General features: G+C 40.9%; 7 protein-coding genes and 1 non-coding gene across 11 annotated transcripts in view; 3 read left to right on the top strand and 5 right to left on the bottom strand.

The window, feature by feature from the left end:
• LOC121741615 (phototropin-2-like) overlaps positions 1-2409 on the top strand; it is an 8799-nt gene extending 6390 nt beyond the window's left edge. The window contains exons 17-24 of the mRNA XM_042134466.1: positions 220-269; positions 608-714; positions 1059-1178; positions 1305-1356; positions 1468-1580; positions 1651-1791; positions 1890-1999; positions 2088-2409. Coding sequence (XP_041990400.1) covers positions 220-269; positions 608-714; positions 1059-1178; positions 1305-1356; positions 1468-1580; positions 1651-1791; positions 1890-1997 — 691 coding nt within the window. The 3' untranslated portion in view covers positions 1998-1999; positions 2088-2409. The remainder of the gene's footprint in view (positions 1-219; positions 270-607; positions 715-1058; positions 1179-1304; positions 1357-1467; positions 1581-1650; positions 1792-1889; positions 2000-2087) is intronic.
• Positions 2410-4378: 1969 nt separating this feature from the next.
• Positions 4379-9400, bottom strand: LOC121811622 (ER membrane protein complex subunit 2-like). Its single transcript, XM_042212498.1, has 9 exons — positions 9069-9400; positions 7769-7833; positions 7449-7497; positions 6058-6152; positions 5826-5911; positions 5688-5747; positions 5451-5532; positions 4951-5064; positions 4379-4824 (listed from the first exon to the last, which is right to left on the bottom strand). Exons 1-9 carry the CDS (start codon positions 9253-9255, stop codon positions 4654-4656), a joined length of 909 nt encoding a protein of 302 aa, XP_042068432.1. The 5' UTR covers positions 9256-9400; the 3' UTR covers positions 4379-4653.
• A 21263-nt stretch (positions 9401-30663) lies between these two features.
• On the bottom strand, positions 30664-33835 carry LOC121811260 (50S ribosomal protein L21, chloroplastic-like). The gene is made up of 5 exons (XM_042212087.1): positions 33487-33835; positions 31766-31846; positions 31189-31290; positions 31031-31105; positions 30664-30942 (listed from the first exon to the last, which is right to left on the bottom strand). Exons 1-5 carry the CDS (start codon positions 33763-33765, stop codon positions 30874-30876), a joined length of 606 nt encoding a protein of 201 aa, XP_042068021.1. The 5' UTR covers positions 33766-33835; the 3' UTR covers positions 30664-30873.
• A 1378-nt stretch (positions 33836-35213) lies between these two features.
• Positions 35214-39669, bottom strand: LOC121742143 (probable receptor-like protein kinase At2g42960). Of its 2 annotated transcripts, none has more exons than XM_042135192.1 (8): positions 39138-39669; positions 38021-38716; positions 37819-37923; positions 37261-37383; positions 37014-37184; positions 36776-36905; positions 36273-36489; positions 35214-35698 (listed from the first exon to the last, which is right to left on the bottom strand). In XM_042135192.1, exons 2-8 carry the CDS (start codon positions 38689-38691, stop codon positions 35685-35687), a joined length of 1431 nt encoding a protein of 476 aa, XP_041991126.1. In that variant the 5' UTR covers positions 38692-38716; positions 39138-39669; the 3' UTR covers positions 35214-35684. The 2 variants fall into 2 exon arrangements, with proteins under 2 accessions (XP_041991126.1, XP_041991125.1); XM_042135191.1 differs by having other exon boundaries at positions 36277-36489; positions 39138-39668.
• A 4785-nt stretch (positions 39670-44454) lies between these two features.
• Positions 44455-48845, bottom strand: LOC121742144. The gene is made up of 2 exons (XM_042135193.1): positions 48500-48845; positions 44455-48032 (listed from the first exon to the last, which is right to left on the bottom strand). The coding sequence occupies exon 2, from the start codon at positions 48020-48022 to the stop codon at positions 46694-46696; it is 1329 nt and encodes a 442-aa protein (XP_041991127.1). The 5' UTR covers positions 48023-48032; positions 48500-48845; the 3' UTR covers positions 44455-46693.
• Positions 48846-49040: 195 nt separating this feature from the next.
• On the bottom strand, positions 49041-56224 carry LOC121742139. 3 transcript variants are annotated; one of them, XM_042135185.1, is made up of 3 exons: positions 55664-56224; positions 52077-54731; positions 49041-51335 (listed from the first exon to the last, which is right to left on the bottom strand). In XM_042135185.1, the coding sequence occupies exons 2-3, from the start codon at positions 54723-54725 to the stop codon at positions 49245-49247; spliced, it is 4740 nt and encodes a 1579-aa protein (XP_041991119.1). In that variant the 5' UTR covers positions 54726-54731; positions 55664-56224; the 3' UTR covers positions 49041-49244. The 3 variants fall into 3 exon arrangements, with proteins under 3 accessions (XP_041991119.1, XP_041991120.1, XP_041991118.1); XM_042135186.1 differs by having other exon boundaries at positions 49041-51044; XM_042135184.1 differs by having other exon boundaries at positions 49041-54731.
• On the top strand, positions 54007-54113 carry LOC121742807. The gene has a single exon (XR_006038143.1). It is a non-coding gene; the product is annotated as a small nucleolar RNA R71 (small nucleolar RNA).
• Positions 56225-61947: 5723 nt separating the features above from the next.
• LOC121742147 (mucin-5AC-like) lies at positions 61948-66127 on the top strand. The gene is made up of 4 exons (XM_042135196.1): positions 61948-62126; positions 64609-65142; positions 65510-65606; positions 65704-66127. Exons 1-4 carry the CDS (start codon positions 62066-62068, stop codon positions 65885-65887), a joined length of 876 nt encoding a protein of 291 aa, XP_041991130.1. The 5' UTR covers positions 61948-62065; the 3' UTR covers positions 65888-66127.
• Positions 66128-70006: the final 3879 nt, after the last annotated feature.

Raw genomic sequence — 70006 nt, 5'->3', positions numbered from 1 at the left:
CATGGATAACAATTGTGATACTTATTAGCTAACCGTGTAGACATATAGCCCACAATGAAGTTTAGGAAATGCTTTGATGTAATATTTGAGGAGCTGCAACAGCGTGTAATTTACCCAAAACTGACATTTTGGTTTGGCTTCATATTTAACAGCATTGATGCATTATGTTCTGTTCTCTTAACAGACTTCAAATAAATGTCTTATGTCATTATTTTGTAGGTTTTATGCAGCTGAAGTCCTCATTGGTTTGGAATATCTTCATTGTCTAGGTACTTCACATTGTCTAAGTTACTAGGAAAACCCCACCTACTCTTGATGTATGCACCTTCATGCAGCTGCCGTCGTATATATGTTGCACTTCCAAGTTCTGTGGTCATGTTAATAATCATAAAAGCTGTAAATTTTCATGGGTCTACATTGCCGTATTATGCTATATTTCCTAGTGGATTTTGTTGAATCGTATCTCATAGTATAATATATCTAAATTTATTCCAAATTTCAGTTTATGTCACTTGATCAGAAGCTGTCTATCCAGATGCATATTCTCTCCTTAATGAATATTTTAGCAATGTGTTTTGTTGATCTGTTCTTTGTTGTCTTGTTACAGGAATTATCTACCGGGACTTGAAACCAGAAAATATTCTTCTTCAAAAGGATGGGCATATTGTGTTAGCTGACTTTGATCTGTCACTAAAAACACCTTCTAGACCTCAAGTATGTGAAACCTGCTTTCCTGATTATGGTTTTATTGCAGTCAGATTTTTTTTTTTTACTTGAACTGATGCTTGAGCTTCTTCTTCTTTGACATGCTTGATTTTGTATTAACAAGAACACTCTCAAGAACTTTTATCGCATCGATTAATATAGCCTTCTTGATGTACCTTTTTTGGAGATGAATCATAAACATCGATTTACTACACTCTCATTAAACAAAATCTGTAACCATTTCTTAGAAGGTCAAAACACAAGTAGATATAGTGGTTTTCAAGTGACAAATAAATTCTTGGCTAAGAGTCCTAATCTATAAATCCCATATAATAGTGATATTACTCTTTCAGGTTATTAAGCCTCCTCTACTAAAGAAACGGAGAAAATGGAGTCAGCCACCTCCTATTTTTTTCGCAGAACCAAACACACAGTCAAATTCTTTTGTCGGAACTGAAGAATACATTGCACCGGTATGACAGTGATCATTGATACTTGTATTGTGTTTGTTTCTATTAATTTGGGGATCTTTATTGCCTATTTTAAAAATGATGCTCCTGATATATACATAATCGTTTCTATTCGTGACTTGCTTACAGGAAATCATTACTGGTGAAGGTCATAGTAGTGCCATCGATTGGTGGGCTCTTGGTAAGTTTCATGAATGATTATCACATTCTCTTAGTCTCTTTTTCTCCTGGCTCTTTTATCTTGGTTAGCTCTAAAGATTTAGTTTCATGACCTTTGAATCTCAAAACTCAGGTATATTGGTGTATGAAATGCTTTATGGGCGTACGCCGTTTAGGGGGAAGAACAGGCAGAAAACCTTCGCCAATGTCCTGCACAAGGATCTCACCTTCCCAAGTAGCATTCAGGTAAATCATGATCACCACAAAGGCTGAATCATTGGGAAGACTAAGAATAGCCGCTTTTGATCAATTTCAGGTTACTCTTCCAGCAAGGCAATTGGTTCATGCATTATTGAATCGAGATCCATCAAGTCGTCTAGGATCAAATGGCGGTGCAAATGAGATCAAGGAACACCCTTTCTTCAAAGGAATAAATTGGCCTCTCATCCGTTGCACGGTAACCACTTGCAGACCATCCCTTTCTCTAATGTCAGTGCACGAGGTTTACTCAAAACGTTATAGCTGAATCCAACTTGTGTTGGCTTCTTTCCGCAGATCCCCCCGCCGCTTGATGCACCTCTTGAGCTAATCGTGAAAGAAGATGCAAAAGATGTAAACTGGACAGACGAGGGAGTTCTCGTGCATCCTATGGAAATGTTCTAGAGGTGAGCTCACAGTTTGAAGCATTGAAGTCTTTGTTAAGATATAGTAGCATTCTTTGTTCACTCCCCTTTGTTTGTTACTATCCTTTAGGCAGTATAGTACCATGATGAGATCTATTTCGTCTAGAGAGGGAGACGGACAGATGTAGCATGTTGTACAGGAAAAACACAAGAGAATAAGACTGCAGTGGATTCAACCCCTTTCAAATCAAGCAAATAGATGGTTTCAGTTAATATAGTCATTCCATCAGTTGTCACTGTGTTTTGATTGTTTGTATCTAGTGAGTGCACTCTTACCATCCACTTCTACCTCTGAACAAAGGTTTGTTTTGTATAATGATTATGCAACTCTTGTAACTATCTGTATATATTTTACAGTACCTCAAGAATAACTCCGTTTTGTGTGATGATTATGCCCTCTTTCTATTTCAATTTTCAGACATCAAATAATCCTCTGTTCTATCATCAAAAACAAATATGAATGGGTCTAAGGCCATCCGCAATGGGGCGGACGATGGCACGCCCGATGGCGCGCATCGTTCGTGCCCGCCATCGTCCGCCTCATTGCGGGTGCGTGACATAGGCCGCGGACGATCGTCGCGCCCTATACTAAGGGCGCGGAGTATAGCGTGGACGATGCCCATTGTCCGCGCCATCGTCCGCCCCATTGCGGCCTACGCGGACGATAAGCCATCGTCCGGCCCACTGTGGGCTACGCGGACGATGGCACGCGGTTTCGTTTTTTTATAAATAGAGTTCATTTGTAATTTCATTTCACGATTTCACTTTCGAAACTTATTACATTTACATAATTACTACGAAATGGATTCAAGTCCCAATAGTCCTATGTTTAGCGGATAGGCGCGTTGGCCGGGTACAAAACCCGGCGAATATCGTTCGTTCGACGCCGACTCCCAGTACGATCCCGATTTCAGTACGGAATCGTACGGGTTGTCTGACATGGAGCCGTCTCCAAACCGACCAAGCGCTCCCTCCCGCCGTGACGCCGCAGCGGCCGATCCCGAACCCGCCGCGACCGCTTCCGCCCCAGCCAAAAAGAAGCGGAACCGGCAGCGGGCGCAGAAGTTGCCGCCTCCCGGAAATTGCGATGAGTACGCCCTCGGCCGTACGAACTACACCGACGACGAAACCCTCATTTTGGCTCGGTGTTTGGTAGATATATCGGAAGACCCGATTTTCACAAACAACCAGAGGCAGGTCGCGTACTGGGAGCGCATCGTCGGCCTCTACAATGAGGCCAAGCCGCCGACCGCGTACAAGCGCAAACGTGAGCAACTCCGCAAGCACTGGGATCAAGTGAAGAAGCAAGTGAACTTGTACGCGGCGGAGCTCGAGAAGTTCACGCGGGCACAGGGGAGCGGCGAGAGCTTGAGCGACGTGCGCGCTAAAGCGTTGTTGTCGTACCGGTCGATGTACGGCGACTTCAAGCACGAGGCCATCTGGGCGCTCTTGAGGGACAAGCAGAAGTTTCAAGGTGGAATTCTGCACACTGGTGCGCCGAAGAGGACGAAGACCACCAAAGCTGGTGATTACACGAGCAGCGGCAGCGGCAATCACCCGGTTGACCTCAACCGGACGTACGTGGATGAAGGGAGTTCCGGCACACCGGTGTCCTCCCGGCGTCAAGGCTGCGAAGGCCAAAGGGAAGGCGGCCGCGACCTCATCCTCGACCGCTGCAAACCCATTTCCGTTCCCGGAAACGCTCCCGACCCAGACGGCCACCGCGTTTGAGTCGTTGGCAACAACGTCGATGGCGAGGATGTTATTGCAGACGCACAAGGCCCTCAAGAAGTGTACCGACCCCGACGAAGCCGAATATCTCCGGGCGTTAATCGATGAGCTGCGTCGGAAGTTGAGAATTGCACCGACTTAGTTGTTTTTTTTTTGTAAGTTGAATGGTGTAACTTTTTTTTATTAATGCGTCGCCATTTGTTATTTAGACGTTTTTTATTTACTTGTTACTTGTTATTTGAAAACATTTAAATTAATTAAACAAAACAATAAAATGATGATGTGGCGCGCCTTAGGGCGCCCCACTGCAGGTGGGGAGGAAGGAAGATAAAACTGATGACGTGGCGCGCCTTAGGGCGCCCCACTGCTGATGCCCTAATAGAAGTTGGGTTCTGATAGGAAGAAAGGCTAGTAGTATCACAACTATTGTGATGAGATTTTCACTAACCGATCATAATAAATTGTAACGTACTCGTCAAATTTTATTATGGTACACATCTCTCACAAAATCTGCGATTTAAGGTTTAGTAGATTTTCTTTTTCTTGTATAGATATACATAAAGAAACTGAATTACTGTCCAAAACTCAATGCCTCAACTTTTTATTAAAAAAAAAAGCCAATGCTTCATCTATTCCAAAAGTAGAAATCGATTACCAGAAATTTCAATACAATGACAATTGCAGGAAAACAAAAATACATGTTAACTAACAGGACTGAATCTTAAATGGAATCGGTTATAATCCTCTAGTATAGTCAACAATTATATTCAATCAAATTTGCTCAAATTTAAAAATTGCGTCGCTCAAGTGTAAGCAGCAGGCTAAACAATAACGTTTTCAATATATCGATCCTGAGGCACAGTATGGCCTTTCATTGAGGCATCGAGCTATCACTGAGTTATGGATCATGACGAGACTTTCAAACTTCTCAGGGCAGAACTCAGGACTGAAACTTTGGTAGGGGATTGCTGCTTATAGGCTTTCTCCAATGCTTCTGCTGAGAGAGACTGCAGTTCCGAGTTCTCTTTATCATCCTTGTTACGACCTCTAGTCAACTGTGCAAGAGCTGAAGCGCACTGGTATAGGAACATTACATTCAGTCAAACAACAAGCTTAAGGATTAAAAACGATTATTAGCATTCTTAAAAACCACACCACACACTTCAAAACCATAAACCAGATGAATTGTGATAGAGACACACCAGGCATATGCCGAAAAGAGCCCGGTTATTCTTGCCACCAGTCAGATCTATAGTTGCTGCATAATATTTCTTTGCCGCATGAAGATTTTCAACTCCTCCAAGTGTGTAGAGCACCTAGAATCAGAAACAGATAACAAGAAAATTTTACCTGATTCTGTAACAGGGCTTTAGTTGCATAAAAATGAAACATGAATCATGATTTCCTTTGTAATAATTCTGGATAAAGCTACAGGTCCTCAAATAGAAAAAGAAGAAAATGGCATTCACGAGGGCATCAAAGCCTGGAATAAAAGCATTATGATACAAATAATTTTTATGAAATGTAAACAACAATAAAGGTAGAATTTTGGGGTAGAAAATCACTATGAAGTAACAAGTTCTATATGTATGCCTCAAAGAAAAAGATAACTAGTAGCAGATGAAACCATTTCTGTGAAACACGGGGATTTAGCCTTCCACTTATATCAGCTGAAAAACAGAGTTCATTTTAAGCTACTTACATCAGCATAGGAAAGGTGGTATAGTGGAATAGTTGGGTGAGATAAGAGCAGCTCCTCGTAACAGAAGGCAGCTTGCTTATACCTAATCATTGACAGAGAAATGAGTGAGTAGAAAAAAAAAAGATCAATTGTATCATTGATATAATATTATCTAGCAACTTATCTACAAGATCAACCATGCTCAACTGCACCAACTCTCAATTTGGTAAATAAACTGACAGAGAAAGAGATACCCACATTTGAAGAGAAACATATATTTCTGCTAGTTCTCTCCATGCATCGTGATCTGCCATGAATCTGAATAACCAGCAAAAGTCAATTAAATTACCAGAAAATTCTTCATACTCAAGAAACATTTCAATTTGATTCTCTTACATTTCAAGATACTTGTTCAACCACTCAATTGCTCCTGAAAGATTTCCTTGTGCCTTAGCCATTGCTACCCTTCTTCTGTGTATCACCTGAGTATTTAATTTCAAGATCATGTTTGGACATGTTTGGATATGCATGTAACTCTTACATTTTTTCAATACATACAAATGCAATTATAGTTTCAGTACAGATCATGGAACTTAGCAATAAGTGGAAAATCAATTTCTCCATGCACCTGATCAAATTGATTCTCTTCTAAAAGGCTGGAGTAGGCCTTTTCAGCTTCTGCCCATAGACCTTTGGCTTCAAGCAATATTGCTTCCAGCCTTCCTGCGATGCAAACGGTATTAAATATACAGGATGCAAAGAACTTGAGGAATATAAGCATCACCAACTGGAAAGGTGGGAAGAATATAGAGATGACCACCACCCAAATTGCCCATAATAAATCTCAAGACAGTGGTCAATTAACATCTTCAAAAGTCTTTGTAGTTTTCCTAATAGTCATAAGACCAAGATGTTTTTTAGAAAACCACGCACATCCTAATATTTGTGAGTGGGCTACAAATAAGGGTACTCTGTTTAAATTTCAGAGATAGACTGGAGGAAACCAGGACATAATTACCAATAAACATTCAACATGTTGACAAAAAAAACACAAAGTTATTTCAAAGAGCTTCTGAAAGAGAAGGTTTATAGTTCAACAATAGAAAAATCAAACTCATACTCGACATTGAAAAACATGTGTGATAGACACCCATAAGTTCAAAAGTTTCTAATAAAAAATGAAGAGCATGTAATCATCTGGCTTACTAGTGAAAATAATACCAAAAGTGTTTGAGCTTGGATGTCTTCTATAAAACAGATTCACTATAAAAATAGACAAAGGGGAAAGTGAAACATTGGCAAAATTTTACAGATTCAAACTAGAAATATTTGATCTCTATTTTCTAGCACCTACAGACCTACTTATTCACATTTTCAGGGTTGAATATTTTGTTTCCCCTATTTTTACTGAGCTCTCACATATCTTGTACCAGACTACCAGATCACAGAAGCTCCCTTCATTGTTCCTCATATTTTCTCCTTGTGTTACTTAAATATCATATGATAGACGTATGTCCCTGGTTATGGCTTTTTTTTCACTTCTCGCAGCACCACCATTCACTAAGATACGGAATCACAACAATATCACCAACTAAATACTCTTAACCAGTAAACGGCAAGGGTGGATTGCTTTAGATATGACTATGCTTCTGCTCCAAGTTGAGGTTTTTCACAGTGCAACTGTGCAAGACCTAGTTCGTATACTGAATACTGTTGCAAGTATACTTACCCTCATCAAACGGCTAAAACAAAAACCACTCACCCGTTTGTTTCTAAACTGGTGTGTGTTCACAAAACTAATGTCGGAGTCATAAGTGGACAAAATAAGTACATACGATGATAAATATACAGATTCCACAATTTAATTTGGAAGTCAATAGAGCAATAAATCAACATAAAAGTAAAACTTTAGCTGCAGACCTTAAGTTTAGAAAAGATGGTGGAGTTTTCAGAATTACAGAATATATTATCTTTTAAATCACCAAAAAGAATATACTCCTATCTATTAGATAAACTCACCAACTCGTTTACTCTCACGAAACTTCCCCTGCAAGATCTTGATATATTCCTACAAAAAAGATCCATGCAAATAGTATGAAGGATGCATCAAGAACTGTAAGATCATCAATCAGAAATACTTAAAGAAACAAACTTCACAGTCCCGGACATGGAAGGACAGGTTATGTTTGAAGCCCAAACTAAGGTATAGCATGCTCCGCTAGCTACCATTATAAGCCACAGGCCAATAAAGTATCGAGCTCAAATTTTTAGAATCATTAAGAGAAACAGAAGACATTAGTTTAGAAATAATTTTTTACTACTTCAGATTAAACATATACCTTTGCCACATCAAGACGCTGGCAGTCCATCGCAGCAATAGCAACTTGCTCATATAAAGTCCACTCTATATTAATAAGAAGAGAGGAAACTGTCAATCTAACAATGAAAAGTAAATAAAGCAAAGGGTTACACTGTATCTTAAACCAAGCAAATTCATAGGCATTATTGAACACATAAGATATGTTATTTAAGATCATAATGAAACACATAATATCCAAAAATGAAGCCAAGATTTGCACAATAATTAAGTGGCTGCACATGTCACAAGCCTGTTCCAAGGTTTGCATTGATTAAATCTCTACACCACTCAAGAAGCATGAAAAGACCACCAAGGACTATCCAGGTACAAAAAGATTACAGAATTGTACTTACAAACATAGCGAACAGTGACACAGTGGCCACGAATCTATTAAGCAATACATTGATGAAAATAAAAATTTGTGACATAGTCAGCTCTTAACATTCAACTAAGTGCTCATCTTCCCCACCACAAATGAAAACTAAGCATTTCACATCGAACTGAAATCCCTTGGCACCCAATGTTATCAATCTCGTATGGCGGCTTATGGCGGTTTGCCTAAAAACCTCCACAGGGATATGGCGTATTGGCGTATTAGTATGGCGGATATGGCGGTAAAAAATTAAATAAATAAAATAATACTTATATATTTATATATAATTCAAAAATTAAAAAATATTAAAAATATAACATCTAAAACACTTTAAACAATTAATGAAGCATAATATACCACTATAACCACCATGTTTCTTGCATAATGCCCTATTCCTAAATGCAGTACACACGCAATGTTGTCAAATGTCGGATATGGCGGTGCTATGGCAGCGACATGGTGCTATGGCGTTTCCACCACCGAACGCCATGCCATAGTGCCATGGCTCCGCCATATCCGCTATTTGATAACATTGTTGGCACCCATGTTTTTCTGGGTGCAAAACAATGCCAGAAAGAAAAGATACACTGATGAATTAACAGATAGCGCAAGAAATATCACTTCACTCCCACAAAACAAGTGCAAGCAGGAGGTAAACTCTCAATATCCAACTTAATTAAGCACAAAACCCCCAAATAGAATCTCTTCAAAAATCGTAGTTTCAGAAACAAATCTAATTTTTCAATTGTTTAATAACTATAAACCAATTTTGGCACACATAGAGCTAAAAAGGACAAAAACAAGTACACACACGATCACCAATTCAAAATCAAAATTAAAGATCCAATACACGCACGTTCAATCTAAACCCAAAAAACTCGATCTTTAATGAGTGAGAGAAGATCACCTTCTAGGCCAAGTGCAGATCGCTTCTTAGGGTCGCTGAGAATGGCGGAGCCGTACTTGAAGACTCTGTCGGAGCGGCGGAGCTTGAGCTTCCTGACGAGGCAGAGGTACTCCCACGCGCCGCCACCGCCGTTCTCCACTTGATTCTCCAATCTAATCAGTTGTTCTTCCTCTGTTTTGCTCACCATCTTCACACTCTTAGAGCTTTGACGTGTGTGTGCGGTGACGAGCAAAGTAGGAGAGCGGCCGGAGAAACCCAAAATCAAAATTTAATCTTTGCTTTGGTATTATTATATCTTGGTTGATTGAATCTAACTAGAATTCATTCACCGCTTTTTAATCATAAAGCTTAACCTAATGTTAACAAACTAAAGCGTAATTACATTTAATTTAAATTAATAAATCATTACTTTATACAGTTGTTTTTATGTTATCAAGTGGGTTTGGAGGTATAAGATATATTGGCTAATTATGAATATTTCTATATAATTTGTGGGGAGTGTTATATTGCTAACTCAATACTTAATTGTTAAAAGCCTAGAATATGGATAAGATAAAAAAAAAATACTATCTCATAACTTTTGAAAAATTAGTTGTAACTAACTTTTGAAAAATATCTCATAACTTTAAAACGCATATAACTTTTTTGATTTAAATTATTTTTTTACATAACATATATCAAATTAAAGATAATTTCATAAGGATTCCAACGAGATCTCACTTGCATATGTTCCGATGTCAAAATTTGAAAAAAATTCAAAAATTTTCATAAATTTCGTTAACCGCTTTATATCAATAGACGACACATAATATGTCAATACAATGCTTGTATAATATCATTATGTAATTGTATTGACATTGTCATGTCTTTGGGTTGATGTATTTTGGGTTGATGTATTTCATACACTGTATTGACATTGTGTTTCTAAATCTCAAATTAAATAGTTGCTATTATATTTTTAATATTAAAAAATGAAAAACGTAAATTACACATGACAAATTATAGACCACAATATTTCTAAAATCATATAATCTTAAATTAATTGTAGTTAGCAATTAAATGATGAGTTAGCAATTGATCACTTCTCATTCCCATTCGCGTAATAATTAAATTAGATTATATACCTTTCACTAAGAGGATGTTAATTAAAGTAGACGCTATCCATCATTCAATGGTTAAATTTATAATTGTGTGTAAGTAGTGGTTTTGGTGATATAAGATATATTGGCTAATTATGAATATTTCTATATAATTCGCTTAATAATTAAAATTATTTTAAATATTTAAATACTTTTCAATAAGAGCTAGTTAATTAAACTAGGCGTAAAATGTAAGATAGTTGTAATACATGTTTTGTACCAACTCAGGTGTACTTGTTATGATATAGTAGTATATATAGTCTTTCCATTTCAAATAAAACAAGACATGAATCTTCACTTCACCTTCTTTGGTAGTTAAACTTCCTAATGCAATAAGCAAAGAGAAGAGCAAAGAGAATAGGATAACAAGTCTAAGACTAGAATAACCAAGGTCCAAGGGTAACATGTTATGCTGAAATCCAAAATATTGAGTGAGAAATCCGGCCACCGTCTTCCTCTCTCCGAATACTGCAATCTCCTTCTCCACGTCTCCGTATTGAGACGTAACAACTCCCTTCAACGACCATGAAGTCGGAACCACATAGTATAACCATATCCACCACTTGGGAATTTGCTGCCAAATCAACAACACAATTCCATCAGCATATTTCAAGTTCGAAAAAATATAAAGAATCGTGAGATACTTACCGGGCGAGGAATAAAGAAGCCAGCAAACAAGTTGAACGTGGTGTAGAAGGCCGACTGTAGAGTGGCTGCCACCGGAAAGCTCGGAGTGATTGCAATCAACAGCATCCCAAGATATGTGTACGAGAGTAGCGTACAAAACATGCAGTAGACCTTGTATGCTGAAAACTGGTATCCAATCAAAGGATATGTGATCATTGTGAATACAAGTACTTGAACGAAGACGTATGGGATCTCTACGATGACCTACAATATCAAGCCAGCCACTTCTCTCAACTCACACATAAAATAGTTAGTTCTATTAAGTTGCGTCTGAATTCCTTTACCTGAGCAGCTGAATATGCCCACGAAGCATACATTCCCGCGAACCTCTCTCTGTAGAACACAGTTCGTTCTCTGTTAATGTAACCGACTGACAATTTGGTATCCCGCAAAAGATTACAGAGCAATATGTTGAACCAAGTAGAGTCATAGAGTCAGTAGACTCTGCTGGTCATGTCTGCTAATTAAAATATCAACATATGAGAACTAAAAGAGGCACTAGTTGAAAATATGCGCATACTTGATGGTTGATATGAGTTAAACATGGGCGTAATTCATCTACTTACAATTTCATGCCTTGACCCCAATACAGGAATCCAAACAGAAAAGCTGCATTAAGCATATATATTGTTCGATGCAAGTTGTACGATGAACTTCTCCAGTAAGACCAGTGCTGCTTCCAGAGGCAGGTTGTGAATGTCCCCAGCCATTTTGAGCATATCGCGTAGAGAAGTGCAAATCTTTTGAGCCGGAAGCTGGCATACCAAGTCTCTTCACAAGCGCTTTGTTATCCCTATAAACCATGCAACATAATATGTTAGGGTCGAATTACAAGCTGCACGTCACAATTACATAATGACATCTGGTTATTGAGCCAAAAAGTAGACTAATTTGAAGAAACTTAGAAACAGATGATAAAACAACGCAAAGGTCACCGGTAAGAGTGAGACAGCATATCAAGTTATAAGAAAATTATGATTTGAGGTGTTTCTGTCAAATGCTGCAGATGGAATCATAGTGAAGAAGAGCTCAAAGATGAAAAATAGGACTCACTCGTGCAAAGTAGAACCGATATAAATTTGACCAAAGTCTACGCCAAGTTCAGCTTCTGACGAAGCAGAAGTCACCTCTAGTATCCTCGTCGCAGGATTGCATCCATCTTTTATTTTAGGCACTCCAGAAATACCCTATTCAAAAGTTAAAGAGAATTATATTGATAGAGAGAAAGAGAGAGTAGTGCACACATCAGAAGATATATATATATACCTCAAAATATTCAATCACTTTAGAGGAGCAATATCCCATGGGTCCACAGTAGATCATGCACCCTCCAGCTTTGAGAAGTAATAACTGAAGTTATAAAGTATATCCAAAAATCATACTATTATGTAGCATCGAGTATAGATGTCATTTCCTTATGATGGGAAACATACAACAAATTATATATTGCAATTGATACCTCATCAAATGCTTCAAATATATCTATGCTTGGTTGGTGAATGGTGCAAACAATTGTTCTCCCGGTATCGGCTACGTTCTTGACTGCACGCATGACAATTGCCGCTGCTCTGGCATCCCGACCAGTTGTAGGTTCATCCATAAAGATGATTGAAGGGTTAGCAACAAGTTCCACAGCTATTGTCAACCGTTTGCGTTGCTCAGTTGAAAGACCATCAACACCTGCAACGCCCACCTGTTGGTAAAACTCAAGAAACACAAACGAGAACTGGAGCTTTATTATTGAGGAAATGGAAATCTTGTATTGCACTCTTGAATCTTGGAATCAGATTACACACTCTCTAAGTGAAGATGAAAACTGAATTAGAGGCTAAAAACCGAAAAACTAACTCAGCTAACTAAAGCTATATACAAGAATTGAATCCAACGGCTAGTTGGATCTAACGGCTGAGATTCAATCTCAGCTTGGGCGTGTCATCCAACGGCTCCTGAAGCTTTGGAGCTGCTGACCAATTTCTTCATCCTTTTCTCAATCAATTCTTCAGCAACTCAGCATCCAATCTTCACAATTCTCCACCTTGGATGCTATTTGCTGAACACTCAAATTTTCTACACATTCCAACTAATCTCAAGCATTGCTCAAACTTCTCCTTTGGCAAAACCTTGGTTAGCATATCTGCCGGGTTGTCCAAGGTGCTTATCTTGAACACCTTCACCCTACCTTTCTCTATTTCTTCTCTAATGAAATGCAAACGCACGTCTATGTGTTTGCTCCTTTCATGAAACACATTATTCTTGGCCAATGCTAGAGCACTGCTGCTGTCACAGCCAATGGCCACTGCAGATTGGATCACTCCAAAATCTTCTGCTATTCCTTTCAGCCAAAACGATTCTTTCACTGCTGATGTCAAGGCCATATACTCTGCCTCAGTGGTGGATAATGCCACCACACTTTGCAGGCTCGATTTCCAGCTTATAGCTCCTCCATACAATGTAAAAATATAGCCTGACTGTGATTTTCTGGTGTCAATGTTCCCAGCATAGTCACTGTCACAATAGCCCACCAATGCATCACCTTTCACTTCATTTCCTCCTCTGAATAGAATTCCAACATCCCCAGCACCATTCAAGTATTTGAGGATCCATTTCAGAGACAACCAATGATCCTTCCCATGATCACTCATATATCTGCTAGTGACACTTATCGCTTGAGCCACATCAGGCCTTGAGCCTATCATTGCATACATGATGCTGCCCACAACATTAGCATAAGGGATTCTCTGCATCTCCAATCTCTCTTGCTCAGTTTTCGGCCTCTGCTCCACAGACAACCTAAAATGCTGAGCCAATGGTGTTGATGTTGCTTTTGAATCACTCATATTGAACTTTCTTACTAGCCTTGATATGTAATCTGATTGGTTCAACCATATCTCCTTCTTGGCTCTATTTCTGACTATATTCATGCCCAAGATCCTCTTGGCATTCCCCAAATCTTTCATGTCAAAAGCACTTCTCAAATCATCTTTAATCTCTTGGATGACTTCCTTGCATTTTCCAGCCACTAGCATATCATCAACATACAAGAGTAAGTAAGCCACAGCCTGACCTCTTTTCTTCTTGATGTATACACACTCATCGTACTCTGATCTAGTGAACCCATTCCTCAACACATGCTCATCAAACTTGAGGTGCCACTGCCGGCTAGCTTGTTTCAGCCCATAGATACTTTTCTTTAGTAAACACACCTTGCTCTCCTCTCCAGCCTTCTCAAACCCCTCTGGCTGTTGCATGTAAATGGTCTCCACCAAATCCCCGTGCAAGAAAGCTGTCTTCACGTCGAGCTGTTCCAGCTCCCAATCCAATTTGGCAACCACAGCTAGCAGAGTTCTAATGGAAGAATGCTTCACAACAGGTGAGAAAACCTCACTGTAATCAACCCCTTGTTCTTGTGTGAAGCCCCTTGCCACAAGCCTAGCCTTGAATCTGATCTTCTTATTGTCTGCAGACTCTAGCTTCTTCTTAAAAATCCACTTGCAGCTCACAATTTTCCTCCCTTCAACTCTGTCAACCAGTGTCCAGGTTTTATTCTTTAGCAAAGAGTCAATCTCTTCAATCATGGCTTTCATCCATTCACTTCTTTCCTTGCTATTCATAGCAGCCTTATAATTGGCTGGCTCCGCAAACTCCACTTCTTCAGCCACACACAAGGCAAAATAAAGCATTTCTGAATCTGCAAATCTTGCAGGCAGCCTGATGTTCTTTCTTCTGGTTCTATCTCGAGCCAGCTGGTAATGGCTGAGATCCTCAGTGTCTCCACCTGACTCATCTTGTGAAGTTTCATCATTACTCTCACCAGCTCCACCTTGAGTTAATGCATCAGGCTCCACCTCAGACCAGGCAGCCTGCTCCCCAGACACAACAACCTTTTCATCATCATGTTTCTCTTTCAATGGCATCAGAGATTCAGTGAATACAACATCTCTGCTCACAATAATCTTGTGATTATTTTTCTCAATACACCAGAGCCTGTACCCTTTCACTCCAGCCTGATACCCCAGAAAAACACACCTCAATGCCCTAGCATCTAGCTTGCCTTGCTTGATATGAGCATAAGCTTGGCAGCCAAAAATCTTGAGATTGGCATAATCACTATGCTTTCCATACCACCTGAAGTCTGGAATATCACCATCAATGGCAGAAGAAGGACACTTGTTGATGAGCTTGACAGCAGTAGCAGCAGCCTCGGCCCAGAACCTCTTCTCCAATCCTGAGCTCAAAAGCATGCACCTAACTCTCTCCAAGATAGTTCGATTTGTCCTCTCTGCCACCCCATTTTGTTGAGGGTTCAGAGGGGCTGTCCTGTGCCTCTTTATCCCTCTCTGAAGACAGAAGCTATCAAATTCCTTGGACAAGAATTCCATCCCATTATCTGTCCTCAAGCAACCCAAAGACATGCCCTTTTCTTTCTCCACCAAAATGCACCAATCTCTAAATTTTCCAAAGGCTTCAGATTTCTCCCTCAGAATGTACAACCATATCTTTCTAGAATGATCATCTATGATAGACATGTAATATTTTCCACCCCCAACAGAATTCACAGGGGCAGGTCCCCATAGATCGCTATGAGCATAATCCAAGGGAGATTGTGAAGAGTGTTTACCTTTTGGATATGGTAACTTCTTGGATTTGCCAAGAATGCACTCCTCACATGGGTTACTGGTCTTTGCATCAGCATCTGGGATCAGTCCCTTCTTGATCAGCTCCTTCACACTGCCATCTGCAGGGTGTCCCAGCCTCATATGCCACACCCTCAAAGATTCTAGTGCAGCATGATTGAGATGATTCCTCTCAGCCTTCACAGCACCACCACAGAGATAATATAGGCTCCCTCTCCTTTCCCCAAGCATAATCACCACAGAGTTCTTCTTGATCTTCATAACACCATCTGAGGACTCAAAGGTGCATCCCTTCTTCTCCAACATCCCTAATGATATCAGATTTCTTTTGACAGTTGGGATTAGTCTGACATCACTGATGATTTTTACAGACCCATCATCCATCTTGAGTCTCACATTTCCCATTCCTACCACATGACAAACTTGATTATTGCCAAGCACAACCGTCCCAGTAGCTTCTCTGAGATCAGTAAAGAACTCCTCACATGGACATATATGGAAACTACAACCTGAATCAAGGATCCAAGAACCACCATCCTCATATGACATTACATTCAAAACTTCAGGAGAATCTGAACTCTCCTCCACAAAATCTGTAGTGTTCTTGCCCTGTGCTGCCTCATTTGCTTGTTTTTTCTTCCACACAAAACAATCCTTTTTTAGGTGACCTGTTTTTTACACCAAAAACAGGATCGTGACTCTTTCTGATCACTTGTGGATGGCTTCGAGCCTTCAGATTTCTTGAAGTTCTTCTTGTTCTTGAACTTCTTGATGTTCAAGCTTTCAGGGACAGCCTCTGTGACTTTGCTTCCCTTTCGCTGCAGTTCTTTGGCTCTTAGTGCATTCTGCACTTCCAACAACGTCACCGTGCCTTCTCTCCCAAAGAGTATGGCGTCACGCAATTGATCATAGGACTTCGGTAGAGCATTGAGCAACATGATCGCCTTATCCTCGTCGCCGATTGAAATGTCGATGTTCTCCAAATCGTCGATTGCCTTATCAAAATCCTCCAATTGCTCAATAATGTTTCTCTCCTCCGAGAAACGGTACGAGTAGAGCCTCTGCTTCATAAAGAGCCTATTCGCAAGAGACTTCGTCATGTACAAATCCTCCAATTTCCCAAGAATCCCAGCTGCGGTCGTCTCCTTCGCAACCTCTCGCAACACCTTGTCGCCTAAACATAGCACCACCGTGCTATGCGCCTTCGCAAGGATCTCTGCACGCTTTATCTTGGCCTTTTCATCGAGCACTTGGCCTTCGCCTTCCTTGCTCGCCGGCGTCAGAGCATCCGACAGACCTTGTTGGATTAACATGGCTTTCATCTTCATCCGCCATAGGCTGAAGTCATTTCTTCCAGTGAATTTCTCAGCTTCGAACCTTGAAGCCATCTCCTTCTCCGTCTGGATTCAACCTCGTTTGATACTCTCGCCGTAGTTCCCACAGACGGCGCCACTTGTTGGTAAAACTCAAGAAACACAAACGAGAACTGGAGCTTTATTATTGAGGAAATGGAAATCTTGTATTGCACTCTTGAATCTTGGAATCAGATTACACACTCTCTAAGTGAAGATGAAAACTGAATTAGAGGCTAAAAACCGAAAAACTAACTCAGCTAACTAAAGCTATATACAAGAATTGAATCCAACGGCTAGTTGGATCTAACGGCTGAGATTCAATCTCAGCTTGGGCGTGTCATCCAACGGCTCCTGAAGCTTTGGAGCTGCTGACCAATTTCTTCATCCTTTTCTCAATCAATTCTTCAGCAACTCAGCATCCAATCTTCACACCACCAGTGCAGCAAGAACGTCAAGAAGTGTCGTTTTTCCAGCTCCACTGACACCCGCGAGTGCCGTTAGGACACCAGGTCTAAATGCACCATTAATATTGCGAAGAAGTTGAAGTCTTTTCTTGACATGCAGGTGCTAAAAAGATCCCATTTTTTAAGTGAATACGCTTTAAAATTGAAGGATTCGTTTTGACTCTTGGACTTGTCGGAAGGCGCAGATAGCTCCTCAGTAAGCTTACATCCGTGGCGAGACTCCTTAAATTTCCTTGAGAACATATGAACTGAAACAAAGTTGTATTTTTCCCAAGATTTGTACCAATACTGCTCTTGATCTTTCGGACTAATAACCTGGAATCAAGTGTAAATATATTAATATTATCACTTTCAAAGATAAGAAACAGATATCTGGCTCTTGCCTCCTGAAGAAAACAGGCCACTTCTTTCCTTGCAGGACACTTGAACCCACAAGTGTCGAAAAACTCAAGAACTTCATCTCGTGGTCCCTGATAGACAATCTTTCCTTCAGCCATGAAGATGATGTCATCAAAGAGATCATATATTTCTGGAGCTGGCTGGAGAAGTGAAACAATTATTGTAGCATCAGTGGCATGACATAGTTGTTGAAGGAAAGAAACGATCTGGAATGCCGTTGAGCTGTCTAAACCATATGATATTTCATCCATAAAGAAAACATTTGTTGGTCCAACAAGCATCTCACCTGCATAATACCATCTTGAATCACCTACGCTTATCTGTAAACCATTTAAAGATGAAAAAACCTTTGATTTGGAATATATTAGCATGATGTCAAATATATATCTGCATATTAAGCTACCTAGTGTGAGTCTTTTCTTCTGACCACCTGAGATGCCTCTTCTCATGGCATCTCCAACAAGCGTGTCAGCACAGATGTCAAGCCCTAGAATCTGGAGAATATACAAACTGTAGACTTAAACTTAAAGCATTGTAGTAAGATATCCATACTTGAGCTAGCATGAAAATTACTTTCAGAATGTAGTCGGTTTGAAGACTTGTCTTCTCTCTTTCCACAGAAATTCCCTGCACATTCATTTTACCATACATGAGATTTAGTTTAATGGAATCTAGTGTGCTTGTTAATACGGAATTTTAGAGGTATATCTTAATGGAATTTCAAATTGCAGAGAATTTTAGTATACCTTCATGAAAGTAACGTTAGGGTCTGGAACAATATTTTCCTCTTTCTCCCTTTTGGCAAGCTTCATCAAAATTTCTAAACGAACAAGAGCACTGAAGATCACTTTGGAATACACAGAAAGACAACAAAGTTCAAAGTTTTTTTTCCAAACATAAAGTGACTAAGCTGCTCTATTTCCAATTCCCTGACAACGACCTGAAAAATCGAGTGTTTCTCTAACAGTAATTTCGGGGATATGCTGATCATATTGGCCTACATATGAAGAAACTTTTTGTACTACAAAGTCTTGGAGATCCATTGTATGAAATCTCCCCTGTCATCTGTTACAGGCTAACTTCAGGTATGAATCATTTAAGTTAAGATCGAATGGATAATACAAAATGATGATACTAGCTCCACTTGAAACAAACTTATCATGTCTTTTTCGAATATTCCGTTAAAGCCACCTTGAGCGATCTGCTAAGATTTGATGAAAGAGCCTTCAAAAATGTAGTCTTCCCACAGCCTGGAGGACCAAGTAGTAAAGTCAGTCTGCAATAAATAAATAGACAAATGAATGAAGTGAAGTGAAGAATGATTCCAAGTAATCTATTGAGATTACACACAATGCTGTGTACATGTGTTAATAAGCATAATGTTTCAAATTTGATAAATTACTTATATTTCGATTCTAAAATGATCAAACTTTCAAATTATACTACTAATAAGCATAATGTTTGTACCTTCCAGGCTTGATGACGCCACTAACATGGTCAAGAATATTTATGTGGGTCTCTCTTGAGTTTAAACCAAGAAGCCTCGTTGCTCCATGCAAAGAATTATAATTAATGTTATTTCTTTTGACATGGTAGACTAATTTAAATGCTAATAATAGTGTATATGAGTAGACTGAGAGTCAAACAAATTACAATTATATTATCAAGTGAGTTAAGATAGATTATGCAATAGCACATACCAATGTGAGTGAATTCCAAAGAGTTGGGAGAGGTTTCCCCTTCACAAACTCACACTCTGCCTCCACCCTCAACTCCTTGTATCTCACCTCCACTGCCGAAACCGCCATTGCTACCTGATGATTTGGCGAATTTTTGATGGGAATAAATGCAAGTAATAAACGATCACAACACGGAAAATTACGTGGTTCGATTTACTGAGGTAAATCTACGTCCACGGGAAGAAGAGAGGGCAAATTTGTATTGCTTGGTCTCGCTTACAGATTACAATACTGATTTGCTATAAGATTCAGGATCTAGAGAGCTTAACCCTGTCTATCTGATCTAAGTTCTATTTATACATTCGAACTAAGATCGTGGTTTGCAGCCCTGGTAGTGGGGTTGATAACTGCTTAATACCACTAAATAGATCGTGGGTGTAATGGAGGTCGTGGAGATCCTGCATGGGTCCACTATCTCCTTGTTCGGTCGAATACTGAGACCGAACTGCTGAACTTTGCCGATCAGCTTTTGCCGATCTGAGAGTTGAGCTTGATTGGTCGGCTTTTACCGAGCTATAGGCTGTGACCGAACTCTTTGGTTGTGCCGAACTGATACTACCGAGCTATAGGCTGTGACCGAACTCTTTGGTTGTGCCGAACTGATACTCTTTCTTGGGTTTTGGGCTGATGGGCCGTCACTGCTATTGGGCTCGCAATTATTGTTTAGTTGTTTAGTTCGTATCCCATCACCACCCCCCCCCGAAAAGCGAAGTGAATCACTTCGGCGTTTTGGATAAGTGTAAGGGGCCGACGTCAGGGGACGTGCTCTGCACGTGTCTGCATTAAATGCGACAGCAAATCCGGCCAGAGAATCCAGAAAAAGTGGGATTTGAAACGGTGCGACGAATTTGAAATGCCTTTGCGAATCTGATAAATATTTCCTCTCTTCATCATTGGAATACTTTTGCGATTATTTCTTCTGTATTCTCTCTCTTTTTCGTAAAATTTTCTTCCGCTTCTTCAAGAATTTCTTCAGAGACTTTCGACCATCAAAGAGTAAGAATCATGTCTTCTTCTTCTGAATCTGTTTCTGAATCAGGTAGTGGTAGGAAGGGGGGTAAGGGGTCTTCTGGCCGGAAAAGGTCCGGGGAGAAGACGGTAGAATATTTTCACAGCATTTTGAGTAAGGATACTGTGATATCCTTACACGGAAAATATTTTCTTCCTGGGGGGTTAGTGGTGATTCCCGACGACATTCATAGGGCTAACTCGCCGCCGGAGGGTTATGCCACCGTTTACGAAGCCTGCTTAGAATGCGGGCTTCGTTTCCCTCTTCCCCCTGCCTTTGTAGAGCTTCTTGATTTTTTTCAACTTCCTTTAGGTCAGGTGACTCCAAATTCTTGGAGGCACTTATCGGCCTTTGCTGCCGAGCTGCGTAGACTAGAAAAGGATCTGTCTCTGAGGGCAATCCTTAATTTCTTTCAGTTTAAGAGAAAGGGATCCTGGTTTTACTTGATCCCTTTACAGCCCTTCAGAGCATTCTGTAAAACCAAATGGCCGAAGTGGCAAAATCGTTTCTTTTTTTACAATAGGACAGCGGCTCCGGACTTTTCCTGGAGAGGGCCGAAGTCCGTAATTCCTCATCCTCGGGTAGAACCGTTGGACGAGCTCGAGGGCGAGCTCAATAAGATTCCCATGATTAGGAAACAGTATTCGGAATCTGAGCTCGTCAAGGGTGACTTCGTGTTCGATTCCTCGTCTTCGGACGAAGAGACTGAGGGTGAGGATTTCTTTTTTATGCTTTACTGCTTTAGCGGCGAAAACTAACTTTGTTTTCTCGCTTTTTGGCAGTGAACATGCTAAGCAGGCTAGGTCGCAAATCCTCCGAATCCAAGGAGCCGGAGAAACAGAGAGCCACCAGCTCGGCGTCTGATGCCGAGAAGAATCCGAAGAGGCAGAAGACCTCTTCGAGTCAGTCTTCGGATCCAAAAAAGCCGGAATCGACTTCGGCAAAAGGGAAGGCGAAGACTCAGAAACCCCCAAAAGCGCCACAGAGAGACATTGTCCTGGGGGGTTGTGGATCCGGAGCGGTTGCGGCCACTTCGGAACATATCTCTGAGCCCTTTTTATGGCCAAAGGACTTTGTGGAGGTGAATTTCCTTCTTGATTTTCTGGTTTTGCTTCTTTCCTATATTTTTTGTGGCCCCTCTGTTGACTTTTTTCCTTTTTCCATTCAGAGGAACAATATGCTCTGCAAGCTCGTCACAGTTGAACTCTCTAAAGCGTCCAGCGATTATGATGAGATGCAGAGGAATTTGAATGCTGCTCGTCACCAGGCCGAACAGGCTCGGGCAGACTTTGAGGAGGCAAGGGCCGCTAGGATCTCGGCTCAGGATGAAGCCCAGCGTGCCAACAACCATCTCATCATCCAGAGAGAGCAGTCGAAACAGAGGGAGGCTGCTGCCGTGGTTGCTCAGGGGGAGGCTCTCCGTGTTTACACGGAGAAACTCTTTTTGAGCAATCAATTTTCGGCCCTTATCGGCGATCTGCTGAAATTGATGACCGATAACGCTGAGCAGGAACCCGAAGTCGTTTTGCCGCTGTATGGCCGAGAGATTGCAGCGCGCCTCCAGAGTCTGCCGCTCCTTGAGGAGCTTGCGTCTTCATCGGTCCTGCTTTCTGCTGAACGAGTCCGTAATTGCCGTGCTGACCGTGACGAGAACATGGAGGCCATCTTTGCCTCCTTGGGGCCTGTTTCACCCGCTTCAATTTTCAAAGAGGGTGAGCAGGAAAATGAGGCCGGCCGGGAGACCGAGCAGGAGGATCAGCAGACCGGCGATGGGGGCGCCGAGCAGGAGGGAGGGAGTAGGGAGGCCGAGGCTGAGACCGAGGTAGACAAGGAGAAAGAAGCTGAAACCCACAGAGAAGCCGGAGACGAAACTGGCGGAGTATGATTTCGTCTCCCTTCTCTTAGTTTAGTTTCTTTCTATTTGTAAAATGGCCTTGAAGCCCTCCTTGTGTAAATTTTTTCTTTGAATGAAAAAATTCTCCTTTCTACACTCGTGTCTTCTTTATAGCTTTTCTTAATCTCTTTTACTCCTATTGTGGTTTACTGCCTGCTCGGTAAACTGAAATGCCGAACTAACATAGCTGCTTCGTATTCTTTACTCTAAGGAGCTGGAGGTACTTCACTGGAAGCGGCTATACTCTTCGGCTTTAAATGAAGCTGAGAAAATCGGCAAACTATGTTCTTCCAGACAAAATCTAATGCCTTTGAGCTCGTTATCGCAGCTAATGGTTCAGCCTCCACCCACTTTGTGAAGTAATCCACGGCAACGATCAAGAATTTCATTTGCCGGGGAGCTTGTGGTAGTGGTCCTACTATGTCTATGCCCCATTGCATAAAAGGCCAAGGGCTTTGCATAGCACATAGATCAGTCTGCGGCATCCTTGGGATATTTGCATGGATTTGGCATTTCGTACATTTCTTAACTAGCCGTACTGCTTCTTGTACCAAAGTTGGCCAATAATATCCCCATCTCAGAACTTTTTTAGCTAATGCTCTAGCTCCGATGTGGCTACCGCAAGATCCTTCATGAACTTCTCTAAGGATGTAATCCGTCTCTTCTGGTCCTACACATCGCAATAACGGTTGAAGGTAGGACTTTCTATATAGGACTCCTTCATGAAGTTCATACCGAAGTGCTCGGCATGTGATTTTCCTTGCTTCTCTCTTATCCTCGGGCAGTTGTCCTTGATCTAGATACTTTAATATTGGCGTCATCCAGTTCGGTGAACTGGTTACTGAGTGTACTTCAGCTTCATCAATGCTTCTGTGCGGTAATTCCTCCACCTTTGAGCTCGGATATGAGGCCAACTTACTTAAAGTATCTGCTCGGCTATTTCCCGCTCTGGGAATGTGGATTATCCGAAAATAAGAGAAATTTCGGCTAATACTTTGCGCTTTGTCCAAGTATTTTTTCATCCTTTCACCACGGGCTTCACTTGTACCCAGCATGTGATTCACTATGACTTGTGAATCACAATGAATTTTGAGAGATTTGACAAGTAGATGTTGCGCTAACTGAAGTCCGGCAAGAAGGGCTTCGTATTCGGCTTCGTTATTAGTGGTTGGGAATAAGAACCGAAGTGAATAAGTTACTTCGTGTCCGTCAGGAGCGATAAGTAGAATACCAGCTCCACTTCCTGTCTTATTCGAAGCTCCATCTACGAATCCAATCCAACAGTCCGGCGGCTCTACTTCGGGTTTCTGGGGCTGTGTTAGTTCATCATTGGTAGGATTTTTCTGTTCGGCAATAATAGGGATTGCCTGATCGAACTTTGCCTCTACAAGAAAATCTGCCAAGGCTTGTCCCTTGATGGCTTTCCGAGGTAGATATTCTATTGAATGTTCTCCCAACTCTATGGCCCACTTGGCAATTCTGCCTGATGCTTCGGGCTTAGTCAAAACTTGCCGAAGTGGAAGATCGGTTAAGACGCATACTTTGTGAGCATAGAAATATGGCCGCAGTCTCCTTGCTGCATTTACTAATGCCAGAGCAATTTTTTCCAGAGGTTGATACCTTGTTTCGGGACCTCTTAATGCTCGGCTTGTAAAGTAGATAGGACGCTGTTTTAGGCCTTCTTCTCGTACAAGCACCGCGCTAATGGTTTGATCTGATGCTGCTAAATATAAGAATATCACTTCGGCATCTGTTGGAGCAGAAAGAGTAGGAAGTTCGGTTAAATAACTTTTGAGTTCGTCAAAAGCCTTTTTCTGTTCGGCTCCCCACTCAAACTTTGGTGCCTTCTTCAAAACATTGAAGAACGACATTTGCTTTTCGGCTGCTTGGGAAAGGAATCTATTCAGTGCGGCTAGACATCCAGTTAGCCTTTGCACATCATGTATGGACTTCGGCATTGCCATGTTCTGAACAGCTTGAACCTTTAGGGGATTTGCCTTGAGTCCTTCCTTTGAAACCCAACAACCCAGAAATTTTCCCGAATCTACCAAAAAGGTACATTTTTGGGGATTGAGTTTGAGGTTGGCTTTTTTGAGCACGTCGAGAGTGGATTTGAGATTGTTTTCGTACTCCGAAGTGCTTCTGCTTTTAACAACTATGTCGTCAACATATACTTCAACCTCTTTTCCGATCAGGTGCCGAAATAGCTTATCTACCATCCTTTGATATGTGGCTCCGGCATTCTTTAAACCAAATGGCATCTTTTTATAAGCAAAAATACCGAAGTCAGTAATGAAAGCCGTTTTTGAAGCATCATTCTCATCCATTAAAACTTGGTGGTATCCTTTATACAAATCAAGAAAACAGAAAATTTCGAAGCCTATCAAAGCTTCTACTTTTTTATCTATGTTGGGAAGGGGGTAGCAATCTTTAGGACAGTGCTTATTTAGATCTGTAAAATCTATGCACATCCGCCATCCTCTTTCTTTTTTCTTGATCATCACAGGATTGGCCACCCAAGAGGGATATTTTACTTCAAATAATACATCCGCTTTCAGTAATTGGCGGACTTCGTCATGGATGACTTGATTTCTTTCTGCCGCAAAGAGTCTTTGCTTCTGTTTTATAGGCCGGACTGAAGGATCAATATTTAACCGATGTGTAATTACCTCGGGAGACACTCCAGTCATGTCCAACGGAGACCACGCAAAGACATCTTTGTACTCTTTGAGGAGCTGGATGGTCTTTTCCCGGAGTAGAGGTGTTCCCGCGAAACCGATCTTGACCGTTCTGGATGGATCATCTTCGTATAACTGAACTTTCATCGAGTTCGGCTCCGGTGTGACTTCGTTCATTTCGCCTGCCTCTGACTCCGGCTGCTGTGATTGCTATGCTTGATGGTGCCGATCTGATTGTTCGGCACTTTTAAGCGCAATCTGCAAACATTCTTTTGCTCTCTTTTGATCACCTCGAATGACTGCTATCCCTCATTTAGTGGGAATCTTGATTGTGAGGTGATAAGTAGAGCAAATGGCCCGAACTGTGTTGAGCCAGTCTCTTCCCAGTATAATGTTATACGGGGATCGAGCTTTTACCACAAAAAACTCGATCACCGTACTGGAGCTAGTAGGCGCTCTTCCTACCGTAATCGGAAGGCTGATAATACCTTCAGGGCGGGTGTCCTCCTGGGCGAAACTTTTCAGAGGAATTGGGGCCGGACTGAGCCGAGCTGGATCCACTTCCAGTTTATCAAAACATTCTTTAAAAAGAATGCTAACCGACGCTCCTGTATCCACAAACACTCTGTGGATCAGTTTGTTTGCCACTCCAGCTTGAATGACAATAGCGTCTTGATGAGGAGAAATGGCCGAGACGGGATCTGCATCTGAAAATGTAATTACTTCCTCCTTCTTCAGCCTTTTATGTGTTGGCTCCTCTCGATTGAAGCCTCTGCGCTCTGATTTTAGAGACGATTTAGTCTTCCCGGCTGGGAGAGCGTCAATAGTCTGGATCACTCCATCATATTGCGGCTCGTCATCGTCTTCGGGATCCTGTTGCCTTTTAGGATCCTGAGGAGCGCAGTTCGCACTTCTCTGTTTCTTATTCTTTTTCGGCGGCTTGCTTTGGTATTTTTTTAACGTCCCTGCTTTCACAAGAACATCAATATCTGCTGCCAAATTTCGGCACTCCTCGGTATCGTGACCGTGGTCTTGATGGAAGGAGCAATATTTATCCTGACTTCGGCGCGTGGCCGATTTCGTCATCGACTTTGGTTTTTCGAACATATCAGAATGCAGTTCGAAAATTTCCGCTCTCGACTTGTTCAATGGTACGAACTGAGCGGGTGGTTTCTCAGGATTGAGACGTGGTCCCAATCTGTCTTGTACCGGTGCCCTTTGAATTCTTTCAAAAGGAGTTCGGCGAGGATGTCCCTGATCGCTATGATCGGGCTTCCTCTTGTCTCCTCTGGAAGAGCTGTCTAAAGACCGTTTTCGACGGTCTGCCTCATCAGCACGAGAAAACTGGTCCGCAATGTCCCACATCTCTTGAGCTGTTTGCGGACTGCATTCAACGAGCTTTCTGTAGAGAGCTCCTGGCAGAATTCCATTTTGGAATGCCGAAATGACAAGTAGATCATTGAGATCATCTACTTGTAGGCATTCCTTGTGGAATCTTGTCATGAAGTCGCTAATCTTTTCATCGCGACCTTGACGTATAGAAAGCAGCTGAGCCGAAGTGATTCGGGTTTCCGCTTTCTGGAAGAACCTCCTATGAAAAGCATCCATTAGATCTCTGTAAGATCTAATGCTGCCTTGAGGGAGGCTATCAAACCACCTTCTTGCGTTCCCGATGAGCAGCTCGGGAAACAGCTTACACATATGAACCTCATTGAGACCTTGGTTCGCCATATTATACTGATAGCGTCCCAGGAAATCATGAGGATCCACTAACCCGTCATAAGTCACTGACGGAGTTCGGTAATTCTGAGGCAACGGAGTTCTGGTGATATCATCCGAAAATGGAGTCTTCAGCGCTCCATACATAGCGAATCCGACATCTCTACGGTATGGTGGAGATGGAGTTCTCCTGTGATTTCGGTAACAAGGAGGAGAAGGAATATATCGGTGGTGAGGATTCTTTCTCCTGGAAGATACGGCACTACTGCGGTAGTCACTTTCATGTCTGGAGGGGGAGGGAGAATCCGCCGTTTTCTTCTCCGGCTTCTGGCTCTTTTGCAGGAATGTTAAGAACTCATCCTGCTTCTCAGCCAAGAACAACTTGACAGCCTCATTCAAAGCGAGCTGCTGGGGAGGCTCGGTGCGATGACTTTTTGAGTGGTTTGTTCTTTCACCGTGAGAACTGGAGGCAGATTTCTCCCGAGGCTGTTTTCCAGGCCTACGGGCTGGACTAGCTTCCTCACATTCATCACGGACGGAAGTATGGGTATTATGTGATCTGGTACGCATTTTTTGGTGGAAAAGGATCAAAAACTCGCTTTTATCACAGTTTTGGTTCTCTGTTTCCCACAGACGGCGCCAGTGATGATTTGGCGAATTTTTGATGGGAATAAATGCAAGTAATAAACGATCACAACACGGAAAATTACGTGGTTCGATTTACTGAGGTAAATCTACGTCCACGGGAAGAAGAGAGGGCAAATTTGTATTGCTTGGTCTCGCTTACAGATTACAATACTGATTTGCTATAAGATTCAGGATCTAGAGAGCTTAACCCTGTCTATCTGATCTAAGTTCTATTTATACATTCGAACTAAGATCGTGGTTTGCAGCCCTGGTAGTGGGGTTGATAACTGCTTAATACCACTAAATAGATCGTGGGTGTAATGGAGGTCGTGGAGATCTGCATGGGTCCACTATCTCCTTGTTCGGTCGAATACTGAGACCGAACTGCTGAACTTTGCCGATCAGCTTTTGCCGATCTGAGAGTTGAGCTTGATTGGTCGGCTTTTACCGAGCTATAGGCTGTGACCGAACTCTTTGGTTGTGCCGAACTGATACTACCGAGCTATAGGCTGTGACCGAACTCTTTGGTTGTGCCGAACTGATACTCTTTCTTGGGTTTTGGGCTGATGGGCCGTCACTGCTATTGGGCTCGCAATTATTGTTTAGTTGTTTAGTTCGTATCCCATCACTACCTTTCTTCATTCATCTTATACTACTTACTTTTCCCTCTCAATTATAAACAATTTCCAAAAGGCTACACTTTATTTTGAATCATTTAGTAGTGGGGAATGTGTGACCGAATATAATCTAATTACAATTAATTGGTATATTACTAAGGTTCATTTATATAACGACTGTAGTCAATGATTCGAATCCAATTCTACTTCCTCTAACTAAAAAATACTCCATCATATTAAGAAAATTAATAAATCATAATTGATGGAGTATTTACTAAGTTTGAATAATTGCAAATTAATAAGTTATTTACATCTAAATACATGAATTTTAGGGTGCATTTGTATATGACGTGTACAAATTATCAAGACTTAAACTAAGTAGTAGTAGTACTAGTATTATTCTTTGACGGATAAAAAATCACTGGTTTTGTAATCATAACAAAAGTAAGTTGCTCAGTAATATTGTGAAGATTGTGTTGAATGTGATTGCAATGTAAGGAGGACTACTAGTGAGTAGAGGTGTTCATGGTTCGGTTTCGATTTCGAATCGAGCTAATTAGATTGTGATTTTATCGGATTAGAAATTTTCAATTCCAACTTCACTAGCATCCCTATATAAAAGTCAAATTATTGAAAAGATACTAACTTTTTAAAACCAGAAATCCACCGTATCAATATTAAAGATGAAGGAAACGCTTTAAATATTGTAAAAGGAAAAGATTAGATTTTCAGGTTTCTGTCACACACCACTGTATTGTGGCAGTAAAGTCTCAATCATGATACATGATTCACGAGCTCTATATTTTATATATTAGTTAGTGACTTAGTGGAAATTAATAAATTGTTTTGCTGAATAATTTCTCCCACAACCACAAGCACTTGTATTTTGTTGATGAAAATATGTTTAGTAATGACCTAGGGATTCTATTATATAGTATTGCAAGTTTGATAAAAACGTGTACAAGCAAAAATGCTAACTAGATAAAATGGTACTCCATGTAAAAAGTTATTAATTTCACTGCCCTATTTTGAATAAAACCATCATATTTTATTTGCATGTTTCATTTCAATTAGCTACTACCCAAAATAAAAATTAAATGTCATGAGGCAATCAAAAATATTGCCCCCTAGTGAGATTTCGAAAATTCTGTCTATGCTTCATCTGCACTATTTTATCCTTCCTAGATTCAGAGTATGATGAGTCTGTTATTGCTCACGCAATATTCAAACTTCGAATAAGTTAATGTTGGTTCTACTGATTACAAGAGATAAGAGCCGGGCGTAATACAACCCAAAAGAATGAATACAAAAGAGGAAGCTGAACTAGAATGAGATTACAAATGTAAAAACGAAACAGTAACCGTGAAAAATGTTTGAGCCCGCAAGACGAGATACGCCCCAGTAGTGCTCTTCGGTTTGGCGTGTCGTCCCCAAAGGTAAAACGGCTACGTCTCTATTGATGCAGCACCGCAATCACTAGAGCTCCGGCGAACTGGATGGAGGAGAGGGCAGAGCTTCGACAGAAGGACAATGCAGAGAGAGGGAGAGAGCTTATGATGATGCAGAAGGCTTGTAATGGTGTTTTTTTTGTCCTAATGCAGTGGTATGGCTAGCCTATTTATAGGCCAAGCCACCATGCAGGGTCAACCAGCCATTGAAGGCTCATCATGGCCAATTCGTAACCGACGTCGGTTACAGGCGTGTGGCAGGAGTGTGCCATCCGTGTGTGGAGCTTGTGGATTTCTCACGTGGCACCCGTGACTGTGCCTCGCTTGACGACGTGTCAAGCCACTTGGATTGCTGACTCGGCGGTGGTCCAAAAAGAATAGTTTGGGCCAAGCCCCAAGCCCAAAGACCAATTGCCAAGATCCAAGTCCAAGATCGAGATCGGGATCAGGCCCGGGCCCGCGGCCCGCGCCCACGCCCACGAGCACGGGCTCGGGCGGGGCAGGCGGCGGCGGCGCGCGTGTGCGCGCGTGTGGGCTTTTTCACTCATCTTGATCCACTATAATTATTAAGTAACATAAAGTCACTTAATTTAAACACATTAAAGATGTATTAATCTTTCAATGTGGGATAATTAACACTAGTTAATTATTCCCTAAGCACATGCTCCAAGCTTTAATTAAAAGCTAATTATGCCCAACTTTAATCTACTATTTCTCACTCATCGGAAATCGGATTTGAGAAAGTGAATATACTACATTTATCTACGTAAAATGTAGATCGACGCTATATCATTTAATTTCACAAAATTAAATGTCTCGTCACATTTATTCTTTGGTCAAAACCATTGACCGGGCATATTTAATCCATGATTTTTACAGTTAATTGGTTAGAGGATCAGAGGTTTAGATCTACTGATGGAGTGACAAAAATTACAAGCCCTCATCTACAAATATAAGATTTGCAGTCAAGAGGTCCTGGAAGCATGGATATGAATTTTTGGAAGTCGTCCTATGAGATCCTCCGAAATCCGGGATTTTCAGTATATCCTCAACATAATGTCGCTACCCTAACTCGCTGAGTCTAGATCTGAGCTACAACACATCCGACTCTTGACAGAAAACACGACACGACATACAGCAACTGCATTCACAAGAACGGCATAATCTGGAAGCAACTGCACAACAATTAACACTAAAAATATTGCCAAAATAAGATTTGAGAATCAAAATGATGGGGCTACATAATGCCCTCGATGGACCTTCACACTCCAACTTCAAAGTAGCAGTTTCCATCAAAATCAAGATGCATTGACAGTAGACATCATCTTCTCAAAAAATTAATGAAATCTAACAAGCTGCAAGACCAGACAGTTCTCCAATCTAGTGTTGCTACAATCTAATCGAGGGTAGTCACAGGAGAGTCTTGGTATCCTGTGATGCTTGTTATCCGTATCCTTGTAATAGGCTGTACAAGCAAAGATATAAAGCAGGTGGCGAAAAAATTGAAAGAATGCAACTTAGTGGGATTTCAAGTAACAAAATGATGTGCTAACCTGTCGGTGACCAATGTTTCTTCTGTAGTTTTTCTTCTTCTTGTATTTGAAAACGATCACTTTCTTATCCAGCGTCTGCATAGAATAGAACAAGTGAGTTGATGCACTAGGTTTACATGAGTATGTATACAAGAAAGCATCCTGGATTCTGATCATACTTGCTCTTCAACAACTGCCTCGACTGTGGCATTAGGCACTATCGGTTTTCCAATATATGCGCTTGTTTTTGTTCCCACGAGCAACACCTTATTTAAGGTTACCTGGACAGGTCGAGTTGTAATGTATTATGTGTCACTATGGATAGGGAAGTATTCATTATACATACAAGGCAGAAGAAGAAAAAGAATGAAATTATGTATGAAAGTGATATCTACATATGAGTTGATATCCACTAAACAATTCAACATTTGCATAATGTAGCCAACAAAACCAGTAAAAGTAGTAGTTGAAAATCTCAATTTTTTAGGCTCCGGCAGCACATTATCCATGCCTAACTCACATTTCCATGCCATCACATGATCAAGATGAATTGGACGAATCATTTCCATGCCATAAAATTGTTCGTACAATGAGAAAGAGCGGTGGAGAAATAGAAATAAGATCCCCAAGGCAATGGAATTCACACCAATATATGAAGGTGATTTTCAGCAGAACAATCAATATAACATAATAATGGAAACTAGAAAGGTAAATACTCATATACGACGGTAGGATTCTCATAATATCTTTACTTACCTTGTCTTTTACACTTGCACCTTTAAGCCTCTGTGTGTAGATATAACGTCCAGGGAATACGATATACTGCCTACCTCCAACCTAAGCAAGTAAAAGGCCAAAAGAAAAAAATTCTAAGTAGACTATTAAACTCAACGCATGATTCATTAGGCAGATTCAATGAAAAATGACAATCAAGGTAACTGTATGGAGGAACAAACATCTCAAGAGAAACAAGCAGGATGCTTCAGCAAAAGAGACAAACACATCCCCATACATATCAGACAAACAAAATATCTTGAATAATTACATCTGCAACAAACAGCAGAAGGGATTCCACCCCTGATTTTGTGTAACTTTATCATTTTCATGGGAGGTGAAAAAGCTGTTAAGGCATCATAATATCTTCAAAACACATTATAAATGAAGGAAGGTAAAAATAATGCAAAGAAGCTTGACCTAGTGCCTGGTATCAAGCAGCTGAAGTTTCGACATATTAAACAGCAGCAAGTATTAAATGACAAATAGATTTTCAATAATCTCCAATTCCGCATACTAGAAGTTAACCAAAAAAATTGAAGATATTAACACATTGTTTAACTCTAGACAACCAAAATTTTCCAACAGAAAAGAGAAAATAATGACGTGTGTGAGTTGGCCAAGCAGTAGAGAGGTTAATGCCTGAGGCCAAAGGTCTCAGGTTCGAGCCCTCCGTGGCACGGCTTTTAAATTTAAGTTCATTTACCCATCAAAAAAATATGCGGTTAATGAAGATGCACAGAAGGATGGCGAACATATGTGAAGCGTAGCTGAAATTTGTTGACAGACAACATCAAGGGGGATTCAATCTGAGGCTCATGATCAGAGTATCTGTGCACCGTTGATTACGATTAATCTAACGTGTTGCAATATATCAAGCCTTACTCATAAAAGTGTGACTAAGTCACTAAAAGAAACCACAGATTAGAGTCAGACCGTCAGTCTTCTGTAACTGACTCGATTTAAAAGCTATCCCCATTTAGTTGTATGAATAGTGTTAGTTACTTTGTACAGTTGATTTTTCAGTATTCTAATGAAAATTACTATCACCTTCTTCATTAAAATTCCTGGGTTTTCTACATTGTATCTAGAGCCGGTTGTATTCACTACAACAAGTTAACAAGAGATCGATTGAAGATGGTGAAGCAACGCAGACCAACTTGGAACGTTTCAGCGATGACGAGCTTGGACTACACGATGAAAAGCTGCGAGGAGGTCCAATTGCAAATCAAAGAGCCAATACCAATATGCAGGTCACAAATGAGGAAGTCAGCCAAATCAGATTTTGCAACTACATAATGCAGATCATCCAAGAATGCAGCTTGTTATTGGGAAACTAATCAACTATCAGGCACTATTTTGTTGAACTGGAGTAAATCAATTAAGAGAGCTTTCAGAGGCCAGAGCTCAAAGTAACTGGAATTCTTAGATGGATAATGGACGTTTTACTGAACCTCGAACTCAATCTACTTATCATTAATCATGGTTTCTAGCTGGATTATAGAATCCAATATTAAAATAGTTAGCTGATGCGCTTATTCATATTAATATCACTAGAAATTGAGTGAGCTGCTATAAGTTTTCCTTATGATTCTAAGCAATCAAACTGATGAAACGTCCCATAATTCTTCTTAACAAAGAAAATAAACTCTTAATTAAAACCGGTTTCCAACACTACAGTTTCATAGAAATTAAGGACTCACCATCACAACAGCAAAAACTTCCTCACGCTTGGGCTCGGCAGTTTCAACAGCGGGCTCAATTTCCAGAACCGGGGTGTCGATTTCGGCATCGGTAACGGATAATGCAGCCTCAGTTTCCGTTGCTTTTGACACTACCGGGTGTTTGCGGGCGGTGAGAGACAGATGTGAGAGAGAGTGGGACAAGAAAGAAAGATTGGGTCTGGATACAGAAATGGCGGTTTGAGTTTCGTTATGGGAAGGCTTTGGAATGAGAGAATACGAAAGAGATAGAGCAGCCATTGCTGCAGAGCGTCTCAATTCAATTCAGTCGCTTCCAACGAATTTTTTCTTCTCTTCTGCTTACTCGCTTCTCACTATCCTATCCTATATCCTTCGTTTACTGGAATGACGCTTTTGCCCTTCAAACTGGTGAGGATTGGCTATGATTCTTCAGGCTTATAAATTCATGTTTATTTCACATTTTTCAAAATTTTATGTTTATGACAAATCATAGAGTTTTAAAAAGTTTCGATGGTCCAATTTGATCATTTTGTGTTATTATTTTTAATTTCTTAAACCCAAAACTACAATATTTGCATCGTCACATTAGTATACATTTACGTCACTATTCATTGACAATACCAAAATTTTACACGTTCACGCCAATTTAACATCGAATTTGCCTCAAAAAAATTTATTATGGGACAATTGAACGTTTTTGAAATTTCGTGATTTATTTGTAGAGTGTAGAATAAACCAGAATTTGACCAAACTCAGTAATTTCATTATAGACAATTAACCATATTCGTTATAAGTTAAACCAATAATTGAAATAAATAAGTGCAGTTATTAGTTAATAGATAATCAAATTTTTCGGTTCTGATAATTGAAAAGCCAACAATTTTGAATGGTAAAGCCTTTCCACACTTCAAAAATGTACGAAGGTCGTCCAATAATTTACAACTGTCGTGAATTCAGATATTTTCGATAAGTGCTTGTGTGTTATCGATAGTATGGGGCGAGAGCGCTTGAGATGATTATGCAAGGATATTCAAGATGCATACGACGACACTTGCATGGGCGGAACCATGTGGATGGGAGGTGGGGCTGAAGCCCTAATAAAAAAATTTGATTTTTTTTCTTTCATAATTTTTAAAAATTTATCTATGTCTAAGGTAAATTATTGTATAAAAGCCCTTATAAATAATCTAAAAAATCAAAATTATATTTTAAACATAAAATTTAAAAATCACAATCCCTATTGATATTTTTTTTCTGCATATGCACTGCACACTTGAGAATTGCCAATACTTACTCAATATGCACGAGACCCAACACAACTTCTCATACATGCTTGGCAACATTAATTACATACAGTAGAAAAACTAGCCCGCAACATGAAGAGAACATTATACTAATAGAAGCCATCCAACCATCATCATAGAAGCATTCCCAACCACTAGCTATGGATTTGACATGTATTCTTTGGTATGTCCGAGTCAAACAACAACAACGTGTTGAATGTCTCCGACGTCTTCAACGACGTGTTAGATAGTAGGGACCTTGTTGGAAGCTTCACGGATAATGCACATCGGTACAACAAAGACTACTATATCCCGGACGACATCTATATTAGGTGGCCGACTTTTCTCAAGACCCCAAAACATAGTTTGCCGAATCAATAGTTTTTGTTGTTGTGGAGTAATAAATATGTTAAGCATGATGTTATATTTCTTGAGCTCCCATTATTATCTCAAACAAAGTGTATATTTTATTTCTCAAATTACACATAAGAAGAAATCAGTTCATCAAACAACTTTTTACAAGCACCCTATATCTATACAAGCCCATTAATTTTCTCCGGATTGTCAATCACCATCACTTCCATCGCAAAACAAGAGCTACCTATATTATTTTACTACAACAGCAAGAATGAAAAATACACGAAGAAAACACCTAAAATAAGATATGAAAAAAAGTCCATGTCTACCTAACCTATGCCTACCATACTTCTGTGCTTCAACACCTTCATGAAATGCTAACATATCAGCAGACTGAAAACTTTTAGTCAGAATCTTGTTTTTGGCTGCTAAGATCCACACTCGTTGATGCAAATGATCTCGGTTCCTCTGTCTCACCTTAGGTCCTGATTGTCGCTTTTATCAGTGTCGTAGTTCTCCCTCTGGAAATCGATCTCAATGCTACTTGCCCGGGTCCTTCTATGCCTTCGATCCTACAAAAGATGAAACATGACAACAATCACAATTCATTTGTTTTTCCAGCACATAACTTATTTTCACTCACATTGATCTGCTTTTGCTAAACATACATTCACTCGCCCTCATCAAATACTCATGCTTCAACTGCACTAGTTTCTTTTTATGGCTTTCAGTGCACCTAAAGCAGCAACTATCATTTGTGAGACTTCAACCAACAGAATTTATAGCCAGAAACAAAAATAAAAATGGATATAGATTCATGTACTAACAACGTGAGCAGGGAAAATCTGCCAAAAAGGATTCAGTGAAGCCTCTATGCTGGCTCTACTTTTGGTTAGTTTTATATAAGACTAATGAAGAGTCATTTCCCTTTTAATATCATTCCTATAGGGGCGTTTGTTTTTCATTTTTATGTTCATTACTAAGATTTCTCTAATCCTACCCTTTCAATGAGATATGAATCGACTAAAATTAGCTCAAACTCTAGAAACCATCAATGTGCATTGGGATTTTTCAAAGTTCCAATCCATCTTAGTAAATAGCAAAGTAGCAGCCAATACTATTTCATTAAAATGGGATGTGGCATACCGACCCCTCTTTGTATGGGATATTCTTCTGATTCAAGCATCCGGACAACTTGGCTCATCCTTGGCCTCTTGTCTGAATCTGGATCTACACATCTCAAAGCAGTCAAAAGAGTCCTTTTGAGGGATCTAGTTGACGGCCTCGTGTCAATATTTGGATCAACCACTTCTTCCGAGCGCCTACTTCCGACCATAATTTTCAGCCAGTCAACCAGATTAACCTGCAAGTCATCAAGTTTATACTGTTAAATAACAGAAGTACACAAATGAAAATACCCTTGTAGTCCATTCCAATTATATAGTATATTACAATTACCAAAAAAAAAGATGGAGTTATTCATTAAAAGGTTGATCCTAAAGTATTGAAGCATGATACAGTGTATGTCCTAAAGTTCAGTAGACATATATACATTATATATATTTGCCATCTAAGACACGTATTTATGAAAAAGGACGTCAAATAAATATGCTAATCGTTGACAAAAGGCTGCCTCAACAGACAAATACCTCTGCAGCTGGACGACCATAGTCTACTGGTTCCCGTCCTGTGATTGCTTCTAACAGCAATACCCCAAAGCTATAAACATCACTCTTTTCATTTAAAAGGCCGGTATTTGCATATTCAGGAGCCACATATCTGAAAATGGTTGGAGAGAATTAGCAAATAGAGTAATTTCTAGCATTGATATGAAATTATGAATGAAAGGTTATGAATGAAGAGCCAGTGAAAACCACAAACACTTACCCAAAGGTGCCCATGACTCGAGTCGTAATGTGACTTTTCCCCGCACCAAGCAGCTTAGCCAAACCAAAATCAGAGACCTTAGCATTGAACTCTTCGTCAATCAGTATATTGCTCGACTTTATATCTCTATGAACCACCTTCGGCTCAATTGCCTCGTGCAGATAGGCAAGTCTGCAAATCCATGTGTGAAGTGAAAAGTTAAATCCAGAGTGGCTCACAATAAAACTAAACTACCCAACAAACTCACGCTTTTGCTGTGCCAAGAAGAACCTTCGTTCTAGCCTCCCAAGTAAGATATCCATGATGACGCATTGCACCATGAAGCCATTGTTCTAAATTGCCATTGTTGACATACTCATACACCAGCAGTCTGACACATTAACATCAATAACAAATTTAGGGATTAGGTTGATGAGCAGACTCTGATCTTTGCTCAGTTTAGAGCTTCAAATCAACTTTTCAGTTTAAGCCGTGCTCTTAGAACTACAGTTATACTAACCTCCCTACATCATATTTGGAAATGAAACGCACCTAAAAACCCTGTACTAATATACTCCATTTGTCCCATTAAAAGTGACACATTTTTTCCTTTTTGGAATGTCCCATTCAAAGTGAACCATTTTTAAAAATAGAATAAGCACTCTCTCTATTTTATTATCTCTCCACTTAACACACAAAACAACACTACATTAAAACTCCTACCGGAAAAGAAATGCTCCACTTTGAATGGGACAGAGGGAGTAGTTGATATTCGACACTTAAAAGGGCTAAGTCACAGAAAGGGAGTTTTCATTAGAAGCTGTACCTATGAGTTCCTTCAATACAGTATCCCAGAAGTCGGACCAAATTCTTGTGCCGCACATGGCCAATAGCCTCTACTTCCACTGTAAACTCTTTTTCAGCTTGACCTCTGGCAGAGAAACATGACAATAGATTACTAATTATTAGAAGTGAAATCAAACAATAAGAGATTTCATTAATATCACAAGAAAAATTTCGAGACTCACAGGTTGTTAAAGAGCTTCTTAACAGCCACAGGAGTTCCATTGATAAGCTGTCCTTGGTAAACAATTCCATATCCACCCTCTCCAATAACATTCTCCTTCGAGAACCTGTTTGTCGCCAGCTCAAGGTCTCGTAAAGTAAACCAATGGCCCCAACCGAGATGAGAAAATTCGGGCAGACCACTTAAAGGAGAAGGACCAGTAATTGGATTTGATGAAGAAGGTCTATATCCACCAAATGTTCCTGAACTCCATTCATCTCCTGATTGTGATCCACAATAATCTCTGTCGATGTGGTGGAACGAGCCCAACATGCTACTGTTATCTTCATTTTTGAACTTAGGTATCCCCGGATGGACCAACACATTGTCTGATTCTCTATCACTTGACCTGTCATGAATAGTGAGATGAACCCCGTCTTGTGGAGCAAATCCCTCAGTCGAAACTTGCTCCATCCGGATCTCTTTTATTTCCTTTGAAACAATAGGTATTTGGCTAGTGGGATACTTTTCTTGATCCCTTCTCAATTTCTTTTGCGAACTTAGATAAAATGTCAACAGCAAGAGGATGATCACAATAAATAGCCCAACTATTATTCCAATAACTTCCCAGATCTTGAGATGAAAAACGCCGGCACTTTTCAAGAGTTCAGCATTGAGATCAGAAGCCATCATTGAGGAATGAGGATCAAGAAACAACCTGAGGAATTAACACAAGGAACATAAGATCTCATGCTCCTACTCAACCATGACCAAATTTATGCACAAAATGACAAAACCAACACTAAGATTGCATTCACTGCTTCCTCCCCCTCAATTAATTAACAATTACGCTCTAACTACCAGAACATAACAAAAATTAGATGATTCTACTAATCAGAAACTTATAAGAGCACCATTAGCTAAGCAGTTTTGGCAAACAACTCAATCCACTTTCAGGGCATAAATAATGTTAAAATTAATGGGATCACATAGACATCCCACAGACAATTAAAAGCCATAACAAAAGCAGAAGTTAGCATAACAGCAATACAATTATGAAATGAGTGAACTATGGAAATTAATTTCAAGATAAAAGATAAGTAATGTATTAATATCTCAAGAAACTGTCAGGCTCTTACCACTCTAGTAATAGAATAACACACAACTAATTCTGAAAGGGCAGTTCTTGAAAACTTCATCCGAATTCAGCTAATAGCAGATCGATCCCCTCCCAAAAGATCTTGAACCAGCAGCTCTTAGAAATCCCACATTTCAAGAGCAGCAAAAATAAACTCTTTACTAAAAAACAACTCGAAATTGGAAATATTGAAGAATCTCATTCCAATTCTACGCTGCATCACAAAATGTGAGTGGTTTTGAACACCTCTAATCTCAGAGGACCGCAGCCCAGATGAAAATTGACAACATTTACAACAGAACAGAGGTACATGGAAAGCTAAATGGTGGCCATAATTAATTTGCAAGCAACGAATAGATAATTAGGGTGGTTTCAGCTAAGGAATATTAATATGAATCAGGATGTATAAATAAATGGTTCTACATTCGAGTGAGAGAGAGTTATCAGTGGTAGGTGATGGGAAAATGTCTGATCAACAATCTTCTCAACATAATAGTGAAGTGGAAGCATGAGGAGAGATAGAAGGTATCACTCCACTCATCTTATTCGATTTATTAAAATTTCTTCTGAAGATGACTTCATAACCAAAAATTAATACACAGTCTACTATAACAAAATATATTTGTTTCAGATTTTCAAATTTCATAAACCTGCAAAGTTTATGTAAGGTCATTGCAATGAAGGAAATTGCTGGAGTATGAAAAATGACAAAGATAAACACAACTTTAATACTCCCCCGGTCTTAATTTACATGAGACATTTCTTTTTAGCTTTGAATAAAAAATTGTGTTAAATAGAATAAACGAAGAAAAAATAAAAATAGGAAAGAGAATAAAGTAGGAGAAATAAGATAGAGTAAGTAAGAGAAAATAAAGTAAGATGGATTAAATATTCATTTTTTTGACTTTAAGAAATACGAGCTAATTAAGTTGGAACAATTCGAAAAAGAATACAACTCAACTAAGTTGAGACGGAGAAATACTACCTTTGATCATAAAAATGGTCTCATTTTTTACTGGAAATTTTTCTCACTGTTTTTTTCTTTTTCGCTCTTATTTCATCCATCTTTTATACTTTACAAATTGTACATTAAAATTCATTTCACAAATTAAACTATTTTTTTGGCATAAAGAAAGTAGCAGGAGTATAATTTACTAAAACTATCTCGAACTATAAAAAAAATTCAATTGTCGGGAACTTGCCTAACTCGTTGATGTAAGTATGGATTTTTTTTTGATAAAATAAATGACATTGCACAAAATCAACATGCTTTGAGCTCAAATACTTAAAAATTTTACGAGTAGTGTCAAGATAAGTACTAGTATTTCATTAAATATTTTAGTAGTCCGATATATTTGGACAAAGCAGGTAGTTTTATGATTTACATTGATGTTTACCTAGAATTATGGAGTAGTAGAATTATGAAAGGGTATTGATCCCTAAAATTTTTAGACAAAATCTAGCTATTCCTCATGCACTTGAAATGTGGCCTAAATATTCATGAACGTTAGCCATTGAATATTAGGGATCAATCTCCAAGTAAAATATTAGATCGACAAATATTGATGAAATTTAAATCGTATCTAAGGGTCTAGAGAGTAATCTCATCAGAGCATGTCCTACTCTGCTCTTCCTATTTTGTTAAGAGTTTTCCTACTTAGCCAAATGGCCAACCTCTTCCTAGGAAAGTGTCTCCTTGTCATTGGTTGTGCAAACTTTCCTCTTGCCGTTTTGATTGCCCAAGTTGTTGATGCCTCAAGTGCTATCTCCACACCCTAGGCAAGGGTGTCTCTTGGATCACCTTGTTCTTTTTCTTTTTTTGTCAACCTATTACCTATGCTTTTGGGATTGTTCCACCTCGTATTTCCCTTCTCTTATTTCCTTGGCTTGGGATGTGTCTCCAATTCTTTTTCCTCCTCTACATTTGATATCCTCTTTTTTCTAGACCATCATTTTTGTTGCGGTAAGCTTTTGTGTCTGTAGCTAGAGTTGTCAAATGGGTTGGGTTGACCCAGATAGCTTGGGCCCAACCAACCATAGAAGCGGGCTAGGATGAGATTGGTTGGGTTGGGCAGAAAATTATATTTTCATGCATTTTTTAAATTTCTCATATATTTTAAAATATTATAAATGAAAAAAAGTTATACTTAGAGGATTAAACTATTTATAAGATTTTATATTTTTAATTATAAGTGTCCATCCTATCTCGTGCTATCACGTTGCACGTATAATACAAAATAACAACACTGTAATGCAAAAAAAAATGATAATTTTGAGTAAGATTTATAAAACTAGTAAAAATATAAAATAAAAGATCTCATGTTTTACATTTTATAGAAATATCAGTAAAAGATCATTAGAAATTTATGGTAAGAACATCTATTATTAATAAAATTCAGTAGGACCGTAAAGGTGAAAATAACAATGCCCCAAGCCTAATTTTGCACTTCACTTTATATGTAATACAGTATAAAAGTAAGTGTGTGTGTGTGTGTGTGTGTGAAAATAACCACATCATACATATAGTAAGGTGGACTCAAAACGTAGTAACATGTCAGTATTGCGAAAAAAGAAAAATTAAAAACCTTTTTCCTCTTTTTTCAGCTAGATATGTGATGAATCCGCGAATTTCTGATGTTAGTAAATGCTAGTAGAGAATAAAGACTACGACACAATGAATTTACGTGGTTCGATTTACTGAAGTAAATCTACGTCCACGGGAAGAAGGGAGGGCAGAGTTGTATTGCTTGATCTGTTTTCTACAGCTTACAATACAGACTTGCTATTTGATATTTTATCTCTAGAGAGCTTCTTAGAACTTAACCTTTTTCTATCTGATCTAAGTTCTATTTATACATTGAACTAAGATCGTGGCTTGCATCACCACTAATGATGGTTGTGGATGTCGTGGAGGTCATGGCCTAAGATCGTGGATGTAGCGTAGGTCATGGCCTACGATCGTGGCCTGAGTTGACACCACGTGGTAGTGGGTGTGTTGGAAGTTGTGGAAATCCTGTATGGGTCCACTAACTCCTTGTTCGGTCGAATACTGAGACCGAACTGCTTTGGTTGCCGATCTGAGAGTAGAGCTTGATGCCGACCTGAGAGCAGAGCTTGATTAGTTGGCTTTTACCGAGCTGTAGGCTGAGGCCGAACTCTTTGTTCGGTCGAATACTGAGACCGAACTGCTTTGGTTGCCGATCTGAGAGTAGAGCTTGATGCCGACCTGAGAGCAGAGCTTGATTGGTTGGCTTTTACCGAGCTGTAGGCTGAGGCCGAACTCTTTGGTAATGCCGAACTCATACTCTTCCTTGGGCTTTGGGCTGATGGGCCGTCATTGCTGTTGGGCTTGTTTAGTACGCACCCCATCACTACCCCCCCCGAAGGGCGAAGTGAATCATTTCGGCGAAGTGAGTCACTTCGGCATTCTGGATAAAGGCAAGGGGGAGGCTGATGTCAGGGGACGTGCCTTGCATTAAATGCGACAGTAAAATCCGGCCGTTGAATCCTGAAAAGGTGGGATTCGAAACGGTGCGACGATTTTGAAATCTTCGCCGAATCTGATAAATACCTCCTTTCTTCATCATTGAAGCACTTTTGCGACTGCTTCTTCTGCACTCTCTCTTTTTTGCGAAAATTCTCTCTCCGCTTTCAAGAATTTCTTCAGACTTTCTTCACCTTCAAAAAGTAAGAAAAATGTCTTCTTCTTCTTCTTCGGAGTCGGGTAGCGGTAGGAGAGGCGGTAAGGGGTCTTCTGGCCGGAAAGAGTCCGGGGAGAAGACCGTAGAGTATTTCCATAGTATTTTGAGTAAGGATACTGTGATATCCCTACCCGAAAAATACTTTTTTCCTGGGGGGAAGGCGGTGGTACCTGACGGTGATCATAGGGCTGACTCCCCGCCGGAGGGTTACGCCACCGTGTACGAGGCCTGCTTAGAATGCGGGCTTCGTTTCCCCCTCCCTTCTGCCTTTATAGATTTACTAGATTTTTTTCAGCTTCCTTTAGGCCAGGTGACTCCGAACTCTTGGAGGCACTTGTCGGCCTTTGCTGCCGAACTCCGTAAGTTAGGAAGGGATTTGTCTTTGAAGGCGATCCTTAAATTCTTTCAATTTAAGAGGAAGGGGTCTTGGTTTTACTTGATCCCTGTACAGCCCTTTAGGGCCTTTTGTAAAACGAAGTGGCCGAAGTGGCAAAACCGCTTCTTCTACTATGATAGGACCGCGGCTCCTAGTTTTCCCTGGAGAGGGCCGAAGTCCGTTATCCGTCATCCTCGGCCTGAACCGTTGGACGAGCTCGATGGCGAGCTCAACAAGATTCCCATAGTTAGGAAACAATACACGGAGTCTGAGCTCGTCAAGGGCGACGTCGTGTTCGACATCTCGTCTTCGGACGAAGAGGCCGAGGGTGAGGATTTCTCTTTATCTTTATGCTCTACTGCTTTAACGAAGAAAACTAACCTGGCTTTCTTGCTTTTTGGCAGTGTACATGTTGAATAAGGCTATCCGAAAGTCCTCCGAGCTTGTGGAGCCGGAGAGGCAGAGAGCCCCTCGCTCGGCGTCTGAAGCCGAGAAGAATCCGAAGAGGCAAAAAACCTCTTCTTCGGATCCGAAAGAGCCGGAGCCGTGTTCGGCTAAAGGGAAGGGGAAATTTCATGAGTCCCCAAGAGTGCCGGGGAAAGACCTGGTCATCTCCGAGGTGGTTGCAGACATCCTGACTCGTGCTAATTTAGTATTCAAAAGCGTCACCCGCAAGTGTACGAGTTAAGTAGCACGTGGTAAGCTAAATTATCGATCCACGGAGACTAAAAGCCGGTTTGAATACTATGATGTAACTTTGAACACTATCTAGACTAATAAAAGGGGTTTTGGTTTTCTTAACTAAGATCAAAGAACAAATAAGCTAGTAAGACAATTAACTAAGAAAAACAAACAAACAAAGATAGGTTTTCACACAAATTGGGAAAGTATAGGGAAATGGATCCGTTAGAATGGATCAAGGATTTCATCTATGGGTCATGCTCATCTATTGGGCCTCAAATGCGGTTAGGAAAGTCGGGATAATCGGTTAGACCCCCTCTCGGGTGCATCTAACACGTGGGTCAATCTCTAGTGTAGGAGTCTCGTCCATACAATTCGAGATTGACTCCAAAGCACAACGGACCCAAGCCCTCTCTCTAGCTTATGCATCTCTCGATTACATATAATGCACGGAGTTGTTGATTACACATCTATCCTAATCTTGTATTTCTCAATAACATCAATTAGGTACAAGATTTATCTAATTGGTAGCTAAGCAATTAGATATTAAAAGACCAAGGTTCAACAAAACCAACAAAAGAGATAGATACGCATTCAACCATAGATTCAATCCATACAATCCATTCAAACTTCACCAAATCCCTACTAAAAGCTTAGCTACTCATAGTCAAAGCTAACATAAAAGCAAAAACAAGGAAAACAAAGCTACACATAATAGAAATGATACTAGAACTCCCTATGGTGGAATTGATGGTGGGGGGTCTCCTTCCTCCAATCTCTTGGAAATGGGAAGCTCCTTGACTTCAAATCCTCTCAAAACCTTACTTTCTTGCTAAGATTCGTGGTGTGGGAGTTAGGGTTTGGAAATGAGTGAGAACCCTTTTATATCCGGAGTAAGAAAGAGGCAAAGTTGGCAACAGCGACAAATCGCCCGGTCGGGCGATCTGTAAGTCGGAATATGCCCGGTCGGGCGATCTGGGTAAATCGCGATGAGGCTTCAAACGCCCGGTCGGGCGTTTTGTTGGATGAAAAACGCCCGGTCGGGCGAACTTTCTGTTTTCTTCGCCCGACCGGGCGTTTTTTATATGAAATTCGCCCGGTCGGGCGAACATTCTGTGGTCAGCCCGTTCGCTCCGTTTTGCCCGTTTTAGACCTGTTCTTGCATCAAAACTCCGACAAACTTGTTAACTCTAAAAAATAGCTGAAAAGTGGGTGAAACATATACTTTATACCTCAAAAGATTCGACAACATGTGTTAATCACCCATCTAAACATCCTAAACTATGAGTTTGTCAACTCCCCCAAACTTAAACATTTGTTAGTCCTCGAACAAGAAGTAAAGAAACAAGACATACAAACTCATGCAAGGATGTGGAGTGTCATCATTGCCTCAATAGAAATAAAATACGACAAGTATCAATGGCCTCGGATGCATGTAAAGTATTATGAAATATAGCTTCAAGTTACTATCATGTACTCAACCTTGCCAATTTGCCCTCTCAAGGAGAAAATGCAATGTGCATTTTAGAAATTTCACTCACTCTCAAAGTATATAAACTCTTGACATAACTCTCAAATCATCAAAACATGCATAGTTTACCATAGGCTTGCTCGAAATTTACACTCTCCTCTACTATGGTGTGATTAAAGATATAAGGTCCGAAAGGTCTTTTCAATAGGTTGTAATGTAGGCTCTTTGGATAGGTGAGGCAATTTTCGGCTAAAGTGACTTTAATTCCCAATATCTTGCTCAACTTCACCAACTTTCTTCCCCAATCTAGCTAGTTCTAGGCTTCCCTAGACTCTTCTCATCTACCAACATTCCATTTTTGTTCTTCACCTCTTTTTCAACCTTCACACACCCTTTCCAATAAATGCCAATTATTAACTATTTCTCACTTTCAATTTTCTTTTCTTTTCTCTCTCTTTTTTTTTCTATTTCTTTTCTTTCTTTTTCTCCATGCTTTGCATGGTAACATCACTATTCTTTCTTTCTTTTTCTTTTGTTTTTCTACCTCAATAAGCTTCTATTTCATTTGCTAATTCCCCCTTTCAAACTTTCATTTCCTTTTGATTTTTCAAAAATAGAACACAAGAAATCCAACCCCATGGTTTGTCAAAGGAAAGGTTATTGGCTCAAAGTGGGCTAACAAAGATTATTAACATGATAACGGGTAAAAGTAGAATTTGGCTAACAAGGATGGCCTAACGTCCTCCCTTATCTCTATGATCACTATGTAGACTCAAAGAAATCGCGAGCAAGTTCTAGAAACATACGACATGTTTGAGATAAATCACACATTTAGGAACAATATAGGCTCAATTCTCACAAGGTCATTTTGGCAAAAGACAAGGCACCATGTAATTCACTTTAGGCAATTTGAAATGAAAAATCACATGTTCTTTAGCCATATCAACAAGGTTTTCGAAAGTTTTTGCACAAAATCATCATTGGCAACTCCTCCATCATGTCTCACACTCGTTCAAATTTCAATTTTTCTCAACCCTACTATCATCCTAGCCAAGGGAGATAATTCAACACAAAAGGAAACAAGAAAAACAAACCTAAAAAGAAAAACAAAGACACAAACACAAGTGGAACAAGGAAACAAAACCACATAAGTTTACATGCCCACATATCATCATCAAATATCATCAAAAGAATAGGGGTACAGGCCGGGGTATCATCATCAAATAAAGAGGGAGAGAGGTAAAAGAGGGAATCCACTAGACACCCCCCAAACTTATTCCAAGCAAAGCTAGGATAAGTTTGAAAGAGAGTGGATCTCCCATGGACCTTCACTGCGGAGGAGGAGGCGGATGCTGCCACTGGCCACGGAATTCATCGAATCGGGCATTGATGTTGGCCCATTGTGCATTGTTGAAATCAGTGAATTGGGTCCAGTTGGTTTCGAACTGGTCCCATCGCGCTTCATTCTGGACCCAATATTCCTGCTGACGCAACTCCATCCGTGTCAACCTCTCATTGATCGAGCCGTAGTCCTCCTCTTGTCGCTCTTGTCGGCTTCGTGTCCTCTGCGTGCTTGTCCCGGCTTCATCTCCCCCTTGGTAGGTCGGTTGATCCTCACCTTCCTCCTCATTTTCTTCTTCATTCTGCTCGTCCCCCATCTCGATCTCGGGAAAGCCCATGTGGGGCGCTTCATCAACACTCGAGCTCGGGCTCACATCCCTAAATTGCAAGTTCCGCGGATTCACCGCCGTGACTTGTTCGTGGACCGCAGCCTTCATCTTCCAGTTTTCCTTGTGGAAAGGACCGTTCACATAGGTGTTGACGGTGTCCGGGAGGGGGTAATGATCTGCTGCCCTCTGTATCAAATATATCTGCCCTCGTTGGTCCACTCCGACCAGCCTTGTTCTTCTCAGAAAGCCGAAGTCCATCAAGTTGTCACCAATGTCGGCGACCAAGCCCCTCGTCGACACTCCCAGATGGAGTGCAATAGCTGACACAACCGCACCGACACAGAGTGTGCCGGTTTTCTTCTTCGAAGCCCTCTCAAGATGTTTGATCATGAAGTGGCCCAAATTCAAGGGAGCCTCCTTGTGCAAAATAGTCCATAACAGGAAGAGCTCGTCTCTCTGCACACTCCCATGCTCATGACGAGCGAAGGGGTAACATACACACGCCTTCTGGAGTAAGCGCAAGGCTGGGTTCCTAATGAGAGAACCCTTTGCCCTGTTGGCGGCGAAGTTGTCATCAACGGTAGTGATGGCCTTCCAGAAGTCATTCGCATTGTGACTGAAGTTAAACGGCTCTCTATACACCTCCCCTGAAAATCCAAAGATCTCCTTGAATTGTGCCATCGTCACTGTGTACTCAGCATTCCTCATACGAAACTTGATGGCAACTATCTCCCTCCTGTTCATGATTACCTCAAGGGTAGACAAGAACTCTAGTGTAAGCCTCTGATAGGAGGGGTTCCTCTGTGCCATGAAGAGCCCATTTAGTTGCCCCTCTTCACATAGCTCATTGAAGCACTGCTCAATGCCCAACCGTCGGATTGTGATAGGGCATGGATATCTAGCTACCCGGTATGGTAGTTGTGAGAGTTCGGCCCATTTCTTCTTCTCTTCGGCATTCAAATTAACTCCAGAGTGGTTGGGCGCCATCGTTCACTACCTAAAAATTGAGAGTATTAGATCAATTCGACAAGAAACCACAAAGATGCATTAATGTAGACACTCTCCCCCAAACATACTCTATACTAAAAGAACTTCTCATTCATACATTTATCGAGACTAGAATCAACCCCCCATTGTGTCACACAATGTCTCTTCCACAACAATAAACCTCAATCATGCTTAACTCAAACATTCCACCAACATGCATCACTTATCTAACATTGCATCTATGTAGACATCAACAAATCAAAGCATGCTAGTTCCCCACACTCAATAACCACAAACCCATGAAGGAAATTGCACAATTCATGCTCAAAGCAACCATTCAAACCAAATTCATCCTCTAACTAGCAATTAGTCAAGAAATCTCCAAACAAATCAAAGCATGCTAGTTTCCAACCCTCGATTCACCAATAATCATCTAAACACCGACATAAGTAAGAGAAGAATGAAAAAAAATCATACCTTTCGGGCTTAGAGTGATAGAAAACGGATTTCTCTCCTTTTTACTTGTTCTTGAGTAAATCAACCGATTAATCGGTTCAACCCTTGAATTAGATGGATTGGGAGGATGGTATGTGTGTGAAATCAGTGTAAGTGGAAGATTTGAAGGTGGAGGGGCGAGAGAGAGTAGAGAGGAACGAGAGAGAAATGGGGGTAGGGTTTTGAAAGTGTAAAAACTGACCTGGTTTGCGTCTTTAAATCGCGCGAAGAAATCGCCCGGTCGGGCGATTTGCACTTTGAAAATCGCCCGGTCGGGCGAACTTTCTGGACAATCCCGATTTCATCAAACGCCCGGTCGGGCGATTCGTATTTTATACATCGCCCGGTCGGGCGATTCGTATTTCTGGAAACGCCCGGTCGGGCGATTTGCACTTTGCAAAACGCCCGGTCGGGCAAACTTTCTGGACAATCTCGATTTCTGTAAACGCCCGGTCGGGCGATTTGCACTTTGCAAAACGCCCGGTCGGGCGAACTTTCTGGATTCCAAGTCCATTTCGCCATTTCGCCATTTCGCCAGTTTTTTTGTCCGCTTTTCACCCATCAAAGCCTATCTCCTGTTCCACTTAAAACACACAAAACACACCAAAAACAAGAACAAAATAAAAACACACCAAAAACACAAAAGCTATAAATTTTACCTACTAGGGGTTGCCTCCCCCATAGCGCAATTGTTTAACGTCATTTGCCCGACGCTTTGCAAGCTCCACTACTCAATCAAGGCAACCACAAAGACCTCGTCTTGTTGCTCCTTGGTAAAGAACCTCTTGAGATTTTGACCATTTGCCTTGAACGTGCTTCCATCGGGTCCTTTGAGCTCCATTGTGCCATTGCTCATGACCTCCTTGATAGTGAAGGGTCCCGACCACTTAGATTTTAGCTTGCCCGGAAAGAGTCTCAACTTGTGGTTGAAAAGCAACACGGCATCCCCCTTGTGGAATTCACGCCTCTCAATCATCTTGTCGTGATATGTTTTCATTCTCTCCTTGTAGATTGAGGAATTAGCATAAGCTTCATTCCTAAATTCATCAAGTAAATTGAGGTGAAGCTTCCTTTCCTTGCCGGCCTTGGTGAAGTCCATGTTCATTTGCCTCACCGCCCAATATGATGAGTGCTTCAATTCAACCGGGAGATGGCATGATTTCCCAAAGACCAATTGATAAGGTGACATCCCGATTGGCGTCTTGTAAGCCGTCCTATACGCCCATAGAGCATCGTCAAGCTTGAGAGCCCAATCTCTACGGTTAGCATTGACACTCTTTTGCAATATTTGTTTGATCTCTCTATTGGCCAACTCGGTTTGACCATTAGCTTGTGGATGATAAGGAGTTGTCACCCGATGCTTCACTCCATGCCTTGCTAAGACCGCCTCTAGCCACCTATTGCGAAAATGAGACCCTCCATCACTTATGATAGCCCGAGGTGCGCCGAATCGCGTGAATATGTTCTTTTGAACGAATTTAATCACCACCTTTGAATCATTAGTTTGGGTAGGAATGGCTTCCACCCACCTTGATACATAGTCAACGGCTAGTAGAATGTATTGGAACCCACTAGATGGAGGAAAGGGCCCCATGAAGTCAATGCCCCACACATCAAACAACTCGACTTCAACAATTGTCGTCAATGGCATCTCCTTCTTCTTAGAAACACCCCCCATTCTCTGGCACTCGTTGCATCTTCTCACGTAGTCCTGGCAGTCTTTGGTGATGGTTGGCCAAAATAGACCACTTTGGAGCACTTTCATAGCAGTCCGGTTAGCTCCAAAATGCCCCCCACTAGGTGCGGTGTGGCAATGCATAATAACGGACTCCCACTCCTCTTGAGGGACACATCTTCTAATCACCATGTCGGCACATCTTCTAAAAAGACAAGGCTCGTCCCAAAAATAGAACTTCACGTCGTGGAAGAACTTCTTCTTTTGATAGTCCTCAAGTCCTTCGGGAATCACCTTAGCAACAAGATAGTTCACAATATTGGCATACCATGCCACTTGACCCTTGGCCACATAAAACAAATGCTCATCCGGGAATTCTTCATTGATGACCAACTTCAATTTTTCCTCTTCACTAGCATGCTCCAATCTTGAGAGATGATCCGCCACCACATTCTCACACCCTTTTCTATCTCGGATCTCCAAATCAAATTCTTGAAGGAGCAAGATCCACCTTATAAGCCTTGGTTTTGCATCTTGCTTAACAAATAGATGGCGGATGGCGGCATGGTCAGTAAAGACAATAGTTTTGGCCCCAATAAGGTAAGGGCGGAACTTGTCAAAAGAGTAGACCACCGCAAGCATTTCCTTCTCGGTAGTGGTGTAGTTAGCTTGAGCCGAATCCAATGTCCTACTAGCATAATATATCACCCGGAATATCTTGTCTCTCTTTTGTCCCAAAGCCGAGCCTACCGCCACATCACTTGCATCACACATGATCTCGAAAGGTTGAGACCAATCGGGGGAGATCAAGATTGGGGCACTCACCAACGCCGCCTTGAGCTTCTCAAATGCCTGCGCACATTCAAGAGTGAAATCAAATTTTACATCTTTAGCTAGTAAATGGCAAAGGGGTCTAGCAATATGTGAAAAATCTTTGATGAAACGCCTATAGAACCCCGCATGGCCTAGGAAGCTCCTCACGGCCTTCTCACTACAAGGATGTGGCAATTGCTCAATGGCAACTATCTTGGCTCTATCCACTTCAAGTCCTCCGGCTGAAATTTTGTGTCCCAACACGATCCCATCACGGACCATAAAATGACATTTCTCCCAATTGAGTACTAGATTGGTCTCCTCACATCTCTGCAAAACTTTGGTTAGATTATCCAAGCAACTATCAAATGTCATACCAAAAACAGAGAAGTCATCCATGAAAACCTCCATAATATTCTCAACCATATCATGAAAAATGGACATCATACATCTCTGAAAAGTAGCCGGGGCATTACAAAGCCCAAAAGACATTCTCCTAAATGCATAGACACCATAAGGACACACAAAAGCCGTCTTATGTTGATCCTCGGGAGCTATCAAAATTTGGTTATATCCCGAATAACCGTCGAGAAAACAATAATACTCATGTCCGGCTAACCTATCCAACATTTGATCAATAAATGGAAGGGGGAAGTGATCTTTCCTAGTGGCCAAATTTAAAGCGCGATAATCAATGCAAACTCTCCACCCGGACACCACTCTAGTAGCTATCAACTCATCATTTTTCCCTTTCACCACAGTGGTGCCCCCCTTTTTAGACACCACTTGAGTAGGACTCACCCACTCACTGTCGGATATAGCATATATCATACCGGCATCTAACCATTTCAACACTTCTTTTCTAACCACATCTTGCATAATAGGGTTTAGTCGCCTTTGGTTTTGTACCTTAGGCTTATACCCCTCGTCTAAATGAATTCTATGCATGCAAACGGTTGGGCTTATTCCCTTAATGTCCGATATGGACCACCCAATGGCTCTCTTATGCTTCCTAAGAACTCTCAACAATTTATCCAACTCGAAACTAGAGAGAGAAGATGATACAATTACCGGAAAAGTGTCATTCCCTCCAAGAAAGGCATATCGCAAGTGTAGTGGAAGTGGCTTCAACTCAAGCTTCTTGTTTTCCCCATCTTTATTGCTATCTTCACTTCCACTCCTAAGAGGTAGAAATTGTGGACGAAGTGATCTAGGGATTTCTTTAGCCGAGTCCAAAGCACCTACAAATTCCAACAACTCGGGGTTAGCATCCAAAACATCAAAAGAATGAGAAGAATACATGGAATGAGAAATGCATCTCTCTAATTGATCATCCAAGTAAGAGGTCGGTGCCACTCCTCCAACACACTCATCCATCACGGTCACAACATTGCAATGTTGTAGGCTTCCTCCCGGTTCCGCATCATGCCTCTTTAAGGCCTCATATATCGAAAATGTCACGCTCTCATCATTGAGGCGAAGTGTAAGTTCCCCTTTTGAAACATCGATCATGGCCTTCCCGGTGGCAAGGAACGGTCTTCCCAAAATAAGAGGTACAATTCTATCCTCTTCCATGTCCAACACCACGAAGTCAACGGGGAATATGAACTCATTCACCCTCACCAATATATCTTCTGCTATGCCCGAGGGATATGCCACCGATCTATCCGCCATTTGCAAAGTAATGCTAGTCGATCTCAATTTACCAATATTCAACTTGTTGAAGAAGGACAATGGCATAAGATTAATGCTAGCCCCTAGATCGCACAAGGCATTCCCCACAAAGCAATTTCCAATAGTGCACTCAATAGTGAAGCTTCCCGGATCTTGCATTTTGGCCGGCAACTTCCTTTGAATAATTGCACTGCAACTCTCCGTCAAGTTGACCGTCTCATAGTGCCCCCATTTCCTTTTTTGTGATACCACATCCTTGAGGAACTTTGCATAACTTGGCATTTGTTGAAGTGCTTCAACAAGAGGGATGTTAATTTGAACTTTCCTAAAGATATCCAAAAATCTTGAAAATTGTTCATCCTTCTTTTTCTTTTGCATCATTTGAGGGAAAGGAAGTTTAACTTCCGTGGGCTTAGGAGGAACTATTGTCTCGGCTTGATCTTTTGGTGGGCTCTTCGTTGATGCCTCCACTTCTATTGTCTCTTCTTCTTCGGGTTGCACAATAGCTTCCTTTTCGGGCATAGGGGGGCTCTTATAGCTTGTTCCACTCCTCAAATTGATAGCCTTGCAATCCTTTGGGTTAGGAATGGTGTTGCTTGGGAATTGCCCCGGTTGATGAAGTTGGCCCACGGCTTGGGCAATTTGACTCATTTGATGCTCCAAAGCCCCCATTCTCGTGGTGACCTCCACTACCGCCGTCTCAACCTTATCAATTCTCTTAGTAGATTGTGTCATGATTCCATCGGTCTTCTCCATTAGAGCTTTTAGAAGCTCATGGGTGACATCATCACTTGAAGGTTTAGAATTGGTGGGCACATTAGCGGCCCCACTTGTCGACCCACTAGGTGTAGGGAAACGAGGTGGTGGAGGTGGTTGGATAGCATTGTTTGGATTGCCATAAGAAAGGTTTGGATGTGCATTGAAGGGTGAGCGATAGCCTTGGTAATTACCACCCCCATTGTTAGGGCGATAGTTGTAGAAGTTCCTTTGATTCCCTCCTTGATGCACATAATTGACATCTTCCACGGTATGTAAAGGCTCTCCCATAGGTGCCACTCCCAAACTAAGGCCATCCACCTTTTGATTCAACAACATCATTTGTTGGTTGAGAAGATTGAATGCATCCGAATCCACAACCGAAGCCACCGGCATTGAACTATCTCGGCCCGAGCTCCAACCCTTGCTAGTATAGGCAAGCCTTTGAAGCATCTTCTTGCACTCCTCGACCCCCTTGTCCAAGAATGAACCCCCCGAACCAAAGTCTAATTGACTCTTGATAAACTCCGAGCATCCATTGTAGAAGAGGCTCACTTGATGGCCCGGAGATAACCCATGGTTGGGGCATTTCTTTAGCAAGGCGTTGAATCTCTCCCAAGCCTCGAACATAGACTCTTGGCCCTTCATTTTAAAGTGGGAGATCTCTGCTTGGAGGTTGAGAGTGGAGCTTAGAGGGAAGAATCGATCCAAAAACTTTTGGGCTAAGTCGTCCCAACTTGTAACCGAGCCCGGCTCAAGGTTATCAAACCAATCTCTAGCATATCCCGACAATGAGAATGGAAATAGCCTAAGTTTGATTGTATCGTCGGGAACCCCATTAAGCTTAGTTGTATTGGCAATCTCTAAGAATTTAGATAAGTGCCTATTAGGATCCTCCGTGGGCCTTCCCGAGAAAACACGTTGCTCCACAAATTGAATCAATCCTGTCTTCAACTCAAAATTGTTGGCATTCACCCTTGTATCATAGGGTGGATGTGGGATATTGACGTTCCCAAATGCGTCTCTAACCGGAGCCTCTCGCCTCCTTTCCTCCTCTCTTTCCCTTCTCATCTCCGCCATTTCTTGTTGTAGTTGGAGAATGATTTGGTCTTGATTTAATAGAGGTGGAGGTGGAGGGGGAATTCCCTCATTGTTCCCATGTGGATTTTCCATTGGCTCAACTTGATGTTGAGCTCTTGCTCTTCTCCTTCGTCCTCCTCTTCTTCTATTGGCGGCTTCTATCTCTAAATTAATCGGCTCAAGGGGTAAACGACTTGAGCGCGTGAGCATAAAAACCTACACAACACAAGAGAGGAAACAAAGTCAAAATAGAGCTAAACTAGAAAACTAAACTAAATAATTAAAGCAAGTAAAATATCTAAACTAGTATTCTCTATCTTTTCACAATATCAAACACAAAAGCAAATTTAGTCCCCGGCAACGGCGCCAAAAACTTGACTCGTGCTAATTTAGTATTCAAAAGCGTCACCCGCAAGTGTACGAGTTAAGTAGCACGTGGTAAGCTAAATTATCGATCCACGGAGACTAAAAGCCGGTTTGAATACTATGATGTAACTTTGAACACTATCTAGACTAATAAAAGGGGTTTTGGTTTTCTTAACTAAGATCAAAGAACAAATAAGCTAGTAAGACAATTAACTAAGAAAAACAAACAAACAAAGATAGGTTTTCACACAAATTGGGAAAGTATAGGGAAATGGATCCGTTAGAATGGATCAAGGATTTCATCTATGGGTCATGCTCATCTATTGGGCCTCAAATGCGGTTAGGAAAGTCGGGATAATCGGTTAGACCCCCTCTCGGGTGCATCTAACACGTGGGTCAATCTCTAGTGTAGGAGTCTCGTCCATACAATTCGAGATTGACTCCAAAGCACAACGGACCCAAGCCCTCTCTCTAGCTTATGCATCTCTCGATTACATATAATGCACGGAGTTGTTGATTACACATCTATCCTAATCTTGTATTTCTCAATAACATCAATTAGGTACAAGATTTATCTAATTGGTAGCTAAGCAATTAGATATTAAAAGACCAAGGTTCAACAAAACCAACAAAAGAGATAGATACGCATTCAACCATAGATTCAATCCATACAATCCATTCAAACTTCACCAAATCCCTACTAAAAGCTTAGCTACTCATAGTCAAAGCTAACATAAAAGCAAAAACAAGGAAAACAAAGCTACACATAATAGAAATGATACTAGAACTCCCTATGGTGGAATTGATGGTGGGGGGTCTCCTTCCTCCAATCTCTTGGAAATGGGAAGCTCCTTGACTTCAAATCCTCTCAAAACCTTACTTTCTTGCTAAGATTCGTGGTGTGGGAGTTAGGGTTTGGAAATGAGTGAGAACCCTTTTATATCCGGAGTAAGAAAGAGGCAAAGTTGGCAACAGCGACAAATCGCCCGGTCGGGCGATCTGTAAGTCGGAATATGCCCGGTCGGGCGATCTGGGTAAATCGCGATGAGGCTTCAAACGCCCGGTCGGGCGTTTTGTTGGATGAAAAACGCCCGGTCGGGCGAACTTTCTGTTTTCTTCGCCCGACCGGGCGTTTTTTATATGAAATTCGCCCGGTCGGGCGAACATTCTGTGGTCAGCCCGTTCGCTCCGTTTTGCCCGTTTTAGACCTGTTCTTGCATCAAAACTCCGACAAACTTGTTAACTCTAAAAAATAGCTGAAAAGTGGGTGAAACATATACTTTATACCTCAAAAGATTCGACAACATGTGTTAATCACCCATCTAAACATCCTAAACTATGAGTTTGTCACATCCCGGAACACGTCCCTGAGCCTTTTCAATGGCCGACGAATTTTGTGGAGGTAAGCTTTCTGACTTGGCTTCTTTTCCACATTTTTGATGGCCATTCTGTTGAGTTTTTTCCTTGTTCATCTTCAGAGAGCCAAGCTCGTCTCCGTGGAGCTCTCCAAAGCATCCCACGACTACGAGGAGATGCAGAAGAAGTTGCATCTTGCTCGTAGTCTGGCCGAACAGGCTGAGGCCAAATTTGAGAGGGCCCGAGCTGCTAGGATCTCGGCTCAGGATGAAGCCCGGTCAGCCAAAAACCAGCTCATCATCCTGCAAGAGCAGACGAAGCACCGGGAGGCTCAGAAGGAGGCTGCCGCCGTGGCTGCCCAGGGGGAGGCTCTCCGTGTTTACACGGAGAAACTCTTTTTGAGCGGCCAGTTCTCGGCCTTTGTCGGTAGTCTGGTAAGGCTAATTACCGATAAGGGCGAGCAGGGGGCCGACGTCGTGCTGCCTCTGTACAGCCGAGAGATAGCAGCTCGGCTTCAGAATCTGCCGCTCCTTGAGGAGCTCGCTTCATCCTCGGTCCTGCTTTCTGCAGACCGAGTCCGGAGTTGTCGAGCTGATCGGGACGAGAACCTGGAGGCTATCTTTGCCTCCGTGGGACCCGTTTCACCCGCTTCGACTTACAACGGAGAGGGTGAGGCCGAGCCGCTGGAGCAGGAGGCCGAAGTCGAGCGGGCCGGGCATCCGGAGAAGGAAGCCGATCAGGAGGCGGAGGCGAGGCCGGCAGGATGCGAGGCCGAGGCTGAGGTAGCTCAGGAGAAAGAAGCTGGACCAGACCGAGGAGCCGGAGACGAAGCTGGCGGAGTATGATTTCGTCTCCCTTCTCTTAGTCTAGTTTCTTCCTTGTAAAAGGGCCTTGAAGCCCTCCTAGTGTAAAAAATTTTCCTTGTGAATGAAAAATTCTCTACACTTGTCTTCGTATAGCTTTTCGTACTCGCCTTTATTCCTGTTGTATTTTACTATCCGCTCGGTACAGCTGCCGAACTAATATAGCTGCTTTGTACTCAAGGAGATGGAGATACTTCACTGGAAACGGCTGTACTCTTCGGCTTTAGACGAAGCTGAGAAAAGAGCTATAGCCGATCAGACGAAGAATGACGAGCTTCTGGCTCGTTTAGTGAAGCTGGAGGCCGATAATAAGGACTTAGAGTCCGATAAGAAGGATCTGGAGGCCGAGCTGAATACGACCATTGCTGAGAGGACTGCGTACGAGGATTACATCCGTGTGCGCGGGGGAGTGACCATATCAGATGTTCAGAGTCGAGTTGACGAACTGTGGGAGGAATATCATGTACTCCGGAGGAACAATGCGCTGGAGAGCTCGGCTTGCCAACAAGTTGTGAAATCATTACGGCGCTGGGCTTCTCGGTACGACATCATTCTTTCCCGGCGTCCCTCAATCGAGAGATTCCTTAGGCATTTCCCGCCAACAGATGCTCGCACTCCAGATCAAGCCTCTGGTTCCCTTGTTCAAAATCCTACTCCAAGTCAACAACGAACTCCGGAACAGCCGGAAACGTCAAGACGAGAACGGGCTCAGGAGCAACCGGAATCGTCAAGACAGGGACGGACTGAAATTCGCCGAGGAGTTGTGACTATGAGCGAGCAAGATCAGCAGATGCTTATTGCAGAGACTCTTCATCGCCGAGGGGTTAGAGCTTCTGGGGCTCGCGGAAGAGGTGTTGGGTCGAGGATAGCATCTCGTCGACCTGCTTATTCTTCATCTGCTCGGAACAACCGAACTCGGCTTCCAGAGGATTTTGCAGATAGGTGGCTTAACTTTAGCAACCGAGGACAGTAGAATAGTCCTTTGTAATGGCGTAATGCCTTCTCGTAGGGGAGCTGAATTGTCTGCCGAACGAGATTTAATAAATGAAATTTTTTCCTTTCGCTTTTATCACTGCTTACAGTTCTGCGAAACAATTTCATCGTACTTGTCCTCGGTCTTATGAAGTAAACTTCTTTGACCGGACTTGGTCCTTGGTCTGATGAAATAAACATCTTTGACCGGACTCGTCTTTGGTCTGATGAAATAAACATCTTTGACCGGACTCGTCTTTGGTCTGATGAAATAAACATCATTGACCGGACTCGTCTTTGGTCTGATGAAATAAACATCTTTGACCGGACTCGTCTTTGGTCTGATGAAATAAACATCTTTGACCGGACTCGTCTTTGGTCTGATGAAATAAACATCTTTGACCGGACTCGTCTTTGGTCTGATGAAATAAACATCTTTGACCGGACTCGTCTTTGGTCTGATGAAATAAACATCTTTGACCGGACTCGTCTTTGGTCTGATGAAATAAACATCTTTGACCGGACTTGGTTTGTGTCCTAATTTGGCGAGTTTAGTCGCCGGGATCGAACTTTCCCTTGTCCTAATTCGGCGAGTTTTATCGCGTGGATCGGACTTTCCCAGTTAACCGAAGTGGTCTTATGCAGTAAACCTCTTTGACTAGACATGGTCGTCCTCGGTCTTATGAGGTAAACTTCTTTGACCGAACTTGGTCGTCCTAATTCGGCGAGGTTTATCGCGTGGATCGGACTTTCCCTTATTGCAGTTCGTTTCAGACGAAGTGCTTATTTCTTAAGCCGAATTGTGGTCTTGTATCTTCCTGAGAAGCTTGGACTCACAATCGTTGGCTTATTGCAGTTCGTTTCAGACGAAGTGCTTGTTAAGCTGAATTGTGGTCTTGTATCCTCTTTAGAAGCTTTGACTCACAATCGTTGGCTTGTATATGTTCTAAGAAGGGGATCAGCCTTCGAAGAACAAGATACCTCAGTAACATTTGTAAGAGACGACACGCACAGAGACAGACAAAACACACAGACAAAACGCACAGAGACAAACAAAGATCAAGCAAACCAAAGAAAGCACATTGACCGAACAGGACTCAAGACTGACCGGACTGTCTCTTACAAATGGAACTTTTTGAGGTTGGAAACGTACCATGTTCGGGGTACTTGTGCTCCTGACACGTGAGTCAATTTGTAAGACCCTTTGCCGAGGACTTCTGACACCCGATATGGACCTTCCCATGTGGGTTCGAGTTCGCTCAGCTTTTTTGCTCGGCTTACTTCGTTGTTTCTCAAGACGAGATCTCCCACTTGAAATTGCAGCTTTTTCACCCTTTGGTTATAATACCGGGCTACTTGCTCCTTGTATTTGGCTGCTTTTATGCAGGCCAATTCTCTTCTTTCTTCGGCAAGATCTAGTTCGGCTCTCAGTCCGTCACCATTCATTTCTGAGGAGAAATTGAGTTCGGGGACTGGGTATGCCGATCTCAACCGGAATCACTGCTTCAGTGCCGTACACCATCGAGTTCGGCTCTGGTGTGATTTCGGTCATTTCGCCTGCCTCTGACTCCGGCTGCTGTGATTGCTATGCTTGATGGTGCCGAACTGATTGCTCGGCACTTTTAAGCGCAATCTGCGAACACACTTGCTCTTTTTCGATCACCTCGGATGACCGCTATCCCTCCTTTGGTGGGGAAGGTGTTCGGCGAGGAAGCCTCTGATCGCTATGATCGGGCTTCTTTTTGTCTTCTCTAGATGAGCTGTCTAAAGACCGTTTTCGACGGTCTGCCTCATCGGCACGAGAAAACTTGTCCGCAATGTCCCACATCTCTTGAGCTGTTTGCGGACTGCATTCCACGAGCTTTCTGTAGAGAGCTCCGGGCAGGATTCCATTTTGGAATGCCGAAATGACAAGTAGATCGTTGAGATCATCTACTTGTAGGCATTCCTTGTGGAATCTCGTCACGAAGTCGTTGATCTTTTCGTCGCGACCTTGACGTATAGAAAGCAGCTGAGCCGAAATGATCCGGGCTTCCGCTTTCTGAAAGAACCTCCTGTGGAAAGCCTCCATTAGATCTCGGTAAGATCTAATGCTGCCTTGGGGGAGGCTATCGAACCACCTTCTTGCGTTCCCGATAAGCAGCTCGGGGAACAGCTTGCACATATGGACCTCATTGAGACCTTGGTTCGCCATATTATACTGATAGCGTCCCAGGAAGTCACGAGGATCCACCAACCCGTCATAAGTCATCGACGGAGTTCGGTAGTTCTGTGGAAGGGGAGTTCGGGTGATATCGTCCGAGAACGGAGTCTTCAATGCTCCGTACATGGCGAACCCGACATCTCTTCGGTATGGAGGAGATGGAGATCTCCTGTGATTCCGGTACCGAGGAGGAACAGGAACATGTCGGGGTTGAGGATTCTTCTTCCTGGAAGACACGGCACTACTGCGGTAGTGACTTTCATGTCTGGATGAGGAAGGAGAACCCACCGTTTTCGTCTTCGGCTGTTGGCTCTTTTGCAGGAAGGCTAAGAACTCATCCTGCTTCTCAGCCAAGAACAGCTTGACAGCCTCATTCAAATCAGGCTGCTGGGAAGACTCGATGTGTGGACCTTTTGAGCGGCTTGTTCCTTCATCGTGAAAACTGGAAGTAGATGTCTCCCGAGGCTGTTTTCCGGACCTGCGGGCTGGACTAGCTTCCTCATGGTTTTCACGAACGGTATTACGGGTAGTGTGTGATCTGGTATGCATTTTTTTGGGGTGGAAAAAGGGTCAAAAATTCGCTTTATCACAAATTTGGTTCTCTGCTTCCCACAGACGGCGCCAGTGATGAATCCGCGAATTTCTGATGTTAGTAAATGCTGGTAGAGAATAAAGACTACGACACAATGAATTTACGTGGTTCGATTTACTGAAGTAAATCTACGTCCACGGGAAGAAGGGAGGGCAGAGTTGTATTGCTTGATCTGTTTTCTACAGCTTACAATACAGACTTGCTATTTGATATTTTATCTCTAGAGAGCTTCTTAGAACTTAACCTTTTTCTATCTGATCTAAGTTCTATTTATACATTGAACTAAGATCGTGGCTTGCATCACCACTAATGATGGTTGTGGATGTCGTGGAGGTCATGGCCTAAGATCGTGGATGTAGCGTAGGTCATGGCCTACGATCGTGGCCTGAGTTGACACCACGTGGTAGTGGGTGTGTTGGAAGTTGTGGAAATCCTGTATGGGTCCACTAACTCCTTGTTCGGTCGAATACTGAGACCGAACTGCTTTGGTTGCCGATCTGAGAGTAGAGCTTGATGCCGACCTGAGAGCAGAGCTTGATTAGTTGGCTTTTACCGAGCTGTAGGCTGAGGCCGAACTCTTTGTTCGGTCGAATACTGAGACCGAACTGCTTTGGTTGCCGATCTGAGAGTAGAGCTTGATGCCGACCTGAGAGCAGAGCTTGATTGGTTGGCTTTTACCGAGCTGTAGGCTGAGGCCGAACTCTTTGGTAATGCCGAACTCATACTCTTCCTTGGGCTTTGGGCTGATGGGCCGTCATTGCTGTTGGGCTTGTTTAGTACGCACCCCATCAATATGCATGCATGTGCATGTGCATGTGAGACTCACCACTTCGCCACATTCCACTCAACATAAACAAAATCAATCAAAGACAACAGTATCTATTTCTAAATGGAATTCAATCGTAGGAATATGGAGTATTAAATTTGAATTAGTATGGTCTCTTTTTGTGGATGATTCTTTCCAGTATTTTGAGGCAAAATATATTCAAAATTTCATTCTTCATGACAAAGCAACCACTTTTCTTGGCGATCAACTCCACATATTCCTTCTTTCTTTAACTTTATACCTTCCATCCTTAACCCTGCTCTTTTTTCCCAGCCGACTTTTCCATCAAATCTGTGTATTTAAAAAAACTGCGACGACGCCATTATTAACTTATACAGATATCTCCATCGCTCTTCCACCCCAACAATTAAAATGGATGCATCAGCTTCAAACAAGCTCCTTTTCATCTTTCTCCTTTCTCTCTGCTCATCAGGTAATTAATTCATTACTATACTGCACATTTTGTGGTTTTTATTTTCAAGAACATTGGTTTTAATTATTAGTATCGTCTTTTATTTCAAAATGTTTGGTCTCAACTTATCTCCAACTTATGAGTAATTCTGAATAGGATTGTTTTGAATGCTTTAGTGTTTTCGTGTGTTATACATATGATTATGAAAATTAGGAGAAGCATGAATGAAACAACCAGAATTATATCACTAGAATACTTTATCTGAATAACAACTACAGATATTATATATATATAATGAGACTCTATATATATATATATATGCAGAACTAAATCGTGCATATGATTTTTCTCTTGTGCGTCTGTTTTAGTTTGAATTTTGGGTTTAATATGCATAATTAAATAACTAATTTACACGTCAAGGCCTCACTTTTCTTCGGAGTTGCATGGGCTTTAAATTGTGTTAAAGACCAAAATCCCGACCTTTCAATGTTTTTGCAAATATGGCACCATGTAAAAGTTTGATTATGCTTAGATTTTACTTTCTAGGCAATAACTGTTATTAGGACTAATTCTAAATGTATGCATTTTTCCAATAAATTAATTACAATAACATCCTATAATTAATTGTTGATAAATGGTCAAATCTTGGTTCGTGCCACCCTTTTCAAATTCTGAAATTAAATCATCGAAAGATGAAAATTTCGCAATTATCTCATCCACCTAATTTCTGATAAAAATGGGATATATATATATATATATAATACAAACTATACAAACTTTAATCCTACTCACTTAATACAATTAATCAATGGTTATTCTAATGTCAACATTTCCTATAAATCTGTACACTCCGTTGACATCGAACAATCAGAATTTGTACACCCCCGTTGACAGAATTTGTACAATCCGTTGACATCAGCCCCCCCGTTGACAGAATTTGTACACTCCGTTGATATCAGCCCCCGTTGACAGAATTTGTACACTCTGTTGATATCAGCCCCCGTTGACATCAGTTTGTATAGTTTGTATTATAGAGAGTTTGTATTTGATCACACTTTTATATATATATATATATATATAGGGGAGCGTTATTCTCCTATTCATCCCTTAGATCCTTTATCCTTCTTAATATGGGCCGTTAGATCTCATTCATCAACGGTCCAGATGATCTGCATTATTACACTATAATGGTGCATTATTAGTCGGTGTGCATTATTCAACTGAAAATATGCATTATTAAATGACACGTGGCACCAATCTAACCGTCGGATGACAAAATCGTGGGGCTGAGATCAAGAAGGAAAAAGGAGGAAATATGCAAAAAGGAAATGAATACATCCATATATATATATAGAGAGTTGTGATCAATGTCGAACCAATTTTAAAGACCGAACTAGAGACCAAATCTGGGCCATTAGATCTAGTTTATTTGATGAGATGTGCTGCTGTGTAAATTTTTCGGTCTTCATTACAGGCCCATTTTACTTCATTGTATAGGTTTATTACTTCATTTCGTACGTAATACCTTGAAACTACAACATGTTTTTACTTTCTTCCAGTGGGTTTTGAAATGATTCAACATATGTTTCATTTGAATTCATTGACCTGAGTTTCTACTTTATTTACATTAAAAAATGCAATTTATTCAAGTAAGTTTATTACTTCATTCAGAAACGTTATTACTTCATTGGATAAGGTTTTTACTTCATTACAGTAGGACTTCAAATGCTTCTACACATACTTCATTCCAATAATTTATTACATCATTCCATGTGTTTATTATACCATATCAGCGTTGTGGCGGTGGTGATAGATATTGTAGAGAGAAAGAACGGCACGCGACGGCGAAACCGCATTTACGTACTGGAATGAAGTAATAATCCTACTGGAATGAAGTAAAAACCTACTGGAATGAAGTAAAAACCTACTGGAATGAAGTTAAATCTTCGTAACATGTTAGTATACTTATTTACCTTCGGATGAATTAAAATAGGCTCGTGATGAAGGCGAAAATAATTGATAAATTTGTGTCTCTCATCCATAAAAAACTAGATCTAAAAACCCTAATTTGATATGGTTCGGTGGTTCGTTTTTTAAGAGTGGATTTGTGAATAATGAGACTCTATATATATATATATATATATATATATTGCTACCGGTTTTAAACACATAGAAGTGTTATGACTATGTTAACTCACTTCTTTAGGATGATATGTGTTAATGTGGTAGGTGGCGTGTTTGAAATCGGCAGGCACATCATTGCATATTTTGCTAGAAAAGTGGCAGATGAGATGCAAATTAAATTTTCATCTTTTGTGATGTCCCTTGATTTATGGGTAATTAAATTAATAATTTTGATCTTTATCCGAAAATATGACACAAGATCCGAATCCATACACGTTACACACTACACTACTATATCTCATAAAATAAAATGTGATAGTACTAAAGTGGAGTATATTCTAAAAAAAGAAAGAATCCCACTAGACACTCTTATTTTCAGGGTCATTCCTCGCAAGTGCAAAAAGGATACACAACCGCAGAAAGTTGATCCAAACAACTCAACATGACACCATGAATCCTCCTTTCACAGCTACTCCGGTAACTAATCCAGTGACCACCCCAGTAACCAATCCGGTGACCACACCAGCCACCGGAACCTACCCACCGCCACTAGTCACCATTCCTTCCGCCAATCCAGTCACCGGCACACCCATTCCGCCCGCCACAGACCCCACCCTCCCGCCCGGAGGCGGCCAACCAGCAGTCAGCACATATCCACCAGTCCAAGCGGGGGGGCAGAGCTGGTGCGTGGCACGGGGCGGGGTGCCTGAGTCTGTTCTGCAGATAGCACTTGATTATGCATGTGGGATTGGAGGGGCGGATTGCTCCGCTATTCAGGACGGCGCCGCCTGCTCTAGTCCAACCACTTTGGAGAATCACGCATCCTATGCATTCAACGCCTATTATCAGAAGAATCCAGCTCCAACTAGCTGTGATTTCGGTGGAGCTGCCACCCTCACCAATGCCAATCCAAGTAATTACTTTCACTTGTCTCCATATCTACTCCTTTTTTTCATATATATTTACCTAATTTTCACATGCAGTAGTTATTTAAATCATAAAATCCGGTCATATTCTGATTAGTCTTATAAAATTTGTAATCAGAATATTAAATCACTAAGATTCAGATAAGAGTAATATCTTCAAAAATAGCCACTGTTACTACGTTATCTTTTTTTAGGGAAGAGGAGTAGCTTTTTTGTAAGTTTTCAATAAAGGTAGAGGTGCTTTTTATAAAGATGATACTAGTAGTAGTACTATAATTTATCCTTACATATGAAAATAAGATTTTTTTTTATCATACATGTCGTGATGACTAACATGACAAATATAACAAGCAGGCTCCGGTTCTTGCGTTTTCCCAACATCATCGTCGGCATCACCGGCAACGGTGTCAACTCCGGGGACAGACTTTTCATCGGGAGCAGCACCAGCTGGGTACGTAAAAGTAATTAATAGCCATCACCATTTCGTTAATTAATTATTGAACAGAAGTAATTGATCAAACTTATACTATTTGAATTGGCAATTGTAGGTTTGGTGGTACAGGTATTCCTCCAACGGTTTTGAACTCGAGTAACCCGGCACTGGGAGGCGGCATCGATGGCTACGGTGAAACTCCTCCCACCGCCAGCATTTCTTCGGCTTCCGTGACGATGGCTGGCTTTATCACCTGCATCATTCTGCCACTATCTACTATTCTTCAGTTGCGTTTATGAGTTAGGAACGTATACAAGTTTTGGGCTGTACAGTTCTTTGCGGGATATATTACTCATCAATTTCTAGTGCCCTTTTACTTCTATTCTATGTGTATTCCCACTACCACTAGCTCTGCATATACGAGATGATATAACGTATACATTAATTTCCTAGACAAATTGATTTGTATATTATGTAGCAACGGGAGGAGCTTGCAATATATATATAAGATGAACAACTATATTATTTGATGATCAAAATAAGTATGTGTTTAAATTCAAAAATGCAGCCCAAATCTTGGCCCTAGGATTAGATGATCTAATGGTCAATAATTAACCAAAAACACGGAAGGTCATAATTAAGCAGTTTTAGGTCATATTATAAGATTTGAGTTTAATGTCATGTTAAGATCATTTTAGGTCATGCTTTGTTAGTATGACCTAAACATAAACTAACAATGACCTAAACATGCCCTACACATGATATTATTCTGCGTTTCTGTATTTAAATCTAGTTTTGTATAGATTAAAACCATGTATATATATATATATAGGGGAACGTTATTCTCCTATTCATCCTTTAGATCATTTATTCTTCTTAATACGAGCCGTTAGATCTCATTCATCAATGGTCCAGATGATCTGCATTATTACATTATAATGGTGCATTATTAGTCGGTGTGCATTATTCAACTGAAAATCTGCATTATTACACTATAATGGTGCATTATTAGTCGGTGTGCATTATTCAACTGAAAAACTGCATTATTAAACGACACGGGGCACCAATCTAACCGTCGGATGACAACATCGTGGGGATGAGATTAAAAAGAACAAAGAACAAAAGATACAAAAAGGAAATGAATACATCCCTATATATATATATATATATGTTCCTGTTAGGTTGAGATTTTTTAGCTTAATTGAGAATTGATGCATTTTCAGTCACTCATCCACATCATTTTCAAAATGTCAACTGCAAGTAAATTATGTCAACTCAGAGGTATTATCGACAATAGCCTGCACATCAAATGTCAATAGCCTTGACATCAAATGTCAACAACTTATAGTTGACATTATATGTGTATAGTTGACATGAATTGTATATGTAGTTGATATTATATGTGTGTAGTTGACATGAATTGTATATGTAGTTGACATGGATTGTACACATAGTTGACATTATACGTGTGTAGTTGACATGAATTGTATATGTAGTTGACATTATATGTGTGTAGTTGACATGAATTGTATATATAGTTGACAAAAAATTTTTTTAAAAATTATAAAAAATTAAGATTTTAAAAAATATTTATTGAATAAAATGTACAGTGAAATTACCATTCTGTCCTTTCATAATTAATTAATCTAAAAATATTTTCTATGTGGCAAATTCTGGACCACTCATTTAATAAAAATGAGTGGCTGATAATGCATATCAATTCTCAATTAGACTAAAAAATCTCAATTGATCGCAACCCTATATATATATATATATAGGGTCATGATCTATGGCAAACACCTCTTAACCATATAACTAGAGAACAAATAATAGCCACAAGATCAAAAAAATCAAGGGCTAGTATTAATTTTTGAATTTAATGAGATATTAGTTCCCTCAATCACAAATTTACTCCACAATAATAAGGTGGGGGTATAATGGTCATTGCACATCCAAAATTAGATTACATCATTGGCATTTGAAAAAGAAACCGCATTCTTCTCTTCTCCTCATCTTCCTTCTTCTGCAAAATAGTTCTCAGCTCTCCTATCGCCGATTCGTCCGATTGAAGAGGAATTCGATTGGAAATTATCAATATTTTCGCGATTCAAGTGACTCTCTTTCCCCGACGAAGGAATCTGCATCGGTGTCTCCAATCATCACTCTTCCAGCGGCCAACAACACCGCCACCGTCAACAAGGCGGCGGCGGCGCTCCGGAAGGAGCTCATCGCGGTGATCAAGGAGAAGAAGGAGGCGATGGCCAAGGGCGAGCCGCTCTACGACATCTTGTCGCACATGATCGTGGCATCTGACCCCGAGCGGGAACACACAGATCTATGATATAATTTAGCCTGCATTTCCCAATTTATCTTCTGTTTTTCTTAGTTTTGATTTCCTTTAATTAGGGAATTAACATTAGGTGATAAGCTATCGTTGCAATTTTTATGATGGGATGTAGTGTAGTATTTGAATTTTGTGAGATTTTAGCTATGCATTTCAGATGTAGCCCCTTTCTGTTTCTTCTTGCTCTGATCTAATTATAATATCAATGTTGAATTGTCCCAAAAATAATCATGCTAAGAGTGAAGAGTGAAGTAAAATCATGCTAAGAGTGATGTGTTTTGTAAACAAGAGTGAAGTAAAATCAGAACAAGAGTGATGTGTTTTGTGAACAAAAGTGAAGTAAAATCAGAACAAGAGTGAAGTGAAATCAGAACAAGAGTGATGTGTTTTGTGAACAAGAGTGAAGTGAAATCAGAACAAGAGTGATGTGGTTTGTGAACAAGAGTGAAGTAAAATCAGAACAAGAGTGATGTTTTGTAAACAAGAGTGAAGTAAAATCACAATAAGAGTGATGTGTTTTGTGAACAAGAGTGAAGTAAAATCATAATAAGAGTGATGTGTTTTGTGAACAAGAGTAAAGTAAAATCAGAACAAGAGTGATGTGTTTTGTGAACAAGAGTGAAGTAAAATCAGAACAAGAGTGATGTTTTGTAAACAAGAGTGAAGTAAAATCAGAACAAGAGTAATGTGTTTTGTGAACAAGAGTGAAGTAAAATCAGAACAAGAGTGAAGTGAAATCAGAACAAGAGTGATGTGTTTTGTGAACAAGAGTGAAGTGAAATCAGAACAAGAGTGATGTGTTTTGTGAACAAGAGTGGAGTGAAATCAGAACAAGAGTGATGTGTTTTGTGAACAAGAGTGAAGTAAAATCAGAACAAGAGTGAAGTGAAATAAGAACAAGAGTGATGTGTTTTGTGAACAAGAGTGAAGTGAAATCAGAACAAGAGTGATGTGTTTTGTGAACAAGAGTGAAGTGAAATCAGATATATATATATATATATATATATATATAGGGTAGTGATCAAGATATAACTATTTTTAAGGGTATAACTAGAGAACAAATCTCAGCCACACATCTTAATGGAACAAATATTATTAATTTTAATAATATAAAATAGGCCAAGGGTATTTTTGGAAATTACATTATCAAATTCAAATTTACGTGATTTCCTTTCTTTCTCCTTCCAAATCTGCGATCAAATCTCCTTCGATTTGGGGCGGCGCTGATGCAGGCACTGGCGATGTGGCAGAGTTGGGGCGGTTGATTGTGATGGGCGTCGCATCGTGTTGATGTTGGTGGTGGTAGCCGTGATTTGGTGACAGCGGGAGCGGAGCTGCGTTGGTGCGCCACGGATTGTGTGCGGCGGTGATGTTAGTTGAGAGAAACTCCGTCCAAGGACACTGTTGTTGAGAGCGATACGGCAGCGGCTGCGGTGTGTTATTGATGGATGATTTCTTGGGCTTGTGTTTTTTGGATGGCATTGTTGGAAGTAAGGTTTGTGGTATCAGAATGTGGTGATGAAAGGGGATGTATCATGTATGTATATTGGTAGGTGGCCCTTGGTCCCAAGCTTGATCAATTATTCATTTTATGAAATGTAAATTGTTTAGTTTGAAGAGATTTTCAAAAAATAAGAGTGGTGTGTTTTGTGAACAAGAGTGAAGCGTTTTGTGAACAAGAGTGAAGTAAAATCAGAATAAGAGTGATGTGTTTTGTGAACAAGAGTGAAGTAAAATCAGAATAAGAGTGATGTGTTTTGTGAACAAGGGTGAAGCGTTTTCTGAACAAGAGTGAAGTAAAATCAGAATAAGAGTGATGTGTTTTGTGAACAAGAGTGAAGTAAAATCAGAATAAGAGTGATGTGTTTTGTGAACAAGAGTGGAGTGTTTTCTGAACAAGAGTGAAGTGTTTTGTGAACAAGAGTAAAGTAAAATCAGAATAAGAGTGATGTGTTTTGTGAACAAGAGTGAAGTAAAATCAGAATAAGAGTGATGTGTTTTGTGAACAAGAGTGAAATAAAATCAGAATAAGAGTGATGTGTTTTGTGAACAAGAGTGAAGCGTTTTGTGAACA

Source organism: Salvia splendens, chromosome 7 (genome assembly GCF_004379255.2).
Source record: "Salvia splendens isolate huo1 chromosome 7, SspV2, whole genome shotgun sequence".
Classification (NCBI taxonomy): domain Eukaryota; kingdom Viridiplantae; phylum Streptophyta; class Magnoliopsida; order Lamiales; family Lamiaceae; genus Salvia; species Salvia splendens.
This window is presented reverse-complemented; position numbering and strand designations above follow the sequence as displayed.

What these genes read in the sequence shown, in the direction of transcription:
- LOC121811622 (XM_042212498.1), bottom strand. Translation starts at nt 9,255, where the DNA reads ATGGTGAGCAAAACAGAGGAAGAACAACTGATTAGATTGGAGAATCAA. An exon ending in ATCTGCACTTGGCCTAGAAG is followed by an intron (nt 7,834 to 9,068) that starts GTGATCTTCTCT and finishes TTATTAATATAG; the next exon opens with AGTGGACTTTATATGAGCAA. An exon ending in ATATATGTTTCTCTTCAAAT is followed by an intron (nt 5,533 to 5,687) that starts GTGGGTATCTCT and finishes GTCAATGATTAG; the next exon opens with GTATAAGCAAGCTGCCTTCT.
- LOC121811260 (XM_042212087.1), bottom strand. Translation starts at nt 33,765, where the DNA reads ATGGCTGCTCTATCTCTTTCGTATTCTCTCATTCCAAAGCCTTCCCAT. An exon ending in GTGCAAGTGTAAAAGACAAG is followed by an intron (nt 31,291 to 31,765) that starts GTAAGTAAAGAT and finishes CGACCTGTCCAG; the next exon opens with GTAACCTTAAATAAGGTGTT. An exon ending in AGGCAGTTGTTGAAGAGCAA is followed by an intron (nt 31,106 to 31,188) that starts GTATGATCAGAA and finishes TATTCTATGCAG; the next exon opens with ACGCTGGATAAGAAAGTGAT.
- LOC121742143 (XM_042135191.1), bottom strand. Translation starts at nt 38,691, where the DNA reads ATGATGGCTTCTGATCTCAATGCTGAACTCTTGAAAAGTGCCGGCGTT. An exon ending in TGTATTGAAGGAACTCATAG is followed by an intron (nt 37,384 to 37,818) that starts GTACAGCTTCTA and finishes TTAATGTGTCAG; the next exon opens with ACTGCTGGTGTATGAGTATG. An exon ending in CGAGTCATGGGCACCTTTGG is followed by an intron (nt 36,906 to 37,013) that starts GTAAGTGTTTGT and finishes AACCATTTTCAG; the next exon opens with ATATGTGGCTCCTGAATATG.
- LOC121742144 (XM_042135193.1), bottom strand. Translation starts at nt 48,022, where the DNA reads ATGGCGCCCAACCACTCTGGAGTTAATTTGAATGCCGAAGAGAAGAAG.
- LOC121742139 (XM_042135184.1), bottom strand. Translation starts at nt 54,725, where the DNA reads ATGCTCACGCGCTCAAGTCGTTTACCCCTTGAGCCGATTAATTTAGAG.
- LOC121742147 (XM_042135196.1), top strand. Translation starts at nt 62,066, where the DNA reads ATGGATGCATCAGCTTCAAACAAGCTCCTTTTCATCTTTCTCCTTTCT. An exon ending in CCTTTCTCTCTGCTCATCAG is followed by an intron (nt 62,127 to 64,608) that starts GTAATTAATTCA and finishes TCTTATTTTCAG; the next exon opens with GGTCATTCCTCGCAAGTGCA. An exon ending in TCGGGAGCAGCACCAGCTGG is followed by an intron (nt 65,607 to 65,703) that starts GTACGTAAAAGT and finishes TGGCAATTGTAG; the next exon opens with GTTTGGTGGTACAGGTATTC.